This window comes from Sinohyriopsis cumingii, unplaced genomic scaffold (assembly GCF_028554795.1).
Source record: "Sinohyriopsis cumingii isolate HCF-2022 unplaced genomic scaffold, ASM2855479v2 utg002256l, whole genome shotgun sequence".
Lineage (NCBI taxonomy): Eukaryota > Metazoa > Mollusca > Bivalvia > Unionida > Unionidae > Sinohyriopsis > Sinohyriopsis cumingii.
In genome coordinates, this window is record NW_028316171.1 from 353,074 (window position 1) to 425,162 (window position 72,089).

At 38.0% G+C, this 72,089-nt stretch overlaps 1 protein-coding gene across 1 annotated transcript; it reads left to right on the forward strand.

Annotated features, from left to right (window-relative positions):
* The first annotated feature begins 15,442 nt into the window (after nt 1–15,442).
* LOC149770852 (protocadherin Fat 3-like) lies at nt 15,443–39,876 on the forward strand. Its single transcript, XM_089949030.1, has 10 exons — nt 15,443–15,471; nt 17,247–17,449; nt 19,121–19,258; nt 26,893–27,018; nt 27,795–27,983; nt 29,798–29,991; nt 30,860–31,614; nt 33,385–33,473; nt 38,044–38,377; nt 38,790–39,876. The coding sequence occupies exons 1-10, from the start codon at nt 15,443–15,445 to the stop codon at nt 38,812–38,814; spliced, it is 2,082 nt and encodes a 693-aa protein (XP_089805156.1). The 3' UTR covers nt 38,815–39,876.
* The last annotated feature ends 32,213 nt before the right edge of the window (nt 39,877–72,089 follow it).

Here is a 72,089-nt window from a genome sequence, read left to right on the forward strand (position 1 = left end):
AAAATATAAAGTACATGTGGATGTGTTCAACACACTCGCGTATGCACCATAGTTATTTCAAAATATGCACATAACACAGTTATTCCATTATGTGCCATAGCTGATCCAATAAGTACCATAGTCTATTCAAGTATGTAACATAGTTATTCCAGTATGTACAATAGTTATTCCAGTATGTACCATAGTTATTCCAGTATGTACCATATCTAGTCCAATATGTACCATAGGTATTCCAATATGTACCATAGCTAGTCCAATGTGTACCATAACTAGTCCAACATGTACCATAGTTATTCCAGTATGTATCATATCTAGTCCAATATGTACCATAGTTATTCCAGCATGTACCATATCCAGTCTAATATGTACCATAATTATTCCAGCACATACCATATCTATTCCAATATGTAATATTTTTATTCCAACTTACATCACAATTATTCCAATACGTACCATATTTATTCCAGTATAGACCTGTGTTATTACAGTATGTGACATAATTACCATACGTACCATAGTTGTCCCATTATGGGCCATTGTTATTCTGTTTAGAAATAAAATCAATCATCAGATGAAACTCGTGTACTAATTGCAAATGTTTATTCACTAAATCTTATGAATTATTGAACATGTGACATATAAACTATTTTTCATGAGAACTCAGCGGCACGGTCGTCTCTATTCTCATTTTCGTCTCTCCCTCTATCTACGTGATATTGTTCTTTTCCACTGTTTCCTTTTCGTTCACTTTTCTTTTTTCCTATTTAAAACACAAATTCTACGAAAACACCCAAGAGTGTCCCAGTTCACAGATTGCCTGGGTATTTAATTTCACTTGTCTTGTGTCAACACCTATGCGATTATGCGTTCGAAAATGTATATATTGATCCCTATCAGGGAAAGAAACAAAGCATAAAAATGCAAGAAACAAGCAAACAACCTTTAAATTAACCATTTTTTACCAGTTGAGGAGGACGACAGTAACTTGACCACAAAGTTGGTTGAGCTGGGACTCGTGCTAGCTAGAGAGCAAGAGTATGATCCGACCTTCTCTGTTGCAATGAGTGTGTGAAGTAGTGTTTCTGTTGTCACGTGCTCGTATATCTCCGTCACAGAAGGGAGTGTGGTGATGGTTGGAGCCTTTGTAATAATAATAATAATAATAATTATGATAATAATAATAATTCAAGCGACCAAATAATAATAATAATAATAATAATAATAATAATAATAATAATAATTCAAGCGACCACCTTCTTTCCACATCGAACCTTCCATTTTGTAGCTAGCCAAACATTATATATTGTTCCGTTATTTATCTGAATGAAGATGAAAGTTTCCGTATCACATTTACTGTGGAAGATATGAATACTCTTAGTAGACAACGATATAGATCGTAAGAAAGTTTCTCCATTTTTAACATTTCGCTTAAGTATTAATTTCAATTGAATGCATGTCAACGGAATCGTAATCGCCTTTTCGAATGCATACACGTGTCGGAACGAGCTCTCTAATATATCAATTAACTTGACAGGCAGTAACAGTAAGTCTTTCATCGGTAGAGGGCACCTGCTCAAGTGTTGAATGAAGTGTTAAATGGCCCCTTTATAGGAAATATTTCTATTAATATGACTAATCATGAGATATTTGTCTCTCTGTCATATAATTACAGATAAATTTTGATGATATTTCGCAGATGTAAGGGTCAAATATTTTGTTTGGGTTTCTAACCAACCTAACAACTTACATTCAAATCTATACCTATAACATGTTTAATCTTGCTCCTATCTATAGAACTGGAAGCCGCAGTGCAATACTAATATAGGGTTGGGATGGCTTTGAGGAGCAAAATGTATAATAATTTAATTAACACTAGATTGATTATTTCATGATTTTGGATATGAATAAAATTATATTCTGCATAAAAAGCCATGCTGTAATTGTCTATAACATACCTCACTGCATATAAAATACCTCTGTGGCTCTAACATAATTCATTGTCTATAGTATACCTCACTGATTGATTGATTGATTGATTGATTGATTGATTGATTTTAACGGCACATCAGCACTGATAGGCTATTTAGCGAAAAACAAAGTGTTATTTGTATAATCTTTTAAAACTTATAAAAGGTCCTGTATCGACCAGCGATATAAAATAACAAATGGTTGAAATTAAAAAAAGTAAGATGGTAACGGTGCAAAATAAAGCTTCCCGATCAACGGGAGATGTAAATATTCTATGTTAATGAAAAAAGATGAAAAGGTATTAAAATGAGACGGTATATATATTGCATAAAACTGCACAAGGTGATAGCATAAAAGTCAGAGTTTAGAGTAAATATTTACGGCTTTCAGGAACTCTATAATACGAGTGATGTTTATAGTATCAAAAAGTTATTTCATGTCATACACAGTGTAATAAGGATAGCGCGTAGGTTGTAGGTCAAAGCGCTCTATCATAAAGTGCTTGACAGTGAATGGTTCATTGCAAGAAACGCACTCTGGTGGGTCTACACCTTTTAGTATGTGGGTGTGGGTGATATAAGTATGACCAATTCGGATTCTTGCAATGACTACCTCCTCCCTACGAATGCTTCTGTAGGAAGGAGTCCATTCTCCTAGAGTTGGCTTGATTGCATGAAGTTTGTTATTCACGGCATCATTGCCTGCCACTTCTGACGAAAGAACTTTCTGATACAAGGTTTAAAATCAGTATATGGTATTTTAAAATCAGATGGTTCTTGAGTAAGGGCCATTTTACCAGCGCGATCTGCTTTTTCATTACCTTTAATACCAATGTGGCTAGGCAACCAACAGTATATTATACTGCGGGAGACACTCAGTTCGGTATTTTTGACGAGTATGTTTTTCAATAATAGGTTCTCCAGTTTTCTATTGCGTAGTGACTGGAATACTGATAGCGAGTCGGAGAAAATGATACTGTTTAAAATATGGTTCTTTTCTATATGTTGCAGAACAGGACCTATTACTCTGATTTTGGCTGTAAAAATTGATGCTCCATTTGGTAAGTGAACTCGCGTTGTGTGGTTTCCACAAACAAAGGCTGCAGCAGCCTTTTCCTCATCCTTTGATCCATCAGTGTAAATTCTGGTGTAGTTTTTAAATTCAGCGAGGAGTTCATGGTAAGAATTGTAGAAGACAGAAGGGTTTGTTTCGGATTTTTTCCCATCGTGTAGTGTAAAACGTACGTTTGGTTGTTTAATTAGCCACGGTGGTGTTTCAGAGATAGACGTTTTCTGAATTTTAGAAAGATCTATATCTGCAGTGTCAAGGATGGATGATATTCTAATGCCATAGGAAGGTATGGCGTTTGGTGTATTTTGGTAGAAAGTTTTGTATTTGAGTTGAAAAACAGCCGAAAAAGCAGGATTCAGAGGATTTGATTTTAATTTGAGAGCATACTGTGCGGAAAGCATTTCTCTACGACGCGATAACGGTGGTTCATTCGCCTCAGCTAGAAGGCTTTCACACTTGGATGTTTTATGTGCTCCCAGAGTCAGTCTTATTCCATGATGATGAATTGGATCAAGCATTTTAAGATATGACTTTCGGGCTGAACCATGCACAACGTAGCCAAGGTCTAGTTTAGAGCGAATAAACGTTCTATATAAATTCAGGATGACTTTTCTATCAGCACCCCAGTCAGTGTGCGCTACTACTTTAAGTAGGTCAAGTGCTTTTAAGCATTTGGCTTTCAAGTTTTTAGGTGTGGAATAAAAGTCAGTTTTCTGTCAAAGATAATACCCAAAAACTGTGTTTCCTCAACAACTGGAATAGGTGTTCCGTCCAGCGTGAGTTTAGGTTCTTCGTGGTGTCGTCGTAATTGACAGAAATACCGCTTTTGATTTCGAGAATTTGAAGCCGTTCGTACTAGCCCAATTTTGAATCATGTTGATATTTTGCTGTAGCTGTCTTTCAATTGTATGCATGTGCTTTGACCGATAACATTATAGTGAGCAATCCACACCAGGAGTCAAACACTTGGTGATGCTATTAATTTTAATATTGAAAAGTGTCACAGATAAAATACTGCCCTGGGGCACACCCATCTCTTGCTCGTGCAGATCTGAGAGAGTAGAGCCCACTCGTACTTTGAATTCTCTGTCTGAGAGGAGGTTGGATATGAAAGAGGGCAGACGGCCTTTTAGACCTAGATCGTGCAGGTCTTTTAGTATCCCGTACTTCCATGTTGTGTCATAGGCCTCTTCTAAATCAAAGAAAACCGCTACTAAATGTTCTTTCTTAATAAATGCATCGCGAATGAATGTTTCTAGTCTGACCAGATGATCGTTGGTGCTCCGTCCATAACGAAAGCCACTTTGGAAAGGAGATATTAAATTGTTGGTTTCCAGGTACCATACAAGCCGAGAATTGATCATTCGTTCCATTGTTTTGCACATGCAGCTTGTGAGTGCAATAGGTCGATAGTTGGTAGGATCTTCGCTTTCTTTACCGGGTTTGGGAACTGGTATTACTGTTGCTTCTTTCTATATTTTATGTAGGTTACCAGTAATCCATAAATCATTGAAGAGTTTCAAAAGAGATGTTAAAGATGATTCTGGAAGATGTTTTAAAAACTGGTAATGTATTTTGTCAGGCCCAGCGGAAGTATCATGGGCCTTGTCTAAAGCCTCCATAAGTTCCGATAGTGAAAACAGTTGGTTGTAGCTTTCCGAGTTGTTGGATGTGAATTTTAAACGTGGCTTTTCATTTTGAGTTTTCAATTTTTGGAAGGCTTCGGGATAATTAGATGATGACGAATTTTTAGAGAATGTATCAGCAAGAACATTTGCTATGTCACGTTTTGAGCTAAAATTGTTATTGTTCAGTTTAAGACGTCGGAAAGAATTGTGTTTTCTCTTTCCGTTTATTTTGCGGATCGTGTCCCAAACTTTCCTAATTGAGGAACGAGAGTTTAAACAAGAAACATATTTCATCCATAATGCTCGTTTACTTTCTTTGATTGTGCGGCGAGGTTTGACCCGGAGAATACGATATTCACTTAAATTCTCGGGCGTCGGATGATTATTAAATTTTTTCAAGGCTTCTCGGCGTTGCCGTATGGCTTCCTTACATTCCTTTGTGAGCCAAGGTTTTAGGGTTCTTTTACAGTTTGTTGAGGACTTGAGGATAGATTCTTCTGCAATGTCGGTTAAAATAGATGTAAAATGCTGAATGCGGTCGTTAACATTGAAAACTGTATCCTCATTCAGCCTAGTTTTACAGAGTGTTTCGAACTTGGCCCAGTCGGCCTCCTTTAAAAATTCATTGTGGAATTACTTCATCAATTGTAGAGTTAAGATTTTCAAGGGAGATTGGGAAGTGATCGCTGCTGTGAAGGTCATCAGCGACCTTCCATTCATAGTCCAAAAGCAGCGAAGGAGAACAAATTGTCAAATCGATGCATGTGTATGTACCCGTGCCTGGGTGTAAATATGTAGGTGTTTTGGTATTATATAGACACAGATCGTGCCTAGAAATAAAGTCTTCAGCTTTGTGACCTCTGTCATTTATATGATTTGATCCCCATAAAATGTTATGGGCATTAAAATCCCGGTGTAAAACAAAGGGTGCGGGAAGCTGTTGAACAAGATTGTCGAGTTCGTTTGGTACTAGGTTAGTGTTTGGTGGTAAATAAATAGAGCAAAATGTAATCACTCTATGTAGAGTGACGCTTACAGCAATGGCTTGTAAATTGGTGTTTAAATGAATGAAGCTGCGGAGCTCTGTTGTTTACAATAATAGAAACTCCTCCTGATGCCCTATCACCATTTGGAGAGCAGGTGTTAAACAGGGAGTAGTTTTTAAATGTGATATTGTCCGTATCTTTCAAGAATGTTTCTTGAAGGCATAGTACCGCAGGATCATGTTCGTTTAAAAGCAGGAGAATATCATTGTAATTTGCTTTAAGTCCTCGACAATTCCATTGTATGATAGTGTTTTTCATTATAAATTTAAATTAAAGATTGTGGAGCTAGGTTAGACCTTTCGCAGTGGGAAATTGTTTGGTTATTTCCCTGGAGGAAGTACGGGGGTGAATTTTTTGTTGTTAGGTCTGGAACTACCTTGAGCGCATAGAGCAGATTCTTCTGCATCCATGCTCTCAATGTCTCCAAACCTGTTACAGAGTTTGCTGGGGTCATCTGACCACTTTTATTGTCTGTTTCCGTGAGATTTTTTACTCTTTGGTGATTTTGGTGGTTGGGTATTATTCGATGTAGTCTGAGTAGATGCCGTGTTTTTCTGTGCTTGGTAATGGGGGTGTTTGAATTTGGTGTTGAATCGGGTGCTTCTGTTTGTGTTTGAGCGTCCTTCGTTGTTTTAGGATTGCTCTTCAATACAGTGGAGAAGGATGGGCCAGGATTCACTGTTTTTGCCTGTACAAGTCTTCTGGCTTCTGGATAGGGAATATTATTTGTGTATTTTACCCTCTGAATTTCCTTCTCCTGTTTCCAGGTATTGCAATCCTTGGAATTTGCGTGGTGCTCTTTTCCGCAGTTGACACAATGCGGGGTTGTTCTACAATCAGATTCCTGACGAGCATTGTCTCCGCATCGGCCACATGTTTGGCTCTTGGAGCAGCGGTCTTCGTGATGGCCATTTTTTTGACACTTATAACACCGATAGGGGGTTGGGAATATAAATCTCTACCTTTACTTGCAAAAAGCCAACTTTTACCACTTTGGGTACAGTTGGCCTGTTGAAGGTGAGTACAATGATGTTGGTGTCCTGCAGATTGTTATTACGTTTAATACGTATTCGTCGGACTGCAGTGACACCTTCACCTTTCATTCTTCGATGATCTCAGCGTCGGTGACTCCGGCCAAGTCACGACAGCGAATCACACCTTTCGACGTATTCAGTGTGGTGTGAGCGAATGAGGTCACTGGAATATCGAAGAAAGTTTTTATTTTCTTGATATTGTCTGTCTGACCTCGTCGTTCACATTCTACAAGAAGGCAACCCGATTTCATTTTTTTTTTGACGCTTTTTGGTGTTCCATTCAGTCCTGTAATTGTGTTCTCGATCACAAACGGAGAGAGTGAGGTAAGCGGTTTCGTGGCATCTTTTGACTGTATGACGATGAAGCGTGGAAATGACTCCACACATGGTTCGTCGTCAGAGTCAGATAAAGGTTTCGTTCTCTTCTTTTGATTTTCTTTTGGAATTATCCAAGATGGCTAGATTAAAAATTCAGCACCCGTGCTCCCCGCCCACCAAGGAGCCCAACAATGGGACTCTTTTCAAGTGCCAGGGATACACAGATGCCATACTCAGTTGATAAAATTACCTTTGATTGACCCTGAAGTCGTCAATTTCTAAGGTCGGTAAAATTACCCCCCGATTGACCCGTTAAGCCACCGCCTTCTAGGAAGTCTTCTAAGACTTGGAAAAGGGAAAGATAAAGGAATAGAATATAGGGGCAACGGTGGTATCAAGAGAGATACAAGGAGAAAGAGAAAGAAGGTGGGAGAGTAAATAAAGACTTCCTAGGGCTCGGCGTGACCAGCCGATTTGTCGGAACCGGGCCCATCCCGACCACCCTTCTAAGAGAAGTAGAGGCCAAAGTAGTGTATTGCATGGAAAGCCTCTGCTCAACTACTAGGATCCTTTCCTCCCCCGACACGGGACGCAACCCACGGCAAACAGGTTGCCTGTACTTAGTCGCCTATTGCGACACGTAGCGAGGCACGTCGGGCCAATTCTACAACCCCGAACCCGCAGGGGGAATACCTCACTGACTATAACATACATCATTGCTATTGTCTATAACTTACCTCATTGTCTTTAACATACCCCATTGTATATAACATACCTCATTATCATTGTCTATAACATACCTCATTGTCTGTAACATACGTCACTGCATTTAAAATACCTCTGTGACTCTAACATAATTCATTGTCTATAGTATACCTCACTGACTATAACATACATCATTGCTATTGTCTATAACATTCCTCATTATCTATAACATACCTCATTATCATTGTCTATAACATACCTCATTGTCTGTAACATACCTCCAATTCAGATTTTTTTTTGGTGCCCCAAATACTCAGTCGTCTCTAATATCATTTTGAATCCAACAGTGAGCACACATGCAGACAATGATGGCATTAGATTTTATGCATTTATTACGACTCTATCGTCTTAAAACAAGTAATAAAAAAGTGTAAGAAACAGCAAGCTTTGCAGAAGACAACACATAATTTATTTTCCTTGGACTACAAAGTGAAAATGTAAAAACGAACTTGCGGTATTGAGAATTAAATCCCAAATAATATTAGAATTACAGACAGAAGTCCTACTTAAAAAGTTCTGAATAAACTTTAGTGGAATTCAAACTAAATCCAACGCTGAAAGTGTGCGGTGGTTAGTGTAGTGCTGATATAACAAAATTCTTTTGTTGGATCACAATAATACAATTCAGGAATACATCTTTATTAGAAATGTCAGTATATTTCTAGGAATGTTATTTGTGAAGAACACTTAGTATTTCCATAGAAAAATTGCTAGAATTAAATAATTTGATTGAATATATTTTCCAGGCCAAATACATTTCTAGACACAACAATAATACAACTGATTCTGCTAAGATCTTACAGCACGAATAAATAATTTCTAGATAAACAAAATTATATATTCCTCTACTTGGCTTGGAGGTACAATTAGCATTGTCTAACAAAAAATATATTACCTAATTTAACGTAACCTTCTGGAAGTTTCTTAATGTGTACAAAGTAAACTCTTAGCTATAATTAGAACACGAAATGTGTCAAATACAATATACTTGACACATACAAATAATAATTATGGCAACTTGTGGATTACAAGAGAAAGAATCATCAATCTTTACTAACTTTGGCATTGGATTTTTTTTATAAACTTCGCACATTGTCACCATTTTGAGATTTTGTATTTCCGTCCGTCTGTCTGACCGTCGTTTCCGCTCTTTAATTCTAAAGACGTTTGCATTTAGTGAACGCATATATGGTTTACGTATGCAACATCATTAAACCACGCCACTCCCTAACTACTTTTGGCTTTCATAAATCAATACGTGTTGGAGATGAAAATGATTATAGCGAAAACAAATTGAAAAAATGTAACAACTTCATTTGCAATCAAAACTCTGGAAAGTTTATATTTATAGCATAACGTAAATATTGTAATGTTACAATTAAATTTAATCCAAATGTTTCCTACGCATAACATTGCATAAATCATTAGAAGACGCTAATTACGTCAAACTGTAATATTCCTATAGGATAACACATTCTTCATACGATATTACTCGAACTCTTCTTGTACTAATTTGACCGATAAACTTGTAGTACAGTAAAATAAATATAGGCTAGGAAGTGTAGGTGTAAGAATATATATATGAGAGAGAGAGAGAGAGAGAGAGAGAGAGAGAGAGAGAGAGAGAGAGAGGAATTAAATTAGAATATATCATTTTAGAAACAGATATATTTGTCTTCTTTAATGGGACACCAAAGCAGTTTCAGAGGGGATATCGACACAGTGGTAATGTCAGTTTTACTGACACGCTAGCGATTGGACCTTTCATGACTGATGGATTTCAACATTTCTTTGTTATATACACCACGGTTGATTAGCAACCACAAGTGTCGACCTCCACTTGTAATCCAATATGGCGGCGAGCTTATGTGAGCACATGATATTCTGACGTCACTGAACACTGTCTATATAAATATAGCAATGCACTTACATAATATATTTATTTATCATTCTGACCATGGCAATATAGATGTTGAAATGAAGGCACAATAATAACTTTGATCATAGCTAGCTATGCATGTTAATATGTTAATAGCAATTATTATAATTGACGATTTTATTTCAGGAAAAAAGATCTGCTTTTGACAAACTGATTTTATTACGTGTAAAATATTCAGATAATTCGATATTTATTAAAGCTGTGGTATTAGTACTTTTGAAAGGGATAGTTTCTTAGTTTCATTCCCGATGCGCCGGATTTATTTGTAAGCTATTTATATGTGGAAACAGCAATGATATGTACCAGTGAAGTTGTTTAGACTATTCAGGTTATGCAACAAGATGACAGTCGGATGAAGTAAATCAAGGTGTCGATTGATTGTTGCTAAAACGTGCCTTAGCATCATTTTGCATTAAGTGAACTAAAAATAACTCCATGATGTCATGGAATGCAAAGTTGAAAAGTCCGAGGCCTCCGAATGTCTTCGATAGACTGAGTAATGCTTAATACCGTAACATCTATATCATTCATGGAAGAAAAGAAAATTGGCCATATTTTTTAAACTGCTAAATAAATTTGAGCAAAATTTTAGTATATTTTCCTGTTGATTTGGTATCTTCATTCCAGGCACTTATAAAGAAAATACTTGGTTTTCTTTTAAAACATTAATTTTGTATATAGTGTGAACACATGGTCTTTAATAGTATTTAAATTGACTGTGGTGCTTTATAGAAGTTAAGTCACTGTGATTTCCATTGTAGTGAAACTATCCACGATCTCCAGCCTGTCTGACAAGGAAGGGGAAACTCGCACAGTGGTGTTCATGGTGAAGGAAACAAACTGGTATCAGTACAATATCGCAACCCTGACCATCGTTATATCGGTAATGAATCTGAATACTATCACTGATACTTTTTAAGTTTTCGCTTTATTTAGTCTGCAAACATATGTTTACTGTGTTTGTTTGGTTTAACACAATAATACAAAGTTACAGAGGGTGAACATTAATCGATTTTTTCTCCCGTCCTGTTTCTTCCAGACAGGAAAGCATACCCGATATATATATCATATCTATGGGTCCGATTTGGTCTATTTGTTTTGGTACGGATCACACAGTTTTGTCTATATAACTATAAGCAAAAATGATATACACTTATCAAAATTTTATAACGAGATGACAGTCCCCTTGCACTAGAATCAACGTATTGATTGATTGATTTTACTTTTCACGGCGCATCAGCACTGTTAGGATATTTAGCGCAAAACAAAATGGTATTTGTATAATCTTTTAAAAATAAATGGTCCTATATCGGCCAGCGATATAAAAGAACAAATGGTTGAAATTAAAACGGTAAGATGGTAACGATGCAAAATAAAGCTTCCCGATCAACGGGGGATGTAAATGTTCTATGTTAATGAAAAATGATGAAAAGGTATTAAAATGGGATGGTATATATATTGCATAAAACTGTACAAGGTGATAGCATAAAGGTTAGAGATTAGAGTAATTATTTACTGCTTTCAGGAATTCTATAATACGAATGATGTTTATAGTATCAAAAAGTTATTTCATGTCATGAACAATGTAATAACGATCGCGCGTAGGTTGCAGGTCAAAAAACTCTATCATAAGGTGCTTAACATTGAATGGTTCATAACAAGAAACGCACTCTGGTGGGTCTTCATCTTTTAGTATGTGGGAGTGGGTGATATAAGTATGACCAATTCGGATTGACTTGCCATGACTACCTCCTTTCTACGCATGGTTCTCAAGGAAGGAGTCCATTCTCCTAGAGTTGGCTTGATTGCATGAAGTTTGTTATTCACGGCTTCATTCCATGTACAAGCCTCTGGATGTGGGATGTTGGATGTGTATTTAACCCTTTGGATTTCCTTCTCCTGTTTCCATGTATCGCAATCCTTTGAATTACCATGGTGTTCCTTTGAGCAGTTGACGTAATGCGGAGTGGCTTTGCACTCGGATTCCCGATGAGAAGGGTCTCCACATATTTGGCTTCTGGAACATTGGTCTTCATGATGACCGTATTTTTGACATTTGTAGATCGGAGGGAATTTGGTATGTATATCTCAACCCTAACTTGCAGGAACCCAACTTTGACAACTTTAGGTACCGGCGGTTTGTTGAAGGTGAGTATAATGGTGTTGGTGTCCTGCAGATTTTTGTTTCGTTTGATACGAATCCTATGAACTGCAGTGACACCTTCAATTTTCATCCCCTCGAAGATTTCTTTGTCGCTGACTCCAGCAAAGTCACGGCAACGAATGACTCCGTTTGATGTATTAAGAGATGTGTGTGCGAAACAAGTTACTGGAATGTCATGAAAGATCTTAATTTTGGAATGTTCTCAATATGTGCTTTACATTTGCACTCCACAAGCAGACCACCTGATTTGATCTTTCACACGCTTTTGGGTTTGCCAAGTAATCAAAATATAGTTTTTGCCATGATAAATGGCGATAGTGCGGCTAGGGATTTGGTTTCATGTTTTGATTGGCTGACCATGAAGCAAGGAAAGGATTCCACACTACATTTTTCATCATCTGAGTCAGTTCCAGTTTTGGTACACTTATTTTGATTTTTTAATTTTCCATGTTGGTGTATTGAAAAATTCAGCACCCGTGCTCCCCGCCCACCATGGAGCAGAATCAACATAAGACATTAGCCAGTCCTTATAAACTTCATCGGCATGTGCATCATACGCTTGTCGTATTAGTTACGGGAATATCACCATGTTATATTTTGTCTATATTTAGCACGTATAAAACATTTCATGACGTCAAAAATAACTCCATAATGTCATGTCAGAGGCCTCCGAATGTCTTCAATTGCTCCCACTACAATATTCTGCAGTTTTCTGAAATCACCATCTTGCGTAATGTGATAAATCTAAGGTTAACTTTTGCCCTCAAATATTCGCTAAAGGTACATATTATTCGACTTGCTCATAAATTTCATTTGAAATAAGTACTTGCATTATTTCATCCACATGTTGCATATAGGCATGGCGTTTGCCCTGGAATTCAGTAAACGATGCCAACATCCGCCTCTTAGTACAAAGTATATCATATTTACACGATGAATATTTTTGATGATAATTAAAAATCTTCACTTGCCCATTGAGGAAAATTTCGTTAAGTGATTTGAAAAAAGGACTATTTTTGATAATTAAAGGAAGTCTGTCGATTAATTTGTTATAATTTTTTTTTTTTGGGGGGGTCATTTTTGTTGTTGTTGCTGTTGTTTTCTGCGGATGTTTCTTCTTTTTTTTTTTTGCTTGGTTCTTCTGTTGGAGGGGAGTGAGGTGTCAGGATGGTGTTTGTTCTTTTCACATTTGCGAGTAGCTTTACGACGTTCTTGATATGCCATATATACATTACGGCAAATATATATAATAACTCATATCCACAAATGAATGACACATAAAGTAGACAGTACTAGGATTGAAACTTTACTCATAATGGCTGCTTCCAACTTCTACATTGTGCTGACTCTTTCCGGTAGTCCAGTCGTTTCTTACAAATCTAAACATTCAACATTATTAAAAATAAGATTTCCTCCCTATCTGGCATCTCACCTGCTTCAGCGTAGTGATGTAACAGCCAACCCCTCCATTCAGAAACGACTACGTTATTTCGCGAATGACGACATGTTCAAGTTCCACACCATCATATTGTTCATTACGGCTGACTCAAAGTTTTTCTAATTCTTTGCCGAAAGCTTCCAAAACATGATTTCAGCAGAGACCTCTTTTTCTTCTGTAATCGTGGAAATAATTTAATAGAATTATGCACAACGATCCTTTGGAAGAGTCTGTTTTGTCCTAGCAACTTCTGCAAGTGACCGAGCTCTTTGCCTTACTCAGTCAATTTTCACATTTTTACTCAACATTACTCAGTGGAAGTATTTCTGTGATGGAGTTTTTTTTTTTTTGCATATGTGACGGAGTGTTCCTACTGCATTCATTCCGCGTCAAATAATAAAAACTCCAGCACCAAACATAAACGTATTTCTCTATGGCCGTCTCCCCAGTCAACATCTTCACCGCCGCCTTAGCCGGAAAAGCCATAATGTAACACACAAGTGGTCTAAGAGACCCTTACTACCGATCAAATCAAGCACCTTATGCCCATGGCTGCATTGAGGTCGATGTCATCTCTATGGCCTCAAGACTACATTCGTTGTCATCAGAAGGCTAAAACTACAACTAAATTTCAAACACCTTCTGCCTCAGGCTGCACTGAGGTCGATGTCTTCCCTATGGCCTCAAGACTACATTCATTGTCATCAGAAGGATTAAACTACAACTAAATGTCAAGCACCTTCTGCCTCAGGCTGCACTGAGGTCGATGTCTTCCCTATGACTTGAAGACAACATTCACTGTCATCAGAAGGCTTAAACTACAACTAAATTTCCTCTAAACAACTATTAGCCACACGTTCAAAAGATTCTAATTTGACAACTTGCGTAGTTTTTCTTGATTCACTTTCGTATGGCTTATCAGGACGCCTTTCAGGAACGTAGATCGGTTTTTCAAGCCATATACTGCTAACATGTCCCAAAGGCCTAGTACAAATTATTATCCGACCTCAAATGATCATGCAGGTATGCTGTATTATATCTAGAGAATTATTATGTTTTGGAAACTAATCTATGATTCCATAAGGTTTTGAGAATAATGCACAGTATGACGTTTATTCCTTGTAACTGGCTAATTACGCGGCTTGATGAATATCGCGTGAACACCGCTTCCCCACAATCAACCAAACGATCGCTAGCATCTAAGAAAGCTCTAAACAGTCACGTAATTAGAAATATCATGGATAGTAGGTTTATTAGAACACCAACGTCTCGCTACGTTAATGCAAGCAAGACAAAAATAGTAATGTTTTGTTATTCGGTATGTATTATACTCCTTACTCAGTTATCCCTCATATAATGTACGATTTCGCATTAAGCCAATCAGATGAGAAGAGTTTGATACTTGCACAAATAATTTTATTATCAGACCCTGACATTCACCAACCTGCCGGCAGTGGTACAATTGGCAGAGGGCACCACCAGTCAATCTTTACTGTACACCACAGGCCTGAATGGAAGTGCGTGGTATTACTGCTATGACACGGCACGTAACCTGAAATTCCAAGTACGACCAAACTCAGTTGGAACTATCAAATCCCAGAGTAAGTACAGTGAATTGTTTCACAACGAAAAGGCAAATAAGTAAAATGGTATTATAAGGATTTGGTTCAGACGTTAAATAAATATGACTATTATGAGGAAGGTACGTTGTTGATGAATGCCAGTCAGTTATTTATCGCGATCATTTATTACTGTTGATACTTTGAAATCATTTGTACGTTCGTTCGTCCGTTGCCACATATCCTATTGTTGGCTGGAATTCACGAAACGGTGTAGTTTTGTTGACCTTGGGGTAACGATCTCCAAGAGGGATGTTATACCCGGCTCATATCCCAATGGTCTATGGGAAGGGGTCATGGGTCAAAGGTACAAACATCCAAATTACAATTATATTTTCATATATCTTCTATTTAAACTGTATATATGACGAGATTACAGGAACATACATCGTCTACATGGCGGATTTCTCTTTATTAATAAGGATCAAAGTTGGAGGTCGGAGCACTGGAATATGCGAAATAAATTTGGAGAGTTGAGAAGGTAAGCCATTGCAATAACTCTGTGTCCTTTAGAAATAAACATCAGTCTGGAACAGCTCTAAGAATATAAGTTTCTTTGTGTACAAATATACACTTTAACAATATATAATTTTAGGACACTGCATTGTATGGGAAATAACGCGTAAGCCATTCTAAGCTGTATGGCGATACTTTAAGAGTTCATATTTTCCTCACCAACTGAGAGACCTTTTCTGCTACATACTCATTTTCCTTTTCTACCTAGGACTGAATAATCAAAAGAAAACTAGAAGTAGCAAAATATTTAAATTTCTGCTAGGTTGCAAAGTAAACACACACGCATAGTTAAATTAATACACATAAACCATATCCAAGCTCACTTATCACCAACCAGCGAATTTTGAACTATGTAGCAAGCTACGTCATTCGTTTAAAAAGAAATTTCATTTTGTTCTACTTAAAATTGAAATTTATAGTCAGTTTATGAATGGCTGCGCCTTGAAAAACTTTCCAGTTGGTCTGGAATAGAAGAAATTTGTTGTTCTGTCGAACCAGCTAAATTCTGCTCTTCTTGTTGGGATGGACTATAGGTGTTAGCAGTGGCGTCACTAGGGGGCTGTTGGCGGAGGGGTTCGGACCTCACCGAGTGACAACATCAGAGGAGGTGACACCAGAATGACATTACTATGGATTCTGTATGGTCTGTTACGGCAGGAGGTCCATGAGGGTGACGCCATTAGTTACCGCACTGGGTGACACCAACCCTAGTGAAGCCATGAGTTACCCCACTGGGTGACACCAGCCCTAGTGACGGCACTGGATATTAGCTGGATATGTACATGCGGCTGGGGCGATTGGCTTTGATGAAAGCTGCTCACGTTTTTCTATATTGTCACTGATATTTTAGAATCATAATTTGGAGAAAGAAAAACAATATTTTAGTTGAGATTCAGATAAAGATATAGTATACAAATATTGTCTGTTAAGGGAATCTCAAATTCATTTCGATTTGTAATGCAGTATATTCTCCTTTGGAGTGAGATTTCTGTTAGAAATGTAATCCAAACTGTAGTATCGTTTCGCGTTGTGGATCGATTATTGACACACATGTAATTCTGATTAGCAGAAATAACTAACAAAGCATATTTTTATGAAAATCACGAGGCAGAAAGGTAAGTACATTTATTGCCATTGTTATTGCCAGTTATAGATAACATATTGTTATGCACTTGAATGCTGTTCCTAACACAAGATGCTATTTTTAGAAAAACGTGTCGTGCAATATGAAACTGTGCAGTATGAAGAAATATTGCACGATTCTGATAATACACACCTATAAGAGAAAACGAATGAGCACATAATAATTACGATTATTAAATATCGGATGATTCCGTTTGTAAAATTTTTAATTTCATATTTTGCATATCAACTGAATCTGTTGCAACTGTATTTAATATGTTAAAGATTTCAATACGAATGGTTGAAGATTACCATTGTTCTTAAGTATGTCTTTCTTGTTAGTTCAAATTTTAATTTAGCCATTTTTGTCTCGTCTTTATTGTTTTCTAGTGTTTTCTTTTTATTTTGAATTTTTAGTAAAATCTATAAAGTTGAAGAGAAATGAAATGTACGACATCAACCCTTTGCTCTTATACAGCCTGACTTTTTAAAGTAAAATACAAAAATAAAGCATAGTAGTATAAAAATTTATTGCAATAATGGAAGCAATATAAATAAAACTATATAAGAGCGCCTCTGTTACTTCTATTAGCTCAGTTTGCCTTTTTTCTTATTCAGCTATAGCAACAAAGATTTCTTCCTCCTTTTCTTTGCAGCTTATGGTGTCTATGTGAACGAGTGGCCCCAGTTCAACTATGCAACAACACAATCATATACCGTGAACGTGAAGTGTGTTGACACAGAATCCTCACGAAGTGCCTCGTCAACTTTAACTGTCAACATAAACAAGAGCTCAGCTCCAGTTTTTACAAACCTTGACAGTAAGTTAACAAGTTGTGACAACCATCATTATACATTTTTACAAACTGGATCAACTATCATTGATTTATTTGTCTGTAACAGCACATCAATACATTAAAAGTTATTCACTTCCTAGGCAATGGGAGTACATTTCCTTGCTCCAAGTACCATCGGTGATGTTCAGCTGGGTTGGTCTTTCCAGGATTAAAACACGCAACCTATTCATTGTTAATCAGGCATGCATCAGTGAGCCATTGTGACATCCAGTATTGTTATGAATATGAAACTGTTTAGCATAAATCTTGGTATTGGCGTTATTTCTTTACTAAGCTTAAGTTCTTGGGATCCATGTCTGTCAATACAGAGAAAATGCCTGAAAGTCACCACACCTTAAATCTAGTTCTTGACATAACATTGGTATTTACTGAAATGATGCGTATAACACGTACTAAATGTATGGTAAACTTTATCTGAATCAATACATCATATAAAGGAAACAAATTAGGTCAAGCTTCTAGCAGATTATGATTATAATAGCGATGGAATTTTAAGTAGTTACCTCATGCATATCTAGTCCTATCAATCAGACTCTTGGGTGGTTCCGTGCGAACAAGGCATTACGAGGGGTCTTATAAATTAAAATGTGTGTGTGTGTATATATATATATATATATATATATATATATATATATATATATATATATATATATATAAAATAAAGTAGACTTCATCATGGAGCCACAACGACGTTTACCCGAAAAACTGGTAAAACGATTTCATTGGCTCATAAAATGAGATGATGCATTAAGTAATTGTGATGATAAGAAGACGTCATATACATGTACACTTTTACTGGCGGATCGAGGCATTTGCTACAACAGTAGAGGAGCTAAATGGTATCTATTTAAATTTTCACTATTATTTTACTTGACAGATTGCATAAAATACACGAAAAGAAAGCTTGAGATTTTTAGATATATCTTTATAATTTCACTTCTACAAAGTTAAGCTGGGGCGCCTTCTTTCATTAACGAGAGCAGTAAAGCAATGTAGCGAATCTCTCACATACCCAAGCGATAGTCTGGTTGAACGAGAATAATTTAAGTTTTGCTTCCAAACAAAGGCTATATCAAGAGCTGATATGATTCGAATATTGTAAAATCTCACATATATGGGTCCCTTTTTATACCATATGAAACAAAATAGTCCGCCAACTTTCTTTTCTGGAATATGAAACAAAATAGTCCGCCAGCTTATTTCTATAATATGAAACCGTAAAGTCAGCGAGCTTATTTCAAATCACTTTTCATCAGAAAACATATACAATGTTAAAATATTCATAGCTTGTATATTATGATTGTGATAATCGTTTCCCTAATTGCCAGTTATTATATACATTTGGTTGGACTTCTTCCATCTGCAGATGTACAAAAGGAATTGATAAGTGCTTGTTTATCTTCGAAAGAAAGAGGAATGCTAGAATATTTAAGGATACCTTTTGCAGTTTAATTTATAAAGATGTTTGTTAGCGATGCAATATTTCAATGACAAAACATAATAAGAAGGAAACAGTGCAGAATGTTTTTATTAGGAATAAATATCTAAAAAAATAATTTTATAAACATAATTTTTTGTACAAGGTATTCATCACTGATTATGTCAAAGAAATAACGCAGTCTTACTAATTTTCAGACACTATAACAGTTGACGCTCACACCGCGTACATTGGGGACACACTATTTAGAGTGTCTGCCACGGATGCTGACAATGATATGCTGACTTATTCGATGACCTGCAGTCCCAGTGGATGTCCATTTCAACTGATGTACTGTAAGTCATGTCATTCTTCAACTATGAAAGTCATGAAAGACAATTGATTGGTCAGATTTTAAATTGGACGAGAATTCCACTTATCAAGTGGATAATCCCTAAACGACAGCTATATCCAAAATCAAGTTCTGGCAGTCAATCTCTAGACCTGATTATGTAGTAAAACAACAGAATATGAGTATTATTAATTATTATTTAAACTTAAGTCTCCAGTGTTTAAACACCAATTTAATGATTGTGGACTTTGCTCTCCCTTGATTTATAACATGATCTTTAATTTAGTTCATTGCTTGTAAACAGCGAGATCTTACTTTACTTAAATATCAGAATGAATGTTTTAATTTTTAGTAGGTTTTGCAAAGTTCCTGCACAAACAAGGTAAACTAGATTTCGTTAAAAAGCACACAAAATCGTATTCTTAACTCCGATTAATGTTTACTTTGTGAAACAATGAATTTGATTGACTTTATTAGAAATAGTGTAGTTTTGTAAATTTAATGCAAAACAGACTGATCAAAATGGTTGAAAATGGCTAAATGATACTTACAGATATTTCAAGGAAACAAATAAATGTCTTCATGGAAGTATGAGTCACTGTGAAATTTACGTTAACTTTTCTCAAATCGGCAAGCAGTGTACCGCCTCAACTGCAGCCGGCATGCAATGTTCCTTTCCCTCTCCAGTCAGCAAGTTGTTCATCCCTCCCCATGTACCCCCTCCCCTGCGTCCTTTAAGAAACGTTCATTATAACAAATGCTATTTCTCACTTGGTGGACATGATTTGACTCAAAACTGCCTTTACTGATGGCGAAGACGCGTACAGATGCGTGGGGTACATTTAAAGTCTAAAGTATTTTATACAGCGAAGCTGATTTTCTCTGTTTATTTGTTTGTTTGCTTTGTTTTCTGTGATGTTTATTTCTTATTATTTTTGATTTTCAATGCTTTTTAAATAATTTTTTTGTGCTTTGATTTGACCCTCATATTAAGCTTAATGTATGTCGATAGATAAGACAACTGTGCAAGTGTATGCTGCCGCACCTATATATATATATATATATATATATATATATATATATATATATATATATATATATATATATATATATATATATATATATATATATATATATATATATATATATATATATAAAGTCATCAAACAGCTATTCGCCAGATATGAAAAGTGCGACCAAGGACGTTTGAACAAGATTCTCATAGATGACGAAACATGGTGACAATGATAATGTGACAATCTCAGTCTATCGTCTCTAGCCACTCTTTCTCATATTTGACTCTCTACTGGATTGGACCCAACGTACGAGAAAATAATAAAAATGGGATCGGAGAAAACGAGCCTAGACCACAGCAAGAACGAAGTAGTCGGACTTTGACGAGCATTTTATACGTATTCGATGTAAAAGGCCCTGTCGTCCAGATGCATGTGCCTAACTCTGCCACTACCACAGTCTCACTGGACAATTTTATTCCATCAAAAGAACCATCCGTCCGCACACCTGTAATTGAGGTACCCATTTACTCATTGACAATGAACCATAGCAGAAGCCCACGGTCTTGACAGACTTTATCAAGGGGCACGGTATCCAGATTTTGCCAGATCCTCCATCCATCCTTCATTTGCTCCACGTGATTTTTGGCTAAATCCCATTATAAGGAATCAGCGATGTGCAGATGATTTTAAAGCCCCTATGCAGCTGGAATGTGGTTATCCGGTGTATGAACTGCTTACCAAAACATGAACAGAAAACCTAACCGACAAATTGTGTACAGCTACATCTAGAATACTTTGAGGGTACGCACCGACGTCATTAATATAGAACGGTGGTGTATAGTACAATAATATTCAGAACTATGACGTCACATTACGATAGTAACCAAATGGGAGCGGCAATTACGCAAACCAAGTCACGAAATGTAGCTCCCAGAGAGTGTCTCAATAATTGAATATTGGTATTACAATTGGAGATAATGTTTAAGAATAATGTTTTCTCCTGCAGTAGTTTTAATTATTAGTGTAGATTTTCATTGATTTATAGTCTTCTTTAAATTTCCCGTCATCCTCTCTGCACTAACACCTGCTCTAAATAGAAAACTAGGCCTCTCAGTTATTTCAATCTCTGCTGTAAACAGAACACTAGGCCTCTCAGTTCTATCAATTCCTGCTGTAAATATAGCACTAGACATCTCATTTATATAAATCCCTGCTATAAATAGAACACTGGGCCTCTCAGTTATATGAATGCCTGCTGTAAATAGAACACTAGGCCTCTCAGTTATATAAATGCCTGCTGTTAATATAACTCTAGGTCTTTCAGTTACATCAATCCCTCCGTGCTTCCTAAAAACAATCATTTAATCTCATCTCCATTTGCTTCTGACTTTGCGAAAACATAACCTACTTCCTCATTATAAAAATAAAAATAGTATTATGTCATAACTCCTTTGCGATTTTGTAATCACTCAGTTCATTCTGTCTTAAGCTCTCTTCATTATAATCAATCAGCCCATACTGTCTTAAACTCTCTTCATTATAATCACTCAGCTCATACTGTCTTAAACTCTCTTCATTATAATCACTCAGCCCATACTGTCTTAAACTCTCTTCATTATAATCACTCAGCTCATACTGTCTTAAACTCTCTTCATTATAATCACTCGGCTCATACTCTCTTAAACTCTCTTCATTATAATCACTCAGCTCATACTCTCTTAAACTCTCTTCATTGCAATGTCTGCTCGCCATTGTCCCGAGGGAATTACACAGCTGTATTTCAAACTAAACACATGTTATCAGTACTTCCCACCAAATACAGCGAGTCTACGTCACAATATTCTGTTTACCATTTTGATGTGCGCATATTCACTATTAACAGAGCATTTGCAACGAAGAAAACAGATTCTTCAATATATTTGATACGTCATTAAGCAATCTGAAATTATCTTGACTTTATAAACAGTTCACATTCCTTTTAGAAAGAGTTTCTATTTTTCAAAGTGCGGTTGCATTATGTGATACAGTAATAACTGTGAAGGGGGCAAAGGTGGAAGATGCCCAGTACACAGTGGAGTATATTTATATTATTACGTACCTTGTTTCATCAGGTGTTGTAAATATAGTGTGAGTCAATTGGAACTCTAATAGTAGTGATAGTAGTGGCAAATTGTAGTACAAGTACACGTTGTTGCATTTGTTATTGTTGTTTCATTATATTTTGTTTCAGTGTCGTTTTACTCGTATAAGAATAGTTTTAATAAGATATGGGTTCTAGTATTTGCATATGAGGATAATGAAATCGGACCGTCGTTCTGAGGTACACCGGCGAGTACTGGTTCATTTCCCTCAGTGTAAAGAATAATATGATTCACAATCAGATACGCCCATTATAACATGGCAATTTGACAGACATTTAGACACGTTCAATAAACCACAAAATATGACATATATTAAGACACACCCAACAAGAACTTAATACGCTACATTACGACGTGTTGATAAGACAGCTATACATAGAATATTAAATTTCTACTATATTAAATGCACATAATAACGTATAAATCTTACAACACTTTGTTAGTAACGTGAGAACAGATTCGAGAGAAGATATTTTACCTCGGAAGCCTTTGTTTCAAAACTCGTCTGAATTTCCTAAAACTTCTTTTCCCGCTCTTTTACGAGTGCACAATTTGATCTCGGAGTGCAGTCAAGTGTCTCCCAACTTCTATATGACCTACTCTTGTCACGTCCAAATTAGCACTGATTCTTATAAAATGAATGTAACATGATAATGTCTGGCTGCATGGGAAACCCGCCCAAATTTTGACCATTTTAGTTCTGATTGAATATCGGTGGTCTCTTTGTAAAAAACTGTTTGGGTAGTAGCACTGATATGCTATAATGTCGGGTTTTCCGGTATCTAAGCCTATGCCACCGCGGCAAGTTTCTCTCTGAATTAATTTCGAACTTGGAGGTGACGTAATGGCTAAGGCACGGATATGAATTTAGACACACCCTATAGAAAAATATGACTGGAACGCATATGCGTCCAATAGAATATAACAGTCTGAAAGGACTTTAGACACACCCTGCAGAACAATATGACTGGAATGCATAAGCGCCAAACAGAACATTCAGGTTTGTCATTTACACACTCACTGTATAACTATGACTGGATTGAATATACGTCCAATAGAACAGTACAATGTGATAAGCATTTAGACACGCCGTATAAACTATGACTGGAATGCATACACGTGCAATAGAATAGTACACTCTGATAGGCATTTTGACATGACTAATATAACAGAACAATATGATTGGTATCCAGACATGTCCATCAGAATATAACATAGTATTCTTAATTTAGAAACTTCGTTGTACATATGTATGTAACATTGTATTTGTGTGTCTTAATGTTTCATGTGTTTTTCCAATAACTTGTGTAATATCAATCTACATTGTAAATAGAAGACGTTATCAATTAATGTATTTGTATCAGCAATCAATTAATGTTGGGAAAATACTAAAAGGATTTAGACAGTCAGAACTTGGCCTAATTATTTTCTCAGCGCATTACGCAGCTGATTTGCCTATATCTTTTTTATATCTGGAGTGCATTTATACCTAGAGTGCATTGATTTATACCTAGAATACATTCATACATAAAGTGCATTCATACTCAGAGTACATTCATCATTAGGTTACATACCGACACAGAGTGCAGTTATATTTAGAGTACATTCATGCATATAATACATTCATATTTAGATTACATTCAAACTTAGAGTACATTCATATTTAGACTGCATTCATACATAGAGTACATTCAGACTTAGAATGCATTCCTGGATAGAGTGCATTCATACGTAGAGTACATTCATGCATAGAGTACATTCATATTGAGTGTGCGTTCATGCTTAGATTACATTCATAGAGTGCGTTCATTCATCAAGTACATCATATTTAGTGTATATTCATACTCAGATTACATACATACGTAGAGAACATTCATAATTAGAGTACACTGATGCATAGAGTACAGTTATACTTACAGTGCATTCGCGTATAGTGTGCATTGATACTTAAAGTAGATTAATGCCTAGTACATTCCTACATAGAGAAAATTCATACTTAGAGTGCCTTCATACTTAGAATACATTCATACTTAGAGTACAATCATGCTCATAGTACATTCATACATATAGTAGATTCATATTTAGAGTACATTCATATTTAGAGTACATTCATACTTAGATTAAATTCATACATAGAGTACATTCATAAATAGAGTACATTCATAATAATTATATTACATATATACTTTGAGTACATTCATGATAATGAGATTACATATACTTTAATTACATTATACTTAGAGTACATTCATGCAGAGAGTGCATTCATGCATAGTCTACATTCATGCTTAGAGTGCATTCGTGCATATAGTGCATTCATTGAGAGTTCATTAATGCATATAGTTCATTCATACATAGAGTGCCTTCAGACTTAGATTACATTCATACATAGAGTACATTCGTACCTAGAGTACGATCATGCTTAGAGTGCATTCATACTTAGAGTACATTCATCTTAGGGTATATCCATACTTAGAGTATAGTCATCATACTTAGATTGCATACATACTTAGAGCACATTCATCTTAGAGTACATCCATACTTAGAGCACATTCATACTTAGATTACATACATGCTTTGAGTACATTCGTACTCGGAGTACAACCACCATAGAGTGCTTTATGCATCGTATGCATTCATGCTTAAAATGCATCCATGCGTAGTGTGCATTCGTTCTTAGAATACAGTCATGCAATATAGTGCATTCATGCATAGAGTGCATTCATTCAAAGACTTCATTCATGCATATAGTACATTCATCCTTAGAGTGCATTCCTACTTAGAATACACTCATACTTAGGGTACATTACTATTTCCATTACATTGATATTTATACTTGTTTCATACTTAGAGTTGATACATCCTTACAGTAGAGTAAATTTATACTTAATGTGTATTCATGCTTAGATAACATTGATTCATAGAGTGCCTTTATGCATAGACTACATTCATTGTTACACATTCGTGCATATAGCACATTCGTATTTAGACTACATTCATACGTAGATTTCATACATACTTAGAGTGTATTCATGCATGTAGTGCGTTCATACTTAGGGCGCATTCATGCATAGAGTGCATTCATACTTAGATAATATTTATGATTAGAGTACATTCATAATAATTGGATTACATTCATACTTGGAGTACATTCATGCATAGAGTGCATTCATGCGTAGCTTGCATTCATTCTTACAGTACATTCATGCATTGAGTGCATTCATACTTACAGTATATTCATGCGTAGAGTGCATTCATACATAGCGTGAAATTAGATTCAGAATACATTCATGCTTAGAGGGAATTCATATTTAGAGTGCAATCATACTTAGAGTACATTCATGATTAGATTAAATTCATACTTAGAATACATTCATGCATGGAGAGTATTCATGCTTAGAGTACATTCATACGTAGAGTGCATTCATTCATAGAGTGCATTCCTGCTTAGAGTGAATTTACATTTAGAGTACATTCATGCTTAGAGTACATTCATTCTTAGAGTATATTCATCCTTAGAGTTCATTCATACTTAGAGTGCATTCATGCTTGGGTTATATTAATCCATAAAGTGTTTTCATACATAGAGTACATTCATACATAGAGTGCATTCATATTCGGATTACATTCATTCACGAAGTGCATTTATACATAGAGTATATTCATATCTATAGTACATTCATAGTTAGACTGCATACATACTTAGAGTAAATTCATACTTGGAGTACTTTCATGCATAGAGTGCATTCATACTTAAGAGTACATTCATGCGTTGAGTGTATTCATACGTAGAGTATATTCATATTTAGATTACATTCATGCACTGAGTGCATTCATACTTAGAGCACTTTCATGCGTAGAGTGCATTCATGCATAGAGTCCATTCTTGTTTAGAGTGAACTTAGATGTAGAATACATTCGTACCTAGAGCACATTCATGCTTAAAGTACATTCATACTTTGAAGTACGTTCATGCATTCATTCTAACTACTTAGGCTACCGGAATGGTTCATGAATGAATAAAGTATTCACTGATGGACCGTTCAGGTGGCCTAAATGGTTACAGTGTCCGCCTCAGATGCGGAGGTCGCGGGTTAGAAACCCTGCTAAGTCGTACCAATGGCTTATAAAATGGTTCTAGCAACTGCCTCATTTTAGCTCTCACCATTAAGAGGTTAGTGTTAGGGATGGTTGATCTGGTGGTAAGACAATGTGTTTGGGTGGGACATGATGGTACACGTCTGATGATTGGGTGGGGCATGATAATACACGTCTGATGATTGGGTGGAACATGATACACGTCTGCGGCATGATGCTCCAGTGCAGTTTATTGATTGAATTAAACTTGAACGGACTGGTCAGTCCATCTTACTGATTAGAGTTAAGCGTTATTAATAGAATTATTAATTTTCTTCTTCTTCTTCTTCTTCTTCTTGTTTTTATTATTATTATTATTATTATTATTATTATTATTTTATTAGCGGGACATCTTCGACTGAACAGTTGGCTTTTGCTATGGACTACTGCATCGTACAAGCTCAGTACCACCGTGACTGATACACATAACAACGTCGTGGGTCCGAAATATCTGACCGTTAATATAGCTAGTAAGTTGAGTACTTCCGTTTCTAAACTGAGAACAGTCATTCCTAGCTTAAGCTTATTGTCATCGGCTGGAGATTAACATTAGTAAACCAGACAATTCCACGTGTAACTAAAACAATGTCACGGATGGAATGCTTTTAAAAACACATATGATTTTACTGTTGGATGATCCTTGAATGAAATGTGTAATGGGAAAGAAAAACCACAGAGTATAGTTTTACAAAGAATATCATGATTAAATTCATATTTGGGGGTTAAAAAAGACTACTAAATTGTTAAAAGCAATTGGTATTAACGTCTATACTTTTTAAGAGTTTACGCAAAGGAGTAATGTTAACGTAGCACAGATAAAATAACACATAGACTGCAATAGATGTAAGTAAGGGTCTACACGGCACTTTATTTTCCAAAACGTTGGTGAAATGTTTAATTCATTTATTTTCATCATAACGTTTGCAACAATGAATACAAACTGTTGATGTTTACTGTTGTGTTGATTTTATTTATATATTAGATTCAGAAAGAGAGGTGGCAACGTGGCGATGGTCTATGTGGGATGGGGGACGCATGTGGGTGTGATAATGAAAGGGTTTTAAAGGTCCAATCTCAAAATAGGATACTTTTAAAGAAGAAAGTTTTGGCTTAAACTTTTCCCTACAACAATCTTTCACCTAAGTTAATTCCTCAAGGGTTGCTTCAGTAATCATTGTTGCAAAAAAAGTCATTATTATTATTATTATTGTTATTATTAATATTATTATTATTATTATGATTGCAGATATAGACGATATTCCACAGATATTGAATGTTCCCCTTACCCCCAATCTGGAAGTGCGTGAAAATACCCCACTTGGAACCTCATTGATGACTGTTTCCGTTTATGACGCTGATTCTGCCGACACACTGACCTATACATACAACTGTCTGCAAGGAGAGGCTTTCAGCTATTTCGCCCTTAATCCTTACAGTGAATTTCATTTTCTTTTTTTTTTTTTCTTTCTTTTTCCTTTCTTTTCTAATATACGAAAACCATTAGTATTTGTAAGAAATTTAACTGTTCGTCAATTGTATTTGGTTGTCCTCTCTACCCAAATATATACAATTTCATTCGATCGTCTTCTCTTGCATACTCATCGGTCGTACTCTCTTCATACTTCAATCGAAATACCCTCTGCCGTTTCCGTGAAGTAGAGAAAGAAACCTCGGATGTAATTAGTCGCCATTGAAAACTGTAATTACTTTTGCTCACATAGAATAATGTCGCGTCTGAAGGAGACAAAGTCAGAATTGGAACCATCTCAGCCACTGCTGTACTTGCTCGCCATTGCTGCGCCACTCCGTCAGTGGCGAATCACCAAACACATCAAATTGATATATAATCCTATAACTACTTCCGAGGTTATTTCACGACCCAGCGGAATTGGCTAAGTGATGTTCCGATTGTTCCATACTGAGACAGATCCATGCACTCATCCTCTCGTCCACACTTGTACAAATTCATTCGGTAAAGTCTTTTCAATGCTTAAACAATTGTATTCGGTCGTCCATATTTAAACAAGTGCATTCGGTCGTCCTCTATTCAATTCCTATACAAATCCATTTGTTCTTCCTTCTTCCATATTTATCCAAAATCAATCGGTCCTCCTCTCTTCATTCGGTTTCCCTCTCATCCATATTTCTACAATTTCATTTGACCATCCTCTCTTCCATAAATATGCAAGTTCCTATAGTTGTCTTATTTTCCATATTGATACAATTTTATGCCATCGTCCTCTGTTTCGTGCTTAAACAATTTTATTCGGTGATATTGTCTTTCATGCTTATGCAAATTACGAAGACCATATTACTTTCGGTGTCAGTACAAAATACTTCTAATATTTTGGGAAATTTCGGATATGACATATATTGTAGGTAGAGGCATGACGTTATAACGTAGATAGTAAGTAAACGTAGAACTTCGATCGTTTATAAATCTATAATTTATAGATAGTAGATACATTTAAAACTTATAACATAGATCCAAGGTAAAGGTATAACTTATAAAATACATCATAGGTAAATGTATAACTGTAGCATAGATTGCAGTTAAAGTTACAACTTATATATCATAGGTAAAAGTATACCTTGTAACATATCTCATATACTAAAGTTTATAACGTCTTTATCTATGTATATACGAATCACTTCGTTTCTCTCGTGAGTTTTAGTCGGTCTCCATAGCCATTTCTTTTTTATCAGAGTTCAACTGCACCAATAAATGTATGTATGCATGTATGTATGTCTTTATTTATGTATGTATGTACGTATGTCTGCGTGTGTGTGCATGTATATATATATGTATGTCAGTATATATGTATGTATGTACGTATGTAGGTAGGTAGGTAGTTAGGTAGGTAGAGGTTGATAGGTATGCAATACATTTTACATCAGTCCAAATGTTTGTTTCAGCGGGTGTACTGAAAACAGCATACAAATTTATAACGTCTTTATCTATGTATATACGAATCACCTCGTTTCTCTCGTGAGTTTTAGTCGGTCTCCATAGCCAGTTCTTCTTTATCAGAGTTCAACTTCACCAATAATAGTATGTATGTATGTATGTATGTATGTATGTATGTCTGTACGTATGTATGTCTGCGTGTGTATGCATTTTTGTATGTATGTCTGTCAGTATATATGTATGTATGTATGTACGTATGTATGTATGTAGGTAGTTAGGTAGGTAGATAGAGGTTGATAGGTATGCAATACATTTTAAATCAGTCCAAATGTTTGTTTCAGCGGGTGTACTGAAAACAGCATACAAGTTAATAAATTACGAAGCTATTAGCACATCAACACTTTCCTTAACAATAACTGTGGGCGATCATAAGCATTACGACAGGGAGATTCTTACTGTTGTCATCAAAAACGAAAACGAGGCTCCGTATTTTTTGTATTCTGAATATAACGTCTATGAACAGGAAGGGCGCACGGTAAGATAGATCAGTTCTGCATTGTAGACTATATATTTTTTATATCAAGTGGTTTGGTCGTGAAATCAATTTTAACACAAGTTTGCCCTTTCGGAAAGATGTGTCAGTTTTATGTGAAGTTATGACTTAGATACAGTTTACATTGTAATGACGAATTAGGAATATATACATGAAACTGATACCAATATTCTGGTACATAATTGGCCTCCATTTTTGAAAAGAACCTTTGTTCTCTCAGGATCGTTTAATAGCAGCAATGATTTTTTTTAAATAAAATAAATTCAAGCTGCAAGGAAAATGGTGCATTTACGACAAAAGCCTTTTATTAATAGCAATTGTAAACAGCGATTTAATAACTTGGCAGATAACATCAAGGCGTTACATTTTGTTGGCAATTATCTGCGTCCAGTCGTGCCAATATGAATTTCATTTTCTCAGTTACTTCATAACGCTATATATGACAGTCTCAGGGTGTTTTTCAAAGACTTGCGCATAGTACGAATTATACAAAATTGCATTTATTATACTTTCTAATGTATTACAGCCCTCCTTCTCTACCATGTTATCATGGTTTTAAGAAGTTAATCTTACTTATTACGCAAATAACTTTTTTGGCGTAAGTATACATAGCAGTTGTTAGGTAAATTATTCCGCCGTGTGGTTTATGTAGTCATGAATGACAGATAACGAGTCAAACACTATATGCACAGTTCGTTACGCTGATAGATGAATGGTTAGAAAAGCCTAAAACAAAACTTGTAGGAGGATTTTGAATGTAACAAAGATTAAATTGTATGCTTAATAATTTGCCCACGTATTTATCGCCAAATTTATTATTTATTTATTATTTTAAAAAATTTATTTATAGAGCAACTACATGTTCCTCAACGTGAATAGTCTAACGAGTGATGTCGACGCGTCCGAAACCCTGGCATATGGTTTGGATTGTGGTGCCTATACTGATTATTTTTCTATGACTTCATCATCCGGGCTATTGTCCTTTAAAGGCGTCTATGACCTTGACACCACTGGAACTCCATCTGACATCAGGTGTAATGTCACTGTTGAAGATAAAGGCGGACTATCGGCTAAAATGCGGCTTAATATATTTGTTGCGTTAGTTAATGACCACCTACCTTCCTTCCAGTTGAGTTCTTACACGTTTTATGTGGCTGCCTCAACTACAGTAGGGACACTGGCATTCACTCTAACCGCAACTGATCATGACACGAACACCGGTGACATCATCACATACAGCCTGGACCAGAGTATGTTGACGGATATTTACTTTATGATCACTGATGACGGATCGGTGTATGTATTGAAAACACTCGCACCTCTTTATATCGGGGCTGATCTGTCATTTACCGCGCGTGCAACAGACTCGGCTGGTCATGTTGGAAGTGCTTCCGTGCTGGTTAAGGTTCCTGTTTCCACGACAACCGTTACGATAACAACCGACCGGACTATGTTATTCACCGAGTCCTATACAAATATAATTTGGCTTGTCCCAACAGTTATGGCGTTTGTCAGTCTGATCTGGCTTTCAGCCTACATGTTTTACCTTTGCTTTAAACACTCGAAGAGGTGCAGTTGTAAGGAGAGCTGCTGCTGTGTGCGTGGGTGAGTTTACAATAGGTTGCTGTGTACGCCGGTGAGTATACCATAGCTTGATGCGTACGTGGTTGAGTTTAACATGGGTTGCTGTATGTGGGTGAAAATACCCACCATATCTTGTTTGTTTTTTTAAGTTGGCGAGTATACCTAAGGTTGATCTCTACGTGGTTGAGTATACCCACCATTGGTTCATGTGTAAGTGGGTGAGTATACTAGAGGTTGTTCAATGCGCTGGTGATTATACCTAAGGTTGGTCTGTACGTGGTTGAGTATACCCACCATAGGTTCATGTATAAGTGGGTGAGTATACTAGAGGTTGTTTAATGCGCTGGTGATTATACCTAAGGATGGTCTGTACGTGGCTGAGTATACACACCATAGGCTGCTGTGTAAGTGGGTGAGTATTCTTGATGTGTATATTTGTGAGTATACCCACCATATGTCGCTGTGTACGTGGGTGAAAATACCCACCATATTTTGTTGTGTACGTTGGTGAGTATACCCTAGAATATTCTTGATCATTTGAAATTGCTTATTTACAGTGTCAGTCAAACTTCCCGAACCACCACCCCTCCTCTAACCCTTATCCTAATTGCTATAACACGATGATGATGATCGGGATAGGTGGGGTAAAAGCAATTGTGGGGGGGGGGGGCAGGGCGATGGATAGGGACCAGCCAACCAAATAATTCCAGTGGTAGGTGAGGAACGTATCTTACGACACATTTGTACTGTTGTCATATACTTGGAGGTTAACATTAGCCCTGAAGTCAAATAAGTACAATAATTCCTTAATTTCTTCAATTTTTAAAATTGTGATGGACTTGAGCAAAAATACAGCTGCACAGTTTATTAAATTTTATATTTTAAATCATACAAATGAGAGTTGAAGGGATCTAAATAAATAATAACCATAACGGAGTATCCATTGAGAGCAAAATCAAAAAAATTATGAAGTCTTAGCATTACCTTTTTTTTCAAATGTATAAATGTCCGCATTTCCAAATAATCAGTAAGTTCACAGGTGACCGCAAATATATTTCAAAAGAGGAAAACATTTGGCTTCTTTGCATTGTAAGACTGGTTTCGTTAATAAGAGGTCATCCATAGTAATTGGATAGGGATGCAGTCTATATATGACTTACATAGTGACGATATAAGTTTGCACAAATTATGCAACACTTTACTATGGAGACTGAAAATGGAGACTATAAAGGGGAGATATGTATAATCATTATCTGATGTTTGAGGGTACTTCAAGCAATATTATTTATTTTTCAAGTATTTGTAATTTATAAGATAAACATCTGTTGGAGATAAATACAAAGTGTTAAAGTAACGTTTCTCTGCAAAACTTTGAAACAGATTCACATTTGGATCCAAACAGAAACAGGCAGTCAAAAATAATCCTTGGATCAGCTCAGAACTAGATGTCAGTGATTCTGTTATCAATACTAATTATATCTGAAGTGGGCCAGTCAATTGTTAATGGTTATATGTTGGAGTAGTTTGGGCTTTTTTTGAGTTCGTAGACAAATAAAGGATGGAAGGAAGGAAGGTACGAAGAAACAGTGCTAGATTCGTATAATTCTTTGTAATATAAACGTTGCATCGGTGATCATCGATAACAAATGCATAGACAAACTAATATAAGAATGACTATGAAAAATAAACCGCATAAAAACCATTTTGTATTTATATGAACGGCGTATTGTGAACAAAGTTATGTATGGTGTCAAACAGATTTGTTAAATTTGCTTTCTATTCTGCTTAAAGGTGGGAAGCACGCAGGCTGTTTATTCCCAAAGTGTACAAGAATCAACCAAATCTCATGCAGAAGAAGAGGAAGAAAGACTCACCCCGTGGTACTCTCTCTCTCTCTCTCTCTCTCTCATGTATTTGTCTCAACATTACTGAAAATGGACCGCTACATTATCTTCATTGAAACAATGCGAACACCTGGATTGTATAAATTTAGAAAATGAATGGGCACCTTATATAGAAAAAGCCAAATTGATGATTTTATAAGAGGCAATCATCACAAGCGACAATTTACTTCTATCGATAACTATATAAACCACACAGCAAGCCAAGCCATTCAAATATCAGATAAATATTGTGGAGACAATGAGACGTTCCTTGGGTATTTAAACATTATCAGTGACTCGTCGCACACGAATATATTTTGAATTCCCCCCCCCCCAAAAAAAAACCCTCAACTAATTCAGAAATAAAAGATCCATACAATAATGTTTATTTTAATTTCACTTTTATACATATATAATCAGTGTCCTGAAAAAAGTTCCACTTCAGGTTTTGTCTTATTTTGTTTGTTCCCTTGTTTGTTTGTTTGCTTGTATTTCTTGGGGGATACGTTTGTTAATTTTGTAATATAAATGAAACTGTATGTAATGCAAAATATATAACATTTATGAGATTAACGTTTTTGCTGTGTTGTTCTTTTATAAGGTCAGCGTTTCGACATCATCTTTCTTGTGTACCTTGAGGTCAATAAAACGTTTTGATATCATCTTTCTTGTGTACCTTGAGGTCGATAAAACGTTTTGATATCATCTTTCTCGTGTGCCTTAAGGTCACTAAAACGTTTTGATGTCATCTTTCGCGTGTGCCTTAAGGTCAATAAAACGTTTTGATGTCATTTTTCTCGTGTGCCTTAAGGTCAATAAAACGTTTTGATATCATCTTTTCGTGTGCCTTAAGGTCAATAAAACGTTTTGATGTCATTTTTCTCGTGTGCCTTAAGGTCAATAAAACGTTTTGATGTCATCTTTCGCGTGTGCCTTAAGGTCAATAAAACGTTTTGATGTCATTTTTCTCGTGTGCCTTAAGGTCAATAAAACATTTTGATATCATCTTTCTTGTGTACCTTGAGGTCGATAAAACGTTTTGATATCATCTTTCTCGTGTGCCTTAAGGTCACTAAAACGTTTTGATGTCATCTTTCGCGTGTGCCTTAAGGTCAATAAAACGTTTTGATGTCATTTTTCTCGTGTGCCTTAAGGTCAATAAAACGTTTTGATATCATCTTTCTCGTGTGCCTTAAGGTCACTAAAACGTTTTGATGTCATCTTTCGCGTGTGCCTTAAGGTCAATAAAACGTTTTGATGTCATTTTTCTCGTGTGCCTTAAGGTCAATAAAACGTTTTGATATCATCTTTTCGTGTGCCTTAAGGTCAATAAAACGTTTTGATGTCATTTTTCTCGTGTGCCTTAAGGTCAATAAAACGTTTTGATGTCATCTTTCGCGTGTGCCTTAAGGTCAATAAAACGTTTTGATGTCATTTTTCTCGTGTGCCTTAAGGTCAATCAAACGTTTCGATATCATCTTTCTTGTGTACCTTGAGGTCGATAAAACGTTTTGATATCATCTTTCTCGTGTGCCTTAAGGTCACTAAAACGTTTTGATGTCATCTTTCGCGTGTGCCTTAAGGTCAATAAAACGTTTTGATGTCATTTTTCTCGTGTGCCTAAAGGTCAATAAAACGTTTTGATATCATCTTTTCGTGTGCCTTAAGGTCAATAAAACGTTTTGATGTCATTTTTCTCGTGTGCCTTAAGGTCAATAAAACGTTTTGATGTCATTTTTCTCGTGTGCCTTAAGGTCAATAAAACGTTTTGATGTCATTTTTCTCGTGTGCCTTAAGGTCAATAAAACGTTTTGATGTCATCTTTCTCGTGTGCCTTAAGGTCAATAAAACGTTTTGATGTCATTTTTCTCGTGTGCCTTAAGGTCAATAAAACGTTTTGATATCATCTTTCTTGTGTACCTTGAGGTCGATAAAACGTTTTGATATCATCTTTCTCGTGTGCCTTAAGGTCACTAAAACGTTTTGATGTCATCTTTCGCGTGTGCCTTAAGGTCAATAAAACGTTTTGATGTCATTTTTCTCGTGTGCCTTAAGGTCAATAAAACGTTTTGATGTCATTTTTCTCGTGTGCCTTAAGGTCAATAAAACGTTTTGATGTCATCTTTCTCGTGTGCCTTAATGTCAATAAAACGTTTTGATATCATCTTTCTCGTGTGCCTTAATGCCAATAAAACGTTTTGATATCATCTTTCTCGTGTGCCTTAAGGTCAATAAAACGTTTTGATATCATCTTTTCATGTGCCTTAAGGTCAATAAAACGTTTTGATGTCATCTTTCTCGTGTGCCTTAAGATCAATAAAACGTTTTGATATCATCTTTTCGTGTGCCTTAAGGTCAATAAAACGTTTTGATGTCATCTTTCTCGTGTGCCTTAATGGCAATAAAACGTTTGATATCATCTTTTTCGTGTGCCTTAATGCCAATAAAACGTTTTGATATCATCTTTCTCGTGTGCCTTAATGCCAATAAAACGTTTTGATATCATCTTTCTCGTGTGCCTTCATGCCAATAAAACGTTTTGATATCATCTTTCTCGTGTTGATGTCATCTTTCTCGTGTGCCTTAAGGTCAATAAAACGTTTTGATGTCATCTTTCTCGTGTGCCTTAATGCCAATAAAACGTTTGATATCATCTTTCTCGTGTGCCTTAAGGTCAATAAAACGTTTTATGTCATCTTTCTCGTGTGCCTTAATGCCAATAAAACGTTTTGATATCATCTTTCTCGTGTGCCTTAATGCTAATACAACGTTTTGATATCATCTTTCTCGTGCGCCTTAATGCCAATAAAACGTTTTGATATCATCATTCTCGTGTGCCTTAAGATCAATAAAAAGTTTTGATGTCATCTTTCTCGTGTGCCTTAATGCCAATAAAACGTTTTGATATCATCTTTCTCGTGCGCCTTCATGCCAATAAAACGTTTTGATATCATCTTTCTCGTGTCCCTTAAGGCCAATACATCGTTTTAATATCATTTTTCTCGTGTCCCTTAAGGCCAATACAACGTTTTGGTATCATATTTCTCGTGTGCCATAAGGCCAGTTCAACGCTTTGCTATTATCTTTCTCGTATACCTTAATGTAAATTCAACGTTTTATCATCTTTCTCGTTTACCTTAAAGCCAATTCAAGTTTTGAAACAATCTTTTTCGTTTACCTTAAGGCCAATTCAACGTTTTGATATCATCTTTTTCGTTTACCTTAAGGCCAATTAAACTTTTTGATACAATCTTTTTCTCGTTTAACATAAAGCAATTCAACGTTTTGATATCTTATTTCTCGTTTACCTTAAGGCCAAAGTCAACTTTTCAACTACATCCAGAGAGCACAGCTTATTTTATTATGCCCTACAATAAATGTGAAAGGGTTATTCCGTGTTACGTCATCTGCTTTTCCATCTGTATTATCTGTCTAACTGTATGTTCTTTTCTCCATCATTCCTTGCTAAGTGTTTCAGTAACCATTACTTTAGGTGGATTTTCAGGCACTGCAACTTAATCCATTTTTAAGTAATCACAAAACTATGTTCCTGTTACTTATATCCATGCGTCATTGATGTTACTCAAGACTATGTTTTGGAATCACTGTGTTGAGCATTATATAATGCAAAGATCCTCTTGCATGTCTGTATACTGATCATACAAATTAGGAATCAGGTAAATTCCCAGTTATTGTTTTGCTTATATTACCCGTTCACCTGTGTCTACCATTTTCTGACATTCCAGTGCAAACTTAATTGAACGTTTGGGGAAAATCTATCCGTTAATCATGATTTTCTGATAGTGAACATTTTGTATGACGAAAACCGAAAAAGTAATTGTCTTACAATCTAGAAATTTCCTTATAAAGTAGAAGATCAAATTATCGTACTGGCATTTTAGTGGTAAATTAACACTGGTGTACTGGCAAGCTATGCTGTATTGTATAAGCTCGTATTTATTATCTCCTTTCATTCGAATTTACGCCTAGCCTCATAAAGCAAATTCTAGGGTGCATAAAATCTTATAGTAGACAACGGAACTTCTTACAGAGAAATATAGACAAAATAATTCAGTTCTTTTTTACATATATTTTTCATGCTTTTTGGGGATGGAATATATAGCGTCTAAGGTATCTTTTACGGCCTATCCCAAAACATAGACAAAGAAAGTTCGCAGGAATTAAAACAATACGCAAATTAAATAATTTTTATCCATCTGTGTTGTAAACAAACTTAACCTAAACCAAACAAAAAATACACCAACTTTATATTCCCCTCAAAAAATATTCTTTGACAAATAAAGACTACAAAAGAAATGATACAAATCACCCAAATGTTCTTTATTCTAGAAAATATAATTGATTGATTCGCTCACTAATCTTAACAGTATTTCAGAGCGGAAACCTGCATGAAAAAAGTACAAATCAACCTTATGGTTATTATCTTTTTATTTATACTTTAGAAACCCTTTTGCTATACCTTCACCACACCCAGAGACTTGAATAACAAAAGAAACACTGAGCTAAATGTATACGCGAAATTCTTTACTTTTGTCATTATGTGTAGGTCACCCAACCACATTCGAACGGATCGATTATGAGGATGACGTTTCAATCGTCGACAGAGAAGACAATCCTTCAGTGTCTTACATTCCACCCGCAAGTCGGATTGTGGCTACACCTGCTGAAAAGGAATCTAAGGCAACTTTATCCCGGCATAGACCAGTTATTGAGAGTCCAAGAGGAGCAAGTCTTGTGAGACACAGCGTATCCCCACAGCCCTATGACTCCGTTAGTCAAGCGCAGTATGAATACCCCGAAACGAACAACAGAGTTGCACCAAGCCCTATTCCTGAAGATGAAAGGGAAATCACCCCATTCCAAATTAGACAACCAAGGAGGTCTCTTTCTCTCTCTCTCTCTCTCTCAGTACACCATTTAAATCAAGCAATACAATATACTGAATGTTACAGACATCATGCGTCGAATTGAAAATTATGGTAACGTGACATGCATAGTTATATATTTTATACAAAAACGTATTTGAGAGACACTGTATTAAAACTGTTTTAATTACTGGCTAAAATTTATAAGTTGCATTAGCAGTAAAATAAAGTATGGTGTCCTCTCAAAAGTAAATGTAAACGTGTGCTTACTTTAACTTCCTTTGTAAATGTTTTCTGACTCCAGCTTTTTTATTTTCGTAAAGTATCTATGGAACAGAATCTTTACATAAAAACATGAATAAAAAAATAATAACTATAATTACTTTGACATGTGCCTCATATTATTTCATTATCATCTTCTTTTCAGATCCTGGATGGTTGATTCGTTTTGAACAAAGCTTTTTTATAAAAAAAAGAACAGCTCTTGTGTCCTTCTATAATGTTCGGAAATAAGATACTGTGTACAGCTTCAGTATTCGGAAATAAGAATTTTTGTTCAACTACAGTCTTTTTTGTCTAGCGACAGTCTTTAGAAATAATATTTTGTGTCCAGTACAGTCTTCGTATATAGCCCTATATGTACAGCTAAAGTCTTTCGAAATATGCTCTTGTGTCCAGCTAGTCTTTAGAAATAACCTTTTGTGTCCAGCTACAGTCTTCGTATCTAACCCTTTATGTACCGATACAGTCTTCAGAAATTGGCCATTGTATTGAGCTACAGACTTCAGAAATAAGCCTTTGTATTGAGCTACAGTCTTCAGAAATAAGCCTTTGTATTGAGCTACAGTCTTCAGAAATAAGCCTTTGTATTGAGCTACAGTCTTCAGAAATAAGCCTTTCTACTGAGCTACAGACTTCAGAAATAAGCCTTTGTACTGAGCTAGTCTTCAGAAATAAACTATTGTATTGAGCTACAGTCTTCAGAAATAAGCCTTTGTATTGAGCTACAGTCTTCAGAAATAAGACTTTGTATTGATCAAAGTCTTCAGAAATAAGACTTTGTATTGAGCTACAGTCTTCAGAAATAAACTATTGTATTGAGCCAGTCTTCAGAAACCAGCATTTGTATCAGCTCCAGTCAGAAGAACGCCTTATGTATAGAAACAATCTTCAGAAATAAACCTTTCTATCCAGCCAGTCTTAAGAAATAAGCATTTGTCACAATCTACAGTCTCCAGAAGGAATCCTTTGAACTGAGCTAGTCTTCAGAAATAGTCCCTTGTACCCAGCTACAGTCTTCAGAAATAGACCTTTGTACCCAGCTACAGTCTTCAGAAATAGGCCTTTGTATCCTGTTACAGTCTCCATAAATAAGTTTGACGTCATTATGCAAATCAACATAAGGATAGTTGTCTTTCTAATTTAAACTCTGATATTGCTTAACGTTTTCATTTGTAATGTATTATTCTGTCCATTTTCTTTACTCAACTAAAATTCTTTCTCAGTTTTTCTCATTTTTGTTTTGTTTTCCTTTTTTCCAATGTTTTTGTCTTGCTCTTGACACGATTTTAAGCTTCTTGTTTTCCACATAAATTGTACGGTTTAATTTAGAAAGAAACATATTATTTTAAAACATTTCATATTTGTTATATGTTTTGGCTTATCTCTTAGTATGTTACGGTTCATATTATTTCAATTTTGCCATTGTATCATTGCTTCTGATGACCGTGCAAACGATTCTAGAACATTAAGTCCATTCTGTACGAATATTATCGCAGTTGATTATATTTTGACATACACCAATCATGATGATTTTCTTTGTATTCCACGTCGCTATTTGCTCGTTGTTTATAGTGATTGACTGATTGATTGATTTCACTGGACAACAAATTTTTACAAAAGTCATGTTACTGAAATAAAATTAGTCAATTCTTATCAATTTTTATGTGCTGAACACGAATATGACAGTCAAATTGCAAAATTGGCTCTAGTTTTTTTGTAATCTGCAAGAAATTAATGTTTACATAACGAAATGCATTCCAATAGTAAAAGGTCAACTGTAATAGCCTACCTATAAAAAATCAAGTCATTGACTACATCTTAGATTTCTTCGCCTGTCTCTTGTACAGCTGTTCGGGAGCATCTCTGAGGAGTGTCCAGCAGTAGTTAGCCAGCATTGTAGTGGACCATTTTCCCTGGTATCTTTGTTCCATTGTTGCGATATATTGATGAAAACGTTCGCCGTGTTCATCACTAACAATACCACAGTTGCTAGGAAAGAAATCCAAATGGGAATGAAGGAAGTGAATCTTTAGAGACATATTGCAGCCAAGTTTCTTATACTTCATCAACATGTCTTCTACTAGTTCCTTATAGTTTTCTGCCCTAACATTTCCGAGGAAGTTTGTAGAAACTAGGCGAAAAGCATTCCATGCTTGTTTCGCGTCACCTTCCAGCAAGTTGTTGAACCGGTCATCTTTGAAAAGCTCTCGAATCTGAGGACCCACAAAAACTCCCTCTTTAATCTTTGCTTCGCTGAGTCGAGGGAATTTTTCATGCAGGTATCGGAATGCTGGCAAAGTCCGGTCAATGGCTTTCACGAAGTTCTTCATCAAACCTAGTTTGATGTGAAGGGGTGGTAGCAAGATTTTCTGAGCCTCAACCAGAGCTGGGTATTGGATATTCTTCTCTCCAATGGCTACATTCTGCCTGTGAGTCCATTCCTTCCTCATGTAGTGCATTTCCCTTGCTCGGCTATCCCACTCGCATAAGAAACACATGTATTTTGTATATCCTTGCTGCAGTCCCATTAAAAGGGCAACTACCTTCAAATCACCACAGAGGTGCCAGCTGTACTTGTTATACTCAATGGAATTCAGTAGCTGCCTTAAGTTATCGTATGTCTCTTTCATGTGGACAGCATACGCTACTGGAATAGATGGAAGAATGTTTCCATTGTGCAAAAGCACAGCCTTGAGACTCAGTTTCGAAGAGTCCACAAATAGTCTCCATTCTTGTGGGTCATGAGTGATTTTTAAAGCATTCATGAGGCCCTCAATATCGGAACAGAATATCAGATTACTTTCCTTTCTGAAGAAAGGCTCCAATTGCTGGTGGCGCTTTCGATATGCAGTAATTGTGACATCTTCTTCTAGAAGATTCCATTGTTGGAGTCTTGATCCTAGCAATTCTGCCTTGTTCTTTGATAAGTCCAAATCACGAATCAGGTCATTTAGTTCTTCCTGTGTTATTCTGTGTGGGGTTGATGATGCACCACAGTGAAAATCTGGATCACTGCATGCTGATGGACCAGGAGAAGAACAGGTCGACTCACCTTTGTCTTCGTCAGATGAATCAAGAGAATATTCTGCTGGAGGTTCTGGAATAGGAAGTCCCTCACCATGTGGAACTGGTCTCAATGCAGACGGAATGTTTGGGTAGACTATTCTCGACTTCTTTCGCTTCGTTATTCCGCCGGAAAGAGGAGGAACCAAGCAGAAGTAACAGTCATTTAGGTGGTTGCTTGGCTCTCTCCACACCATTGGGACTGCAAACGGCATTGATGACCTTTTGCAATTCAACCACTGTGAAAGCTGTGTTGTACATGTAGCACAGCATATATGCAGAGCCCAAGGCTTGTCTTGGTCACCAACCTTGCATCCGAAGTAAAGATGATATGCCTTCTTCACTTGAGAATTGATACTTTTCTTCTGGTTGGCAAATGTCACTTCCCCACAAATATAGCAAAAATTGTCCGCGGTATTAACACACTTTCGAGGCATTACTGTTCTTTATTGTACGTAAATGGATAAAATAATAAGTTTTATGTAACAGTAGCTTGAACTGTCTCGCACAACGTCTAAAATATTTTAAATGCTGAACCTATCTGATTGGGCTTTATATAGTACACTGCTTACGTCAGCTTCAGCAGCCGCCTGGCATTAGTATAATAGGCCTACACATGTATAGTACACTGCTGACGTCAACTTACTTCAGCAGCCGCATGGCATTAGTATTGCACTGCATCAGAAAATGATGCAATCAACTGTGGATGATGTGAGCATGATGGTATTATGCAATGTTACATCATTATTCCGGATGTTGCTGCAGTCCTACTGGAGAAATTTACACAGTGAAACATAGAAAATGAGGTATATGAATATCTTCAAAACGAGAGCCAATACAAATTTTTCACGGTTATATTCGTGTTCGGCACACCAAAATACTACAGATTAGGGCCTTTTCAAGTCAGTAATGATTTCACTGTTGACCAGTGTTTTTAACGGCGCATCAGCACTGTTAGGCTATTTAGCGCCAAACAAAGTGTTATTTGTATAATCTTTTAAAACTTATAAAAGGTCCTATATCGACAAGCGTTATAAAAGATTGATTGATTTTATTGTTAACGGCGCATCAGCACTGTAAGGCTATTTAGCGCCAAACAAAATGTTATATTTATAATCTTTTAAAAAATATTATAAGTCTCATATCAACCAGCGATATTAAAACACAAATAGTTGAAATTAAAACGGTAAGATGGTAACGGTGAAAAATAAAGCTTCCCGATCAACGGGGGATGTAAATGTATGTTAATGAAAAATGATGAAAAGGTATTAAAAAGGGACGGTATATATATTGCATAAAACTGCACAAGGTGACAGCATAAAAGTTAGATTTTAGAGTAAATATTTACTGCTTTCAGGAACTCTGTAATACGAGTGATGTTAATAGTATTAAAAAGTTCTTTCATTGCATGCACTATGTAATAACGATCGCGCATAGGTTGCAGGTCAAAACACTCTATCATAAAGTGCTTGACAGTGAATGGTTCATTGCAAGATTGATTGCTTGATTTATTTATTTTTAACGGCGCATCAGCATGGTTAGGCTATTTAGCGCCAAACAAAGTGTTATTTGTATAATCTTTTGAAACTTATAGAAGGTCGTATATCGACCAGCGATATAAAAGAACAAATGGTTGAAATTAAAAAACGGTAAGATGGTAACGTTGCAAAATAAAGCTTCCCGATCAACGTTGATTGATTGATTGATTGATTGATTTGTAACGGCGCATCAGCACTGTTAGGCTATTTAGTGCCAAACAAGGTGTTATTTGTATAATCTTTTAAAACTTATAAAAGGTCCTATATCGACCAGCGATATAAAAGAACAAATGGTTGAAATTAAAAACGGTAAGATGGTAACGGTGCAAAATAAAGCTTCCCGGTCAACGGGAGAGGTAAATGTTCTATGTTAATGAAAAAAGATGAAAAGGTATTAAAATAGGATGGTATATATATTGCATAAGACTGCACAAGGTGATAGCATGAAAGTCAGAGTTTAGAGTAAATATTTACGGCTTTCAGGAACTATATAATACGAGTGATGTTTATAGTATCAAAAAGTTCTTTCATATCATGCACAATGTGATAACGATCGCGCGGAGGTTGCAGGTCAAAGCACTCTATCATAAAGTGCTTGACAGTGAATGGTTTATTGCAAGAAACGCACGCTGGTGGGTCTTCACCTTTTAGTATGTGGGTGTGGGTGATATAAGTATGACCAATTCGGATTCTTGCAATGACTACTTCCTCCCTACGCATGGTTCTGTAGGAAGGAGTCCATTCTCCTAGGGTTGGCTTGATTGCATGAAGTTTGTTATTTACAGCATCATTCCATGATGCCTGCCACTTCTGACGTAAGAACTTTCTGATACAAGGTTTAAAATCAGTATATGGTATTTTAAAATCAGATGGTTCTTGAGTAACGGCCATTTTAGCCGATCAACGGGACATGTAAATGTTCTATGTTAATGAAAAAGTTGAAAAGGTATTAAAATGATTGACTGCTTGATTGATTGACTTTTAACGGCGCATCAGCACTGTTAGGCTATTTAGCGCCAAAAAATGTAATTTGTATACTTTTTAAAACATTATAAGGATGTTATATCGACCAGCGTTATAAAAGATTGATTGATTGATTGATTGTTTGTTTTTTAACGGCGCATCAGCACTTTTAGGCTATTTAGCGCCAAACAAAGTGTTACTTGTATAATCTTTTAAAACTTATAAAAGGTTCTATATCGACCAGCGATATAAAAGAACAAATGGTTGAAATTAAAAACGGAAAGATGGTAACGGTGCAAAATAAAGCTTCCCGATCAACGGGAGATGTAAAAAAGATGAGTAGGTATTAAAATGGGACGGTATGTATATTACATAAAACTGCACAAGGTGATAGCATAAAAGTCAGAGTTTAGAGTAAATATTTACAGCTTTCAAGAACTCGATAATACGAGTGATGTTTATATTATCAAAAAGTTCTTTCATGTCATGCACAACGTAATAACGATCGCGCGTAGGTTGTAGGTCAAAGCACTCTATCATAAAGTGCTTGACAGCGAATGGTTCATTGCAAGAAACGCACTCTGGTGGGTCTTCACCTTTTATGTTTGTTTTTTTTTTTTTTTAACAGCGCATCAGCACTCTTAGGCTATTTAGCGCCAAACAAAGTGTTACTGGTATAATCTTTTAAAACTTATAAAAGGTTCTACATCGACCAGCGATATAAAAGAACAAATGGTTGAAATTAAAAACGGTAAGATGGTAACGGTGCAAAATAAAGCTTCCCGATCAACGGGAGATGTAAAAAAGATGAATAGGTATTAAAATGGGACGGAATGTATATTGCATAAAACTGCACAAGGTGATAGCATAAAAGTCAGAGTTTAGAGTAAATATTTACGGCTTTCAAGAACTCGATAATACGAGTGATGTTTATATTATCAAAAAGTTCTTTCATATCATGCACAACGTAATAACGATCGCGCGTAGGTTGTAGGTCAAAGCACTCTATCATAAAGTGCTTGACAGTGAATGGTTCATTGCAAGAAACGCACTCTGGTGGGTCTTCACCTTTTAGTATGTGGGTGTGGGTGATATAAGTATGACCAATTCGGATTCTTGCAATGACTACCTCCTCCCTACGAATGCTTCTGTAGGAAGGAGTCCATTCTCCTAGAGTTGGTTTGATTGCATGAAGTTTGTTATTTACAGCATCATTCCATGATGCCTGCCACTTCTGACGTAAGAACTTTCTGATACAAGGTTTAAAATCAGTATATGGTATTTTAAAATCAGATGGTTCTTGAGAAAGGGCCATTTTAGCAGCGCGATCTGCTTTTTCGTTACCTTTAATACCAATGTGGCTAGGTAACCAACAGTATATTATATTGTGGGAGACACTCAGCTCGGTACGAGTATGTTTTTCAATAATGGGTTCTCCAGTTTTCTATTGTGTAGTGACTGGAGTACTGGAGTACTGATAGCGAGTGGGAGAAGATGATACTGTTTAAAATACGGTTCTTTTCCATATGTTGCAGAGCAAGGTCTATTGCTCTGATTTCGGCTGTAAAAATTGATGCTCCATTTGGTAAGCGAACTTGCGTTGTGTGATTTCCACAAACAAAGGCTGCAGCAGCCTTTTCCTCATCCTTTGATCCATCAGTGTAAATTCTGGTGTAGTTTTTAAATTCGGTGAGGAGTTCATGGTAAGAGTTGTGGAAGATAGAAGGGTTTGTTTCGGACTTTTTCCCATCGTGTAGCGTAAAACGTACTTTTGGTTGTTTAATTAGCCAGGGTGGTGTTTCGGAGATGGATGTTTTCTGAATTTTTGAAAGATCTATATTTGTAGTGTCAAGGCTGGATGATATTCTAATGCCAAAGGAAGGTATGGCGTTTGGTTTATTTTCGTATAAAGTTTTGTATTTGGGTTGAAAAACAGCCGAAAAAGCAGGATTCAGAGGGTTTGATTTTAATTTGAGAGCATATTGTGCGGAAAGCATTTCTCTACGATGCGATAACGGTGGTTCATTCGCCTCAGCTAGAAGGCTTTCACACGGGGATGTTTCAAATGCTCCCAGAGCCAGTCTTATTCCCTGATGATGAATTGGATCAAGCATTTTAAGATACGATTTTCTGGCAGAACCATACACAACGCAACCATAGTCTAGTTTGGAGCGAATAAACGTTCTGTATAAATTTAGGATGACTTTTCTATCAGCACCCCAGTCAGTGTGCGCTACTACTTTAAGTAGGTTAAGTGCTTTTAAGCATTTAGCTTTTAAGTTCTTTAGGTGTGGAATAAAGGTCAGTTTTCTGTCAAAGATTATACCTAAAGATTTGGTTTCCTCAACAACTGGAATAGGTGTTCCATCCAGTGTGAGGTTCGGTTCATCGTGATGTTTTCGTAACTGACAGAAATGCATGCATACCGTTTTTGATTTCGAGAATTTGAAACCGTTTGCATTGGCCCAATTTTGAATTTTGTTTATATTTTGCTGCAGTTGTCTTTCAATTGTATGCATGTGCTTTGACCGATAACATATTAGAAAATCATCAACGTATAACGAACAATCCACACCAGGAGTCAAACACTTGGTGATGCTATTTATTTTGATGTTAAAGAGCGTCACAGATAAAATACTGCCCTGGGGCACACCCATCTCTTGCTCGTGCAGATCAGAGACGGTAGAGCCCACTCGTACTTTGAATTCTCTGTCGGAGAGAAAGTTGGATATGAAAGAGGGCAGACGGCCTTTTAGACCTAGATCGTTCAGGTCATTTAGTATCCCGTACTTCCATGTCGTGTCATAGGCCTTTTCTAAATCAAAGAAAACCGCTACTAAATGTTCTTTTTCAATATATGCATCGCGAATGAATGTTTCTAGTCTAACCAGATGATCATTAGTGCTCCGGCCATATCGAAAGCCACTTTGGAAAGGAGATATTAAATTGTTAGTTTCCAAATACCAGACAAGCCTAGAATTGATCATTCGTTCCATTGTTTTGCACACACAGCTTGTGAGTGCAATTGGTCGATAGCTGTTGGGGTCTTCGCTATCTTTACCGGGTTTGGGGACTGGTATTACAGTTGCTTCTTTCCAGATTTTTGGTACATTACCAGTAATCCATAAATCATTGAAGAGTTTCAAAAGAGACGTTAATGATGATTCTGGAAGGTGTTTCAGAAACTGGTAATGTATCTCGTCAGGCCCAGCGGATGTATCATGGGCCTTATCTAAAGCCTCCCTAAGCTCCGATAGTGAGAACAATTGATTATAACTTTCCGAGTTGTTGGATGTGAATTTTAAACGTGACTTTTCTTTTTGAGTTTTAAGTTTTTGGAAGGCTTCTGAATAATTAGATGATGAGGAATTTTTCGAGAAACTGTCAGCAAGAATATTTGCAATGTCACGTTTTGAACTAAAGTTGTTACTGTTCAGTGTCAGATGTCGGAGAGGGTTTTGCTTTCTCTTTCCGTTTATTTTGCGTATAGTGTCCCAAACTTTTTTAACAGAGGAACGAGAGTTTAAAGAGGAAACATACTTCTTCCATGATGCTCTTTTACTTTCTTTGATTATGCGGCGAGCTTTGGCCCAGGCAATGCGATATATATTTAAGTTTTCGGGCGTCGGTTGATTATTAAATTTCCTTAATGCTTCTCGGCGTAGTTTAATGGCTTCCTTACATTCCTTAGTGACCCAAGGTTTTTGGGTTCTTTTACAATATGGCGAGGACTTGGGAACGGATTCTTCTGCAATCTCTATTAAAATAGATGTAAAATGCTGAATGGTGTCGTCAACATTGAAAACTGTATCCTCATTCAGCCTAGTTTTACAGAGTGTTTAAAACTTGGCCCAGTCGGCCCTCTTTAAATTCCATTGTGGAATTACTTCATCGACTGTAGAGTTAAGATTTACAAGAAAGATTGGGAAGTGATCGCTGCTGTGAAGGTCATCAGCGACCTTCCATTCATAGTCCAAAAGCAGAGAAGGAGAACAAATAGTCAAATCGATGCTTGTGTATGTACCCGTGCCTGGGTGTAAATATGTAGGTGTTTTGGTATTATATAGGCACAGATCGTGTCTAGAAATAAAGTCTTCAACTTTGTGACCTCTGTCACTTATATGATTAGATCCCCATAAAATGTTATGGGCATTAAAATCCCCGAGTAAAACAAAGGGTGCGGGAAGCTGTTGAACAAGATTGTCGAGTTCGTTTGGTACTAGGTTAGTGTTTGGTGGTAAATAAATAGAGCAAAATGTAATCACTCGATGATTAATTGATTGATTGATTGTTTGTTTTTTAACGGCGCATCAGCACTTTTAGGCTATTTAGCGCCAAACAAAGTGTTACTTGTATAATCTTTTAAAACTTATAAAAGGTTCTATATCGACCAGCGATATAAAAGAACAAATGGTTGAAATTAAAAACGGTAAGTTGGTAACGGTGCAAAATAAAGCTTCCCGATCAACGGGAGATGTATAAAAGATTAATAGGTATTAAAATGGGACGGTATGTATATTGCATAAAACTGCACAAGGTGATAGCATAAAAGTCAGAGTTTTGAGTAAATATTTACGGCTTTCAAGAACTCGATAATACGAGTGATGTTTATATTATCAAAAAGTTCTTTCATATCATGCACAACGTAATAACGATCGCGCGTAGGTTGTAGGTCAAAGCACTCTATCATAAAGTGCTTGACAGTGAATGGATCATTGCAATAAACGCACTCTGGTGGGTCTTCACCTTTTAGTATGTGGGTGTGGGTGATATAAGTATGACCAATTCGGATTCTTGCAATGACTACCTCCTCCCTACGAATGGTTCTGTAGGAAGGAGTCCATTCTCCTAGAGTTGGTTTGATTGCATGAAGTTTGTTATTTACAGCATCATTCCATGATGCCTGCCACTTCTGACGTAAGAACTTTCTGATACAAGGTTTAAAATCAGTATATGGTATTTTAAAATCAGATGGTTCTTGAGAAAGGGCCATTTTAGCAGCGCGATCTGCTTTTTTGTTACCTTTAATACCAATGTGGCTAGGTAACCAACAGTATATTATATTGTGGGAGACACTCAGCTCCGTATTTTTTACGAGCATGTTTTTCAATAATGGGTTCTCCAGTTTTCTATTGTGTAGTGACTGGAGTACTGATAGCGAGTCGGAGAAGATGATACTGTTTAAAATACGGTTCTTTTCTATATGTTGCAGGGCAAGGTCTATTGCTCTGATTTCGGCTGTAAAAGTTGATGCTCCATTTGGTAAGCGAACTTGCGTTGTGTGATTTCCACAAACAAAGGCTGCAGCAGCCTTTTCCTCATCCTTTGATCCATCAGTGTAAATTCTGGTATAGTTTTTAAATTCGGTGAGGAGTTCATGGTAAGAGTTGTGGAAGATAGAAGGGTTTGTTTCGGATTTTTTTCCATCGTGTAGCGTAAAACGTACTTTTGGTTGTTTAATTTGCCAGGGTGGTGTTTCGGAGATGGATGTTTTCTGAATTTTAGAAAGATCTATATTTGTAGTGTCAAGGCTGGATGATATTCTAATGCCAAAGGAAGGTATGGCGTTTGGTTTATTTTCGTATAAAGTTTTGTATTTGGGTTGAAAAACAGCCGAAAAAGCAGGATTCAGATGGTTTGATTTTAATTTGAGAGCATACTGTGCTGAAAGCATTTCTCTACGATGCGATAACGGTGGTTCGTTCGCCTCAGCTAGAAGGCTTTCACACGGGGATGTTTTAAATGCTCCCAGAGCCAGTCTTATTCCCTGATGATGAATTGGATCAAGCATTTTAAGATACGATTTTCTGGCAGAACCATACACAACGCAACCATAGTCTAGTTTGGAGCGAATAAACGTTCTATATAAATTCAGGATGACTTTTCTATCAGCACCCCAGTCAGTGTGTGCTACTACTTTAAGTGGGTCAAGTGCTTTTAAGCATTTGGCTTTCAAGTTTTTTAGGTGTGGAATAAAGGTCAGTTTTCTGTCAAAGATAATACCCAAAAATTTTGTTTCCTCAACAACTGGAATAGGTGTTCCGTCCAGCGTGAGTTTAGGTTCATCGTGGTGTCGTCGTAATTGACAGAAATGCATACATACCGTTTTTGATTTCGAGAATTTGAAACCGTTCGTACTAGCCCAATTTTGAATCTTGTTGATATTTTGCTGTAGTTGTCTTTCAATTGTATGCATGTGCTTTGACCGATAACATATGAGAAAATCATCAACATATAGTGAGCAATCCACACCAGGAGTCAAACACTTGGTGATGTTATTAATTTTGATATTGAAAAGTGTCACAGATAAAATACTGCCCTGGGGCACACCCATCTCTTGCTCGTGCAAATCTGAGAGAGTACAGCCCACTCGTACCTTGAATTCTCTGTCGGAGAGGAAGTTGGATATGAAAGAGGGCAGACGGCCTTTAAGACCTAGATCGTGCAGGTCTTTTAGTATCCCGTACTTCCATGTTGTGTCATAGGCCTTTTCTAAATCAAAGAAAACCGCTACTAAATGTTCTTTCTTGATAAATGCATCGCGAATGAATGTTTCTAGTCTAACCAGATGATCGTTGGTGCTCCGTCCATAACGAAAGCCACATTGGAAAGGAGATATTAAATTGTTAGTTTCCAGGTACCATACAAGCCGAGAATTGATCATTCGTTCCATTGTTTTGCACATGCAGCTTGTGAGTGCAATAGGTCGATAGTTCGTAGGATCTTCACTATCTTTACCGGGTTTGGGAACTGGTATTACTGTTGCTTCTTTCCATATTTTAGGTAGGTTTCCAGTAATCCATAAATCATTGAAGAGTTTTAAAAGAGATGTTAAAGATGATTCTGGAAGATGTTTTAAAAACTGGTAATGTATTTTGTCAGGCCCAGCGGAAGTATCATGGGCCTTGTCTAAAGCCTCCATAAGTTCTGATAGTGAAAACAGCTGGTTGTAGCTTTCCGAGTTGTTGGATGTGAATTTTAAACGTGACTTTTCTTTTTGAGTTTTCAATTTTTGGAAGGCTTCGGAATAATTAGATGATGACGAATTTTTAGAGAATGTATCAGCAAGAACATTTGCTATGTCACGTTTTGAGCTAAGATTGTTATTGTTCACTTTTAGATGTCGGAAAGAATTGTGTTTTCTCTTTCCGTTTATTTTTCGGATCGTGTCCCAAACTTTCTTAATTGAGGAACGAGAGTTTAAAGAGGAAACATATTTCATCCATGATGCTCGTTTACTTTCTTTGATTGTGCGGCGAGCTTTGGCCCGGAGAATACGATATTTACTTAAATTCTCGGGCGTGGGATGATTGTTAAATTTTTTCAAGGCTTCTCGGCGTTGCCGTATGGCTTCCTTACATTCCTTAGTGAGCCAAGGTTTTAGGGTTCTTTTACAGTTTGCTGAGGACTTGGGGATAGATTCTTCTGCAATGTCGGTTAAAATAGATGTAAAATGCTGAATGGGGTCGTTAACATTGAAAACTGTATCCTCATTCAGCCTGGTTTTACAGAGTGTTTCGAATTTGGCCCAGTCGGCCTTCTTTAAATTCCATTGTGGAATTACTTCATCAATTGTAGAGTTATGATTTACAAGGGAGATTGGGAAGTGATCGCTGCTGTGAAGGTCATCAGCGACCTTCCATTCATAGTCCAAAAGCAGCGAAGGAGAACAAATTGTCAAATCGATGCATGTGTATGTACCCGTGCCTGGGTGTAAATATGTAGGTGTTTTGGTATTATATAGACACAGATCGTGTCTAGAAATAAAGTCTTCAACTTTGTGACCTCTGTCACTTACATGATTCGATCCCCATAAAATGTTATGGGCATTAAAATCCCCGAGTAAAACAAAGGGTGCGGGAAGCTGTTGAACAAGATTATCGAGTTCGTTTGGTACTAGGTTAGTGTTTGGTTGATTGATTGATTGATTGTTTTTTTAACGGCGCATCAGCACTTTTAGGCTATTTAGCGCCAAACAAAGTGTAATTTGTATAATCTTTTAAAACTTATAAAAGGTCCTATATCGACCAGCGATATAAAAGAACAAATGGTTGAAATTAAAAACGGTAAGATGGTAACGGTGCAAAATAAAGCTTCCCGATCAACGGGAGATGTAATAAAGGTGAATAGGTATTAAAATGGGACGGTATATATATATTGCATAAAACTGCACAAGGTGATAGCATAAAAGTCAGAGTTTAGAGTAAATATTTACGGCTTTCAAGAACTCTATAATACGAGTGATGTTTATATTATCAAAAAGTTCTTTCATGTCATGCACAATGTAATAACGATCGCGCGTAGGTTGTAAGTCAAAGCACTCTATCATAAAGTGCTTGACAGTGAATGGTTCATTGCAAGAAACGCACTCTGGTGGGTCTTCACCTTTTAGTATGTGGGTGTGGGTGATATAAGTATGACCAATTCGGATTCTTGCAATGACTACCTCCTCCCTACGAATGCTTCTGTAGGAAGGAGTCCATTCTCCTAGAGTTGGTTTGATTGCGTGAAGTTTGTTATTTACAGCATCATTCCATGATGCCTGCCACTTCTGACGCAAGAACTTTCTGATACAAGGTTTAAAATCAGTATAAGGTATTTTAAAATTAGATGGTTCTTGAGAAAGGGCCATTCTAGCAGCGCGATCTGCTTTTTCGTTACCTTTAATACCAATGTGGCTAGGTAACCAACAGTATATTATATTGTGGGAGACACTCAGGTCGGTATTTTTTACAAGTATGTTTTTCAATAATGGGTTCTCCAGTTTTCTATTGTGTAGTGACTGGAGTACTGATAGCGAGTCGGAGAAGATGATACAGTTTGAAATACGGTTCTTTTCTATATGTTGCAGAGCAAGGTCTATTGCTCTGATTTCGGCTGTAAAAATTGATGCTCCATTTGGTAAGCGAACTTGCGTTGTGTGATTTCCACAAACAAAGGCTGCAGCAGCCTTTTCCTCATCCTTTGATCCATCAGTGTAAATTCTGGTGTAGTTTTTAAATTCGGTGAGGAGTTCATGGTAAGAGTTGTGGAAGATAGAAGGGTTTGTTTCGGATTTTTTTCCATCGTGTAGCGTAAAACGTACTTTTGGTTGTTTAATTAGCCAGGGTGGTGTTACGGAGATGGATGTTTTCTGAATTTTAGAAAGATCTATATTTGTAGTGTCAAGGCTGGATGATATTCTAATGCCAAAGGAAGGTATGGCGTTTGGTTTATTTTCGTATAAAGTTTTGTATCTGGGTTGAAAAACAGCCGAAAAAGCAGGATTCAGAGGGTTTGATTTTAATTTGAGAGCATATTGTGCGGAAAGCATTTCTCTACGATGTGATAACGGTGGTTCATTCGCCTCAGCTAGAAGGCTTTCACACGGGGATGTTTTAAATGCTCCCAGAGCCAGTCTTATTCCCTGATGATGAATTGGATCAAGCATTTTAAGATACGATTTTCTGGCAGAACCATGCACAACGCAACCATAGTCTAGTTTGGAGCGAATAACGTTCTGTATAAATTTAGGATGACTTTTCTATCAGCACCCCAGTCAGTGTGCGCTACTACTTTAAGTAGGTTAAGTGCTTTTAAGCATTTAGCTTTTAAGTTCTTTAGGTGTGGAATAAAGTTCAGTTTTCTGTCAAAGATTATACCTAAAAATTTGGTTTCCTCAACAACTGGAATAGGTGTTCCATCCAGTGTGAGGTTCGGTTCATCGTGATGTTTTCGTAACTGACAGAAATGCATGCATACCGTCTTTGATTTCGAGAATTTGAAACCGTTTGCATTGGCCCAATTTTGAATTTTGTTTATATTTTGCTGCAGTTGTCTTTCAATTGTATGCATGTGCTTTGACCGATAACATATTAGAAAATCATCAACGTATAACGAACAATCCACACCAGGAGTCAAACACTTGGTGATGCTATTAATTTTGATGTTAAAGAGCGTCACAGATAAAATACTGCCCTGGGGCACACCCATCTCTTGCTCGTGCAGATCGGAGAGGGTAGAGCCCACTCGTACTTTGAATTCTCTGTCGGAGAGAAAATTGGATATGTAAGAGGGCAGACGGCCTTTCAGACCTAGATCGTTCAGGTCATTTAGTATCCCGTACTTCCATGTCGTGTCATAGGCCTTTTCTAAATCAAAGAAAACCGCTACTAAATGTTCTTTCTTAATAAATGCATCGCGAATGAATGTTTCTAATCTAACCAGATGATCATTGGTGCTCCGGCCATATCCAAAGCCACTTTGGAAAGGAGATATTAAATTGTTATTTTCCAAATACCAGACAAGCCGAGAATTGATCATTCGTTCCATTGTTTTGCACACACAGCTTGTGAGTGCAATTGGTCGATAGCTGTTGGGGTCTTGGCTATCTTTACCGGGTTTGGGGACTGGTATTACAGTTGCTTCTTTCCAGATTTTTGGTACATTACCAGTAATCCATAAATCATTGAAGAGTTTCAAAAGACATGTTAATGATGATTCTGGAAGATGTTTCAGAAACTGGTAATGTATCTCGTCAGGCCCAGCGGATGTATCATGGGCCTTATCAAAAGCCTCCCTAAGCTCCGATAGTGAGAACAATTGATTATAACTTTCCGAGTTGTTGGATGTGAATTTTAAACGTGACTTTTCTTTTTGAGTTTTAAGTTTTTGGAAGGCTTCTGAATAATTAGATGATGAGGAATTTTTCGAGAAACTGTCAGCAAGAATATTTGCAATGTCACGTTTTGAACTAAAGTTGTTATTGTTCAGTGTCAGATGTCGGAAAGGGTTTTGCTTTCTCTTTCCATTTATTTTGCGTATAGTGTCCCAAACTTTTTGAACAGAGGAACGAGAGTTTAAAGAAGAAACATACTTCTTCCATGATGCTCTTTTACTTTCTTTGATTATGCGGCGAGCTTTGGCCCGGGCAATGCGATATATATTTAAGTTTTCGGGCGTCGGTTGATTATTAAATTTCCTTAATGCTTCTCGGCGTAGTTTAATGGCTTCCTTACATTCCTTAGTGACCCAAGGTTTTTGGGTTCTTTTACAATGTGGCGAGGACTTGGGAACGGATTCTTCTGCAATCTCTATTAAGATAGATGTAAAATGCTGAATGGTGTCGTCAACATTGAAAACTGTATCCTCATTCAGCGTAGTTTTACAAAGTGTTTCGAACTTGACCCAGTCGGCCTTCTTTAAATTCCATTGTGGAATTACTTCATCGCCTGTAGAGTTAAGATTTACAAGAAAGATTGGGAAGTGATCGCTGCTGTGAAGGTCATGAGCGACCTTCCATTCATAGTCCAAAAGCAGAGAAGGAGAACAAATTGTCAAATCGATGCATGTGTATGTACCCATGCCTGGGTGTAAATATGTAGGTGTTTTGGTATTATATAGACACAGATCGTGTCTAGAAATAAAGTCTTCAACTTTGTGACCTCTGTCACTTATATGATTTGATCCCCATAAAATGTTATGGGCATTAAAATCCCCGAGTAAAACAAAGGGTGCGGGAAGCTGTTGAACAAGATTGTCGAGTTCGTTTGGTACTAGGTTAGTGTTTGGTGGTAAATAAATAGAGCAAAATGTAATCACTCGATGTAGAGTGACGCTTACAGCAATGGCTTGTAAATTGGTGTTTAAATGAATGAAGCTATGAGGAGCTCTGTTGTTTACAATAACAGAAACTCCTCCTGATGCCCTGTCAACATTTGGAGAGCAGGTGTTAAACAGGGAGTAGTTTTTAAATGTGATATTGTCTGTATCTTTCAAGAATGTTTCTTGAAGGCATAGTACCGCAGGATCATGTTCGTTTAAAAGCAGGAGAATATCATTGTAATTTGCTTTAAGTCCTCGACAATTCCATTGTATGATAGTGTTTTTCATTATAAATTTAAATTAAAGATTGTGGAGCTAGGTTAGACCTTTCGCAGACGGAATTTGTTTTGTTATTTCTCTGGAGGAAGTACGGGGGTGAATTTTTTGTTTGTAGGTCTGGAGTTCCCTTGTGCTCATGGAGCAGATTCTTCTGCATCCATGCTCTCGATGTCTCCAAACCTGTTATAAAGTTTGATGGGGTCATCTGACCCCTTTTGTTGCCTGTTTCCGTGAGATTTTTTATTCTTTGGTGATTTAGGTTGTTGGGTATTATTAAATGTAGTCTGAGTAGATGCCGTGTTTTTCTGTGCTTGGTAATGGGGGGTGTTTGAATTTGGTGTTGAATCGGGTGCTTCTGTTTGTGTTTGAGCGTCCTTCGTTGTTTTAGGATTGCTCTTCACTACTGTGGAGAAGGATGGGCCAGGATGGGCTGTTTTTGCCTGTACAATTTTTCTGGCTTCTGGATAGGGAATATTATTTGTGTATTTCACCCTCTGAATTTCCTTCTCCTGTTTCCAGGTATCGCAATCCTTGGAATTTGCGTGGTGCTCTTTTCCGCAGTTGACACAATGCGGAGTTGCTCTACAATCAGATTCCTGATGAGCATTGTCTCCGCATCGGCCACATATTTGGCTCTTGGAGCAGCGGTCTTCGTGATGGCCGTATTTTTGACACTTATAACACCGAAGGGGGTTGGGAATGTAAATCTCTACCTTTACTTGCAAAAAGCCAACTTTCACCACTTTGGGTACAGTTGGCCTGTTGAAGGTGAGTACAATGGTGTTGGTGTCCTGCAGATTGTTATTACGTTTAATACGTATTCGTCGGACTGCAGTGACACCTTCATCTTTCATTCCTTCGATGATGTCAGCGTCGGTGACTCCAGCCAAGTCACGGCAGCGAATCACGCCTTTGGACGTATTCAGTGTGGTGTGAGCGAATGAGGTTACTGGGATATCAAAGAACGTTTTCATTTTCCTGATATTGTCTGATTGACCTCGTCGCTCACACTCAATAAGAAGACAACCCGATTTCAACTTTTTAACACTTTTAGGTGTGCCAATCGATCCTGTGATAGTCTTTTCGATGACAAATGGAGATAGTGCGGCAAGCGGTTTCGTGGCATCTTTTGACTGTATGACCATGAAGCGTGGAAATGACTCCACACTACATGGTTCATCGTCAGACTCTGATAAGGGTTTCGATCTTTTATTTTGATTTTTTTGGGAATTATCCATGATGGCTAGATTAAAAATTCAGCACCCGTGCTCCCCACCCACCAAGGAGCCCAACAAGGGGACACTTTTCAAGTGTCAGGGATACACAGATGCCATACTCAGTTGATAAAATTACCTTTGAATGACCCTGAAGTCGCCAATTTCTAAGGTCGGTAAAATTACCCCCCGATTGACCCGTTAAGCCACCGCCTTCTAGGAAGCCTTCTAAGACTTGGAAAAGTGAAATATAAAGGAAAAGAATACAGGGGCAACGGTGGTATCAAGGGAGATACAAGGAGAGAGAGAAAGAAGGTGAGAAAGTTAATAAAGACCTCCTAGGGCTCGGCGTGACCAGCCGATTTGTCGGAACCGGGCCCATCCCGACCACCCGTCTAAGAGAAGTAGAGGCCAAAGTAGTGTATTGCAGGGAACTGCTCAACTACCAGGATCCTTTCCTCCCCCGACACGGGACGCAACCCACGGCAAACAGGTTGCCTCTACTTAGTCGCCTTTTACGACACGTAGCGAGGCACGTCGGGCCAATGCTACAACCCCGGACCCGCAGGGGGGAGGTTAGTGTTTGGTGGTAAATAAATATAGCAAAATGTAATCACTCGATGTAGAGTGACGCTTACAGCAATGGCTTGTAAATTGGTGTTTAAAGGAATGAAACTATGAGGAGCTCTGTTGTTCACAATAACAGAAACTCCTCCTGATGCCCTGTCAACATTTGGAGAGCAGGTGTTAAACAGGGAGTAGTTTTTAAATGTGATATTGTCTGTATCTTTCAAGAAGGTTTCTTGAAGGCATAGTACCGCAGGATCATGTTCGTTTAAAAGCAGGAGAATATCATTGTAATTTGCTTTAAGTCCTCGACAATTCCATTGTATGATAGTGTTTTTCATTATAAATTTAAATTAAAGATTGTGGAGCTAGGTTAGACCTTTCGCAGACGGAATTTGTTTTGTTATTTCTCTGGAGGAAGTACGGGGGTGAATTTTTTGTTTGTAGGTCTGGAGTTCCCTTGTGCGCATGGAGCAGATTCTTCTGCATCCATGCTCTCGATGTCTCCAAACCTGTTATAAAGTTTGATGGGGTCATCTGACCCCTTTTGTTGCCTGTTTCCGTGAGATTTTTTATTCTTTGGTGATTTAGGTTGTTGGGTATTATTAAATGTAGTCTGAGTAGATGCCGTGTTTTTCTGTGCTTGGTAATGGGGGGTGTTTGAATTTGGTGTTGAATCGGGTGCTTCTGTTTGTGTTTGAGCGTCCTTCGTTGTTTTAGGATTGCTCTTCACTACAGTGGAGAAGGATGGGCCAGGATGGGCTGTTTTTGCCTGTACAATTTTTCTGGCTTCTGGATAGGGAATATTATTTGTGTATTTTACCCTCTGAATTTCCTTCTCCTGTTTCCAGGTATCGCAATCCTTGGAATTGGCGTGGTGCTCTTTTCCGCAGTTGACACAATGCGGAGTTGCTCTACAATCAGATTCCTGATGAGCATTGTCTCCGCATCGGCCACATATTTGGCTCTTGGAGCAGCGGTCTTCGTGATGGCCGTATTTTTGACACTTATAACACCGAGGGGTGTTGGGAATGTAAATCTCTACCTTTACTTGCAAAAAGCCAACTTTCACCACTCTGGGTACAGTTGGCCTGTTGAAGGTGAGTACAATGGTGTTGGTGTCCTGCAGATTGTTATTACGTTTAATACGTATTCGTCGGACTGCAGTGACACCTTCATCTTTCATTCCTTCAATGATGTCAGCGTCGGTGACTCCAGCCAAGTCACGGCAGCGAATCACGCCTTTGGACCTATTCAGTGTGGTGTGAGCGAATGAGGTTACTGGGATATCAAAGAACGTTTTCATTTTCCTGATATTGTCTGATTGACCTCGTCGCTCACACTCAATAAGAAGACAACCCGATTTCAACTTTTTAACACTTTTAGGTGTGCCAATCGATCCTGTGATAGTCTTTTCGATGACAAATGGAGATAGTGCAGCAAGCGGTTTCGTGGCATCTTTTCACTGTATGACCATGAAGCGTGGAAATGACTCCACACTACATGGTTCATCGTCAGACTCTGATAAGGGTTTCGATCTTTTATTTTGATTTTTTTGGAATTATCCATGATGGCTAGATTAAAAATTCAGCACCCGTGCTCCCCACCCACCAAGGAGCCCAACAAGGGGACACTTTTCAAGTGTCAGGGATACACAGATGCCATACTCAGTTGATAAAATTACCTTTGAATGACCCTGAAGTCGCCAATTTCTAAGGTCGGTAAAATTACCCCCCGATTGACCCGTTAAGCCACCGCCTTCTAGGAAGCCTTCTAAGACTTGGAAAAGGGAAATATAAAGGAAAAGAATATAGGGGCAACGGTGGTATCAAGAGAGATACAAGGAGAGAGAGAAAGAAGGTGAGAAAGTTAATAAAGACCTCCTAGGGCTCGGCGTGACCAGCCGATTTGTCGGAACCGGGCCCATCCCGACCACCCGTCTAAGAGAAGTAGAGGCCAAAGTAGTGTATTGCAGGGAAAGCCACTGCTCAACTACCAGGATCCTTTCCTCCCCCGACACGGGACGCAACCCACGGCAAACAGGTTGCCTCTACTTAGTCGCCTTTTACGACACGTAGCGAGGCACGTCGGGCCAATTCTACAACCCCGGACCCGCAGGGGGAAATGACTCGATGTAGAGTGACGCTTACAGCAATGGCTTGTAAATTGGTGTTTAAATGAATGAAGCTATGAGGAGCTCTGTTGTTTACAATAACAGAAACTCCTCCTGATGCCCTATCAACATTTGGAGAGCAGGTGTTAAACAGGGAGTAGTTTTTAAATGTGATATTGTCTGTATCTTTCATGAATGTTTCTTGAAGGCATAGTACCGCAGGATCATGTTCGTTTAAAAGCAGGAGAATATCATTGTAATTTGCTTTAAGTCCTCGACAATTCCATTGTATGATAGTGTTTTTCATAATAAATTTAAATTAAAGATTGTGGAGCTAGGTTAGACCTTTCGCAGACGGAATTTGTTTTGTTATTTCTCTGGAGGAAGTACGGGGGTGAACTTTTTGTTTGTAGGTCTGGAGTTCCCTTGGGCGCATGGAGCAGATTCTTCTGCATCCATGCTCTCGATGTCTCCAAACCTGTTATAAAGTTTGATGGGGTCATCTGACCCCTTTTGTTGCCTGTTTCCGTGAGATTTTTTACTCTTTGGTGATTTAGGTTGTTGGGTATTATTAAATGTAGTCTGAGTAGATGCCGTGTTTTTCTGTGCTTGGTAATGGGGGGTGTTTGAATTTGGTGTTGAATCGGGTGCTTCTGTTTGTGTTTGAGCGTCCTTCGTTGTTTTAGGATTGCTCTTCACTACAGTGGAGAAGGATGGGCCAGGATGGGCTGCTTTTGCCTGTACAATTTTTCTGGCTTCTGGATAGGGAATATTATTTGTGTATTTTACCCTCTGAATTTCCTTCTCCTGTTTCCAGGTATCGCAATCCTTGGAATTGGCGTGGTGCTCTTTTCCGCAGTTGACACAATGCGGAGTTGCTCTACAATCAGATTCCTGATGAGCATTGTCTCCGCATCGGCCACATATTTGGCTCTTGGAGCAGCGGTCTTCGTGATGGCCGTATTTTTGACACTTATAACACCGAAGGGGGTTGGGAATGTAAATCTCTACCTTTACTTGCAAAAAGCCAACTTTTACCACTTTGGGTACAGTTGGCCTGTTGAAGGTGAGTACAATGGTGTTGGTGTCCTGCAGATTGTTATTACGTTTAATACGTATTCGTCGGACTGCAGTGACACCTTCACCTTTCATTCCTTCGATGATGTCAGCGTCGGTGACTCCAGCCAAGTCACGGCAACGAATCACGCCTTTGGACCTATTCAGTGTGGTGTGAACGAATGAGGTTACTGGGATATCAAAGAACGTTTTCATTTTCCTGATATTGTCTGATTGACCTCGTCGCTCACACTCAATAAGAAGACAACCCGATTTCAACTTTTTAACACTTTTGGGTGTGCCAATCGATCCTGTGATAGTCTTTTCGATGACAAATGGAGATAGTGCGGCAAGCGGTTTCGTGGCATCTTTTGACTGTATGACCATGAAGCGTGGAAATGACTCCACACTACATGGTTCATCGTCAGACTCTGATAAGGGTTTCGATCTTTTATTTTGATTTTTTTGGGAATTATCCATGATGGCTAGATTAAAAATTCAGCACCCGTGCTCCCCACCCACCAAGGAGCCCAACAAGGGGACACTTTTCAAGTGCCAGGGATACACAAATGCCATACTCAGTTGATAAAATTACCTTTGATTGACCTTGAAGTCGCCAATTTCTAAGGTCGGCAAAATTACCCCCCGATTGACCCGTTAAGCCACCGCCTTCTAGGAAGCCTTCTAAGACTTGGAAAAGGGAAATATAAAGGAAAAGAATATAGGGGCAACGGTGGTATCAAGAGAGATACAAGGAGAGAGAGAAAGAAGGTGAGAAAGTTAATAAAGACCTCCTAGGGCTCGGCGTGACCAGCCGATTTGTCGGAACCGGGCCCATCCCGACCACCCGTCTAAGAGAAGTAGAGGCCAAAGTAGTGTATTGCAGGGAAAGCCACTGCTCAACTACCAGGATCCTTTCCTCCCCCGACACGGGACGCAACCCACGGCAAACAGGTTGCCTCTACTTAGTCGCCTTTTACGACACGTAGCGAGGCACGTCGGGCCAATTCTACAACCCCGGACCCGCAGGGGGAAATGACTCGATGTAGAGTGACGCTTACAGCAATGGCTTGTAAATTGGTGTTTAAATGAATGAAGCTATGAGGAGCTCTGTTGTTTACAATAACAGAAACTCCTCCTGATGCCCTATCAACATTTGGAGAGCAGGTGTTAAACAGGGAGTAGTTTTTAAATGTGATATTGTCTGTATCTTTCATGAATGTTTCTTGAAGGCATAGTACCGCAGGATCATGTTCGTTTAAAAGCAGGAGAATATCATTGTAATTTGCTTTAAGTCCTCGACAATTCCATTGTATGATAGTGTTTTTCATTATAAATTTAAATTAAAGATTGTTTAGCTAGGTTAGACCTTTCGCAGACGGAATTTGTTTTGTTATTTCTCTGGAGGAAGTACGGGGGTGAACTTTTTGTTTGTAGGTCTGGAGTTCCCTTGGGCGCATGGAGCAGATTCTTCTGCATCCATGCTCTCGATGTCTCCAAACCTGTTATAAAGTTTGATGGGGTCATCTGACCCCTTTTGTTGCCTGTTTCCGTGAGATTTTTTACTCTTTGGTGATTTAGGTTGTTGGGTATTATTAAATGTAGTCTGAGTAGATGCCGTGTTTTTCTGTGCTTGGTAATGGGGGGTGTTTGAATTTGGTGTTGAATCGGGTGCTTCTGTTTGTGTTTGAGCGTCCTTCGTTGTTTTAGGATTGCTCTTCACTACAGTGGAGAAGGATGGGCCAGGATGGGCTGCTTTTGCCTGTACAATTTTTCTGGCTTCTGGATAGGGAATATTATTTGTGTATTTTACCCTCTGAATTTCCTTCTCCTGTTTCCAGGTATCGCAATCCTTGGAATTGGCGTGGTGCTCTTTTCCGCAGTTGACACAATGCGGAGTTGCTCTACAATCAGATTCCTGATGAGCATTGTCTCCGCATCGGCCACATATTTGGCTCTTGGAGCAGCGGTCTTCGTGATGGCCGTATTTTTGACACTTATAACACCGAAGGGGGTTGGGAATGTAAATCTCTACCTTTACTTGCAAAAAGCCAACTTTTACCACTTTGGGTACAGTTGGCCTGTTGAAGGTGAGTACAATGGTGTTGGTGTCCTGCAGATTGTTATTACGTTTAATACGTATTCGTCGGACTGCAGTGACACCTTTACCTTTCATTCCTTCGATGATGTCAGCGTCGGTGACTCCAGCCAAGTCACGGCAGCGAATCACGCCTTTGGACCTATTCAGTGTGGTGTGAACGAATGAGGTTACTGGGATATCAAAGAACGTTTTCATTTTCCTGATATTGTCTGATTGACCTCGTCGCTCACACTCAATAAGAAGACAACCCGATTTCAACTTTTTAACACTTTTGGGTGTGCCAATCGATCCTGTGATAGTCTTTTCGATGACAAATGGAGATAGTGCGGCAAGCGGTTTCGTGGCATCTTTTGACTGTATGACCATGAAGCGTGGAAATGACTCCACACTACATGGTTCATCGTCAGACTCTGATAAGGGTTTCGATCTTTTATTTTGATTTTTTTGGGAATTATCCATGATGGCTAGATTAAAAATTCAGCACCCGTGCTCCCCACCCACCAAGGAGCCCAACAAGGGGACACTTTTCAAGTGCCAGGGATACACAAATGCCATACTCAGTTGATAAAATTACCTTTGAATGACCCTGAAGTCGCCAATTTCTAAGGTCGGCAAAATAACCTCCCGATTGACCCGTTAAGCCACCGCCTTCTAGGAAGCCTTCTAAGACTTGGAAAAGGGAAATATAAAGGAAAAGAATATAGGGGCAACGGTGGTATCAAGAGAGATACAAGGAGAGAGAGAAAGAAGGTGAGAAAGTTAATAAAGACCTCCTAGGGCTCGGCGTGACCAGCCGATTTGTCGGAACCGGGCCCATCCCGACCACCCGTCTAAGAGAAGTAGAGGCCAAAGTAGTGTATTGCAGGGAAAGCCACTGCTCAACTACCAGGATCCTTTCCTCCCCCGACACGGGACGCAACCCACGGCAAACAGGTTGCCTCTACTTAGTCGCCTTTTACGACACGTAGCGAGGTACGTCGGGCCAATTCTACAACCCCGGACCCGCAGGGGGAAATGACTCGATGTAGAGTGACGCTTACAGCAATGGCTTGTAAATTGGTGTTTAAATGAATGAACCTATGAGGAGCTCTGTTGTTTACAATAACAGAAACTCCTCCTGATGCCCTATCAACATTTGGAGAGCAGGTGTTAAACAGGGAGTAGTTTTTAAATGTGATATTGTCTGTATCTTTCATGAATGTTTCTTGAAGGCATAGTACCGCAGGATCATGTTCGTTTAAAAGCAGGAGAATATCATTGTAATTTGCTTTAAGTCCTCGACAATTCCATTGTATGATAGTGTTTTTCATTATAAATTTAAATTAAAGATTGTGGAGCTAGGTTAGACCTTTCGCAGACGGAATTTGTTTTGTTATTTCTCTGGAGGAAGTACGGGGGTGAACTTTTTGTTTGTAGGTCTGGAGTTCCCTTGGGCGCATGGAGCAGATTCTTCTGCATCCATGCTCTCGATGTCTCCAAACCTGTTATAAAGTTTGATGGGGTCATCTGACCCCTTTTGTTGCCTGTTTCCGTGAGATTTTTTACTCTTTGGTGATTTAGGTTGTTGGGTATTATTAAATGTAGTCTGAGTAGATGCCGTGTTTTTCTGTGCTTGGTAATGGGGGGTGTTTGAATTTGGTGTTGAATCGGGTGCTTCTGCTTGTGTTTGAGCGTCCTTCGTTGTTTTAGGATTGCTCTTCACTACAGTGGAGAAGGATGGGCCAGGATGGGCTGCTTTTGCCTGTACAATTTTTCTGGCTTCTGGATAGGGAATATTATTTGTGTATTTTACCCTCTGAATTTCCTTCTCCTGTTTCCAGGTATCGCAATCCTTGGAATTGGCGTGGTGCTCTTTTCCGCAGTTGACACAATGCGGAGTTGCTCTACAATCAGATTCCTGATGAGCATTGTCTCCGCATCGGCCACATATTTGGCTCTTGGAGCAGCGGTCTTCGTGATGGCCGTATTTTTGACACTTATAACACCGAAGGGGGTTGGGAATGTAAATCTCTACCTTTACTTGCAAAAAGCCAACTTTTACCACTTTGGGTACAGTTGGCCTGTTGAAGGTGAGTACAATGGTGTTGGTGTCCTGCAGATTGTTATTACGTTTAATACGTATTCGTCGGACTGCAGTGACACCTTTACCTTTCATTCCTTCGATGATGTCAGCGTCGGTGACTCCAGCCAAGTCACGGCAGCGAATCACGCCTTTGGACCTATTCAGTGTGGTGTGAACGAATGAGGTTACTGGGATATCAAAGAACGTTTTCATTTTCCTGATATTGTCTGATTGACCTCGTCGCTCACACTCAATAAGAAGACAACCCGATTTCAACTTTTTAACACTTTTGGGTGTGCCAATCGATCCTGTGATAGTCTTTTCGATGACAAATGGAGATAGTGCGGCAAGCGGTTTCGTGGCATCTTTTGACTGTATGACCATGAAGCGTGGAAATGACTCCACACTACATGGTTCATCGTCAGACTCTGATAAGGGTTTCGATCTTTTATTTTGATTTTTTTGGGAATTATCCATGATGGCTAGATTAAAAATTCAGCACCCGTGCTCCCCACCCACCAAGGAGCCCAACAAGGGGACACTTTTCAAGTGCCAGGGATACACAAATGCCATACTCAGTTGATAAAATTACCTTTGATTGACCTTGAAGTCGCCAATTTCTAAGGTCGGCAAAATTACCTCCCGATTGACCCGTTAAGCCACCGCCTTCTAGGAAGCCTTCTAAGACTTGGAAAAGGGAAATATAAAGGAAAAGAATATAGGGGCAACGGTGGTATCAAGAGAGATACAAGGAGAGAGAGAAAGAAGGTGAGAAAGTTAATAAAGACCTCCTAGGGCTCGGCGTGACCAGCCGATTTGTCGGAACCGGGCCCATCCCGACCACCCGTCTAAGAGAAGTAGAGGCCAAAGTAGTGTATTGCAGGGAAAGCCACTGCTCAACTACCAGGATCCTTTCCTCCCCCGACACGGGACGCAACCCACGGCAAACAGGTTGCCTCTACTTAGTCGCCTTTTACGACACGTAGCGAGGCACGTCGGGCCAATTCTACAACCCCGGACCCGCAGGGGGATCTTCACCTTTTAGTATGTGGGTGTGGGTGATATAAGTATGACCAATTCGGATTCTTGCAATGACTACCTCCTCCCTACGAATGCTTCTGTAGGAAGGAGTCCATTCTCCTAGAGTTGGTTTGATTGCATGAAGTTTGTTATTTACAGCATCATTCCATGATGCCTGCCACTTCTGACGTAAGAACATTCTGATACAAGGTTTAAAATCAGTATATGGTATTTTAAAATCAGATGGTTCTTGAGAAAGGGCCATTTTAGCAGCGCGATCTGCTTTTTCGTTACCTTTAATACCAATGTGGCTAGGTAACCAACAGTATATTATATTGTGGGAGACACTCAGCTCCGTATTTTTTACGAGTATGTTTTTCAATAATGGGTTCTCAAGTTTTCTATTGTGTAGTGACTGGAGTACTGATAGCGAGTCGGAGAAGATGATACTGTTTAAAATACAGTTCTTTTCTATATGTTGCAGAGCAAGGTCTATTGCTCTGATTTCGGCTGTAAACATTGATGCTCCATTTGGTAAGCGAACTTGCGTTGTGTGATTTCCACAAACAAAGGCTGCAGCAGCCTTTTCCTCATCCTTTGATCCATCAGTGTAAATTCTGGTGTAGTTTTTAAATTCGGTGAGGAGTGCATGGTAAGAGTTGTGGAAGATAGAAGGGTTTGTTTCGGACTTTTTCAGATCGTGTAGCGTAAAACGTACTTTTGGTTGTTTAATTAGCCAGGGTGGTGTTTCGGAGATGGATGTTTTCTGAATTTTAGAAAGATCTATATTTGTAGTGTCAAGGCTGGATGATATTCTAATGCCAAAGAAAGGTATGGCGTTTGGTTTATTTTCGTATAAAGTTTAGTATTCGGGTTGAAAAACAGCCGAAAAAGCAGGATTCAGAGGGTTTGATTTTAATTTGAGAGCGTACTGTGCGGAGAGCATTTCTCTACGATGCGATAACGGTGGTTCATTCGCCTCAGCTAGAAGGCTTTCACACGGGGATGTTTTAAATGCTCCCAGAGCCAGTCTTATTCCCTGATGATGAATTGGATCAAGCATTTTAAGATACGACTTTCTGGCAGAACCATACACAACGCAACCATAGTCCAGTTTGGAGCGAATAAACGTTCTGTATAAATTTAAGATGACTTTTCTATCAGCACCCCAGTCAGTGTGCGCTACTACTTTAAGTAGGTTAAGTGCTTTTAAGCATTTAGCTTTTAAGTTCTTTAGGTGTGGAATAAAGGTCAGTTTTCTGTCAAAGATTATACCTAAAAATTTGGTTTCCTCAACAACTGGAATAGGTGTTCCATCCAGTGTGAGGTTCGGTTCATCGTGATGTTTTCGTAACTGACAGAAATGCATGCATACCGTTTTTGATTTCGAGAATTTGAAACCGTTTGCATTGGCCCAATTTTGAATTTTGTTTATATTTTGCTGCAGTTGTCTTTCAATTGTATGCATGTGCTTTGACCGATAACATATTAGAAAATCATCAACGTATAACGAACAATCCACACCAGGAGTCAAACACTTGGTGATGCTATTAATTTTGATGTTAAAGAGCGTCACAGATAAAATACTGCCCTGGAGCACACCCATCTCTTGCTCGTGCAGATCAGAGATGGTAGAGCCCACTCGTACTTTGAATTCTCTGTCGGAGAGAAAGTTGGATATGAAAGAGGGCAGACGGCCTTTTAGACCTAGATCGTTCAGGTCATTTAGTATCCCGTACTTCCATGTCGTGTCATAGGCCTTTTCTAAATCAAAGAAAACCGCTACTAAATGTTCTTTCTTAATAAATGCATCGCGAATGAATGTTTCTAGTCTAACCAGATGATCATTAGTGCTCCGGCCATATCGAAAGCCACTTTGGAAAGGAGATATTAAATTGTTAGTTTCCAAATACCAGACAAGCCGAGAATTGATCATTCGTTCCATTGTTTTGCACACACAGCTTGTGAGTGCAATTGGTAGATAGCTGTTGGGGTCTTCGCTATATTTACCGGGTTTGGGGACTGGTATTACAGTTGCTTCTTTCCAGATTTTTGGCACATTACCAGTAATCCATAAATCATTGAAGAGTTTCAAAAGAGACGTTAATGATGATTCTGGAAGGTGTTTCAGAAACTGGTAATGTATCTCGTCAGGCCCAGCGGATGTATCATGGGCCTTATCTAAAGCCTCCCTAAGCTCCGATAGTGAGAACAATTGATTATAACTTTCCGAGTTGTTGGATGTGAATTTTAAACGTGACTTTTCTTTTTGAGTTTTAAGGTTTTGGAAGGCTTCTGAATAATTAGATGATGAGGAATTTTTCGAGAAACTGTCAGCAAGAATATTTGCAATGTCACGTTTTGAACTAAAGTTGTTACTGTTCAGTGTCAGATGTCGGAGAGGGTTTTGCTTTCTCTTTCCGTTTATTTTGCGTATAGTGTCCCAAACTTTTTTAACAGAGGAACGAGAGTTTAAAGAAGAAACATACTTCTTCCATGATGCTCTTTTACTTTCTTTGATTATGCGGCGAGCTTTGGCCCAGGCAATGCGATATATATTTAAGTTTTCGGGCGTCGGTTGATTATTAAATTTCCTTAATGCTTCTCGGCGTAGTTTAATGGCTTCCTTACATTCCTTAGTGACCCAAGGTTTTTGGGTTCTTTTACAATATGGCGAGGACTTGGGAACGGATTCTACTGCAATCTCTATTAAAATAGATGTAAAATGCTGAATGGTGTCGTCAACATTGAAAACTGTATCCTCATTCAGCCTAGTTTTACAGAGTGTTTCAAACTTGGCCCAGTCGGCCTTCTTTAAATTCCATTGTGGAATTACTTCATCGACTGTAGAGTTAAGATTTACAAGAAAGATTGGGAAGTGATCGCTGCTGTGAAGGTCATCAGCGACCTTCCATTCATAGTCCAAAAGCAGAGAAGGAGAACAAATTGTCAAATCGATGCTTGTGTATGTACCCGTGCCTGGGTGTAAATATGTAGGTGTTTTGGTATTATATAGGCACAGATCGTGTCTAGAAATAAAGTCTTCAACTTTGTGACCTCTGTCACTTATATGATTAGATCCCCATAAAATGTTATGGGCATTAAAATCCCCGAGTAAAACAAAGGGTGCGGGAAGCTGTTGAACAAGATTGTCGAGTTCGTTTGGTACTAGGTTAGTGTTTGGTGGTAAATAAATAGAGCAACATGTAATCACTCGATGTAGAGTGACGCTTACAGCAATGGCTTGTAAATTGGTGTTTAAATGAATGAAGCTATGAGGAGCTCTGTTGTTTACAATAACAGAAACTCCTCCTGATGCCCTGTCAACATTTGGAGAGCAGGTGTTAAACAGGGAGTAGTTTTTAAATGTGATATTGTCTGTATCTTTCAAGAAGGTTTCTTGAAGGCATAGTACCGCAGGATCATGTTCGTTTAAAAGCAGGAGAATATCATTGTAATTTGCTTTAAGTCCTCGACAATTCCATTGTATGATAGTGTTTTTCATTATAAATTTAAATTAAAGATTGTGGAGCTAGGTTAGACCTTTCGCAGACGGAATTTGTTTTGTTATTTCTCTGGAGGAAGTACGGGGGTGAATTTTTTGTTTGTAGGTCTGGAGTTCCCTTGGGCGCATGGAGCAGATTCTTCTGCATCCATGCTCTCGATGTCTCCAAACCTGTTATAAAGTTTGATGGGGTCATCTGACCTCTTTTGTTGCCTGTTTCCGTGAGATTTTTTATTCTTTGGTGATTTAGGTTGTTGGGTATTATTAAATGTAGTCTGAGTAGATGCCGTGTTTTTCTGTGCTTGGTAATGGGGGGTGTTTGAATTTGGTGTTGAATCGGGTGCTTCTGTTTGTGTTTGAGCGTCCTTCGTTGTTTTAGGATTGCTCTTCACTACAGTGGAGAAGGATGGGCCAGGATGGGCTGTTTTTGCCTGTACAATTTTTCTGGCTTCTGGATAGGGAATATTATTTGTGTATTTCACCCTCTGAATTTCCTTCTCCTGTTTCCAGGTATCGCAATCCTTGGAATTTGCGTGGTGCTCTTTTCCGCAGTTGACACAATGCGGAGTTGCTCTACAATCAGATTCCTGATGAGCATTGTCTCCGCATCGGCCACATATTTGGCTCTTGGAGCAGCGGTCTTCGTGATGGCCGTATTTTTGACACTTATAACACCGAAGGGTTTTGATTGATTGATTGTTTTTTTTTAACGGCGCATCAGCACTCTTAGGCTATTTAGCGCCAAACAAAGTGTTACTTGTATAATCTTTTAAAACTTATAAAAGGTTCTACATCGACCAGCGATATAAAAGAGCAAATGGTTGAAATTAAAAACGGTAAGATGGTAACGGTGCAAAATAAAGCTTCCCGATCAACGGGAGATGTAAAAAAGATGAATAGGTATTAAAATGGGACGGAATGTATATTGCATAAAACTGCACAAGGTGATAGCATAAAAGTCAGAGTTTTGAGTAAATATTTACGGCTTTCAAGAACTCGATAATACGAGTGATGTTTATATTATCAAAAAGTTCTTTCATATCATGCACAACGTAATAACGATCGCGCGTAGGTTGTAGGTCAAAGCACTCTATCATAAAGTGCTTGACAGTGAATGGTTCATTGCAAGAAACGCACTCTGGTGGGTCTTCACCTTTTAGTATGTGGGTGTGGGTGATATAAGTATGACCAATTCGGATTCTTGCAATGACTACCTCCTCCCTACGAATGCTTCTGAGGGAAGGAGTCCATTCTCCTAGAGTTGGTTTGATTGCATGAAGTTTGTTATTTACAGCATCATTCCATGATGCCTGCCACTTCTGACGTAAGAACTTTCTGATACAATGTTTAAAATCTGTATATGGTATTTTAAAATCAGATGGTTCTTGAGAAAGGGCCATTTTAGCAGCGCGATCTGCTTTTTCGTTACCTTTAATACCAATGTGGCTAGGTAACCAACAGTATATTATATTGTGGGAGACACTCAGCTCGGTATTTTTGACGAGTATGTTTTTCAATAATGGGTTCTCCAGTTTTCTATTGTGTAGTGACTGAAGTACTGATAGCGAGTCGGAGAAGATGATACAGTTTGAAATACGATTCTTTTCTATATGTTGCAGAGCAAGGTCTATTGCTCTGATTTCGGCTGTAAAAATTGATGCTCCATTTGGTAAGCGAACTTGCGTTGTGTGATTTCCACAAACAAAGGCTGCAGCAGCCTTTTCCTCATCCTTTGATCCATCAGTGTAAATTCTCGTGTAGTTTTTAAATTCGGTGAGGAGTTCATGGTAAGAGTTGTGGAAGATAGAAGGGTTTGTTTCGGATTTTTTTCCATCGTGTAGCGTAAAACGTACTTTTGGTTGTTTAATTAGCCAGGGTGGTGTTTCGGAGATGGATGTTTTCTGAATTTTTGAAAGATCTATATTTGTAGTGTCAAGGCTGGATGATATTCTAATGCCAAAGGAAGGTATGGCGTTTGGTTTATTTTCGTATAAAGTTTTGTATTTGGGTTGAAAAACAGCCGAAAAAGCAGGATTCAGAGGATTTGATTTTAATTTGAGAGCATACTGTGCTGAAAGCATTTCTCTACGATGCGATAACGGTGGTTCATTCGCCTCAGCTAGAAGGCTTTCACACGGGGATGTTTTAAATGCTCCCAGAGCCAGTCTTATTCCCTGATGATGAATTGGATCAAGCATTTTAAGATACGATTTTCTGGCAGAACCATACACAACGCAACCATAGTCTAGTTTGGAGCGAATAAACGTTCTATATAAATTCAGGATGACTTTTCTATCAGCACCCCAGTCAGTGTGTGCTACTACTTTAAGTAGGTCAAGTGCTTTTAAGCATTTGGCTTTCAAGTTTTTTAGGTGTGGAAT

What these genes read in the sequence shown, in the direction of transcription:
- LOC149770852 (XM_089949030.1), top strand. Translation starts at nt 15,443, where the DNA reads ATGCGAAATAAATTTGGAGAGTTGAGAAG. An exon ending in AGCTGCTGCTGTGTGCGTGG is followed by an intron (nt 31,615 to 33,384) that starts GTGAGTTTACAA and finishes TTCTGCTTAAAG; the next exon opens with GTGGGAAGCACGCAGGCTGT. An exon ending in GAAGAAAGACTCACCCCGTG is followed by an intron (nt 33,474 to 38,043) that starts GTACTCTCTCTC and finishes CATTATGTGTAG; the next exon opens with GTCACCCAACCACATTCGAA.